The 72,089-nt window shown below is 29.6% G+C and overlaps 2 protein-coding genes, 1 long non-coding RNA gene and 2 other non-coding genes across 5 annotated transcripts; 3 read left to right on the forward strand and 2 right to left on the reverse strand.

Annotated features, from left to right (window-relative positions):
- Positions 1–3,085: 3,085 nt before the first annotated feature.
- LOC123296571 lies at positions 3,086–3,911 on the reverse strand. The gene has a single exon (XM_044878101.1). The coding sequence runs from the start codon at positions 3,746–3,748 to the stop codon at positions 3,086–3,088; it is 663 nt and encodes a 220-aa protein (XP_044734036.1). The 5' UTR covers positions 3,749–3,911.
- A 27,262-nt stretch (positions 3,912–31,173) lies between these two features.
- Positions 31,174–32,370, forward strand: LOC123296587. The gene has a single exon (XM_044878122.1). The coding sequence runs from the start codon at positions 31,174–31,176 to the stop codon at positions 32,368–32,370; it is 1,197 nt and encodes a 398-aa protein (XP_044734057.1).
- Positions 32,371–44,260: 11,890 nt separating this feature from the next.
- On the forward strand, positions 44,261–44,342 carry Trnas-uga. Its single transcript has one exon. It is a non-coding gene; the product is annotated as a tRNA-Ser (tRNA).
- An 861-nt stretch (positions 44,343–45,203) lies between these two features.
- Positions 45,204–45,285, reverse strand: Trnas-gga. Its single transcript has one exon. It is a non-coding gene; the product is annotated as a tRNA-Ser (tRNA).
- A 5,277-nt stretch (positions 45,286–50,562) lies between these two features.
- Positions 50,563–51,848, forward strand: LOC123305935. Its single transcript, XR_006536876.1, has 3 exons — positions 50,563–50,937; positions 51,034–51,334; positions 51,769–51,848. It is a non-coding gene; the product is annotated as an uncharacterized LOC123305935 (long non-coding RNA).
- Positions 51,849–72,089: the final 20,241 nt, after the last annotated feature.

A 72,089-nucleotide genomic window follows, 5' to 3' on the forward strand; every position in this document is an offset into this window, starting at 1 on the left:
TCATAAATCTGGAATATAGCAGTGATAGTGGGATTGAGGATGAATAAGGTTTTATTAAAAAAAATTGTTAAAAAAAAATTTTTTTATTAATTAATAAAATGTATACAAGTATTTATGTAAAAAATGTTAACAAATAAAATTATTATAAACTAAAAGTTTTTTTATTATGGAATAACTTTCAACTTGTTTAGTAAAGCTATACCAGACACTTCTTCATGCAGTTTTTTTTTTTTTTCTGAGATATCTTTAGCAGCTATTTTTTGTAGTTCTTGAAGATTTTTAATTGTTTCTTCCAAATTTATACACTTTTTTTGTAAAATAGTTACACTACTCTTTAGGACATCAATCTCTCTTGTTTGTAAATTGCTTATATTAGTATTTAACGATTCGACATCTTTTTTTGAATGAGATACAAGATCTTTCAATTCTTTCATGGATTTCAAGAGGATACTTTTCTCTCTAAGTAAATCTTTCTGCATATTTCCATTTATTCCACTTATTGTTTTAAAAATGCTTTCCTTCACATTTCCAATCAATTTACTTAAAGTTGAAAGGATACTATCTCGCTCATTATTTAATTGATATTTTAGATCTTTGATGTTTTTTCTTTCTTCTTCAAATTGCTCCTTCACATTCTTATCTAGTTTTTTGATATCTGCTTTATGTCTATCAATTTCCATTTTTATATCATTCATTCGAGTGCTTAACCCCAAAAATTTTTTATCAGATTTTCCATCTAGCTTGCGATAACCAAACTTATGCATGCTCATTGTAAAAATGATAGTTTGTAACTGTATAACAAACTATTTATATTATTCTCTTAATATCTCCTGTCTGCATTTTAAATTCGAAAAGTGAATCAGAAATTAATAACACATAAGCAGTTGTTTTATCAGGTATAGCTTTTTTACATTCAAAATCAATGCGAATATCCACAGAGTTTTTTGTAATAATTTCATTTTGTCGTGAACAATCAATGCATACAATAGGCGTATATCTCATAAAATCTTTGATATCAAATAACGGTTTCTCATAAGATTTTTCTTGGTTATTGTAAGATGATTTAAATCTGAGATACATATCGTAAAGTGTTGCAAATCCTCCTGAATTTTGGAAAAAAACATCTTGAGCGGGAAACTGACGCTCATTAAGAAATAGGCGAATAGAAGTTAGATCGTTAAAATCGAATATTTGATAATTTTTTTAAAATCATCTATCCTATCAGTCTGCATAGCACAAATAATATAACGTGGAGCATTAAAATTATTTGTTGATTTCACCATCCACGAATGCTTATGTGTTGTTGGTAGAGTGGGGTATGTAACTAAATCATAGCTTCGGAAGGCCACATCAACTGTTACATTGCGCTTTATTAAATCCAACAAGTGTAATCTTGCAACATCATTAAGATGAATTGTGGGCACTCTCCACACTATTTTTGTAATATCAATATTTATTTCCGAATCACTTTTCACACTATTTGCATCATTACGTGATCGCACGAGAACAAGCTCATGCTTGGTGTTGGTTATAATTTTCTTATATGTAGCAAAAAATGGGAGTAGTAGAGATAGAGGTATAGTAAACAGAAATTGACCATCTTTTGTTGAATTTAACTTTGTTCCATCCAATTGACCATCAGAAATCCACGAAGCATTTGATAAACCCCTAACCTGATCCGATGTAAGCAAGGCTAAGCCATTTAATGTTGAAGCAACACCAGGGTTGTATACTGTACAAATTACTTGTTCATTCATTTTATAAGATATAACTTCAAATAGGTGGGCAATTCCATTGTTTATGAGTGCTGAAGTAATGTTTGTACCATCTGCTTTTTTAATAGTTCCTTCTATTAGAAGATCTGATTCGCATAATAATAATATTGCATCCTTATTTTGAATCCCAATTCGTATACTACTTCCATGTGATAAACTACTACCGCTGTAGGGTGCATAACTTATCAACTCTTTTGATGTTATTTCATTATCAAAATGCATCTTCTCTGATAAGTTTAAAATGTTGTTATTCATTGTTTTAAAACTTTTAATCCAATTGATTTTAAATAATCTATGTTTTCTTTCAACAGCCGTGTTTCACGTTTAACCACTTTTTTCTTAATGATACATTTTTTTGGTGAAGTTAGATATTTATTAGAATTATTAAAGTTAATCATCTTTTCTTAGATGTAATCTTACAAGAATTTCTTCCCCTCTCAAATTTATAGGACGATTCTCTTGATCTACAAGGTTGACTATCAACTGAGTTATTTCCCTAGTGTTTACAGGTAAATATATTATTTCACTAGGAATATCCACAATGCGATAACCACTTTCTACCACTATTGGAGATTCGTGTATTATTGGAAGTTTTTGATCTTGAAAAAAGGCAATTTTGCAATTGTATTTTCTACTTCGAAATGAATGGTGTATTTTCCTTTAATGTCAATTTGGTATGTATTTAAGTTTACGGTAAACTTGATTGAGGGAAATTCTCCTTCAAGTAGTTTAATAAGTGCATCCATTTCGTAAGTACCTGTAGGCACATAATATGATGTGCTACCATATTTAAAATGGTTGTTGAAATCGCTAATGTTTGGGATTGTGTTGAATGCAATGAAGCTCACCAATCCGCAAGAATAATTACCATCTAGCTGAATTGGAGGGAAAAAATTTTGCTTTAATTCCGATTGATTACCTTTTAAGGATAATGTGTAGGCCATATTAAGTATTTGTAATAAATAGTAAAAATGCTAGACAAAGGTGTCCACAAATTGATCCGCTTTTTTGAAAACTGTTATAGTTATATAGAATATTTTTTCCTAGATAAGTTATTATTTCAAGTGGTGGGGGTACATCTCCATAACTATCAAAATAATATATTTTAGAGTTTTTCTTGAAGAAGTAAATCCAGTGAGATCCTCTTGATGATGAACTAGCAAGATTTACTATGGCACATTCTTTTTGTAAAGGTTTTTTTGGTAGGGTATTTCGCATGTATACACCCCTAAAGTGTTTAATATATTTTTTACCAAAACTATCTAATTCTAAATCAGTTAATGCTCGAATCGGTAATTTCTGTAGTAATCTTAAGGTTTCTTCTTCTTTTGATATGGTCTTAAATAAAAACCCCGCCCTTTAACAGCTGATTCTTCCAATTTTTTATTGTGACGTATAGTTTCTTCTAATGCTTTTTTAGAATTTCTTATATCATTTACAGTTTTAACGCCACCTAATACTGCTGTCACTGCACCTGCAATTACAGGGATTAGAGCTAATGGAAGAGCACCTCCAATTTTTCTAGTTGGTATAATTCTTTTACTCTTTTTCTTTGATTTTTCAATTTTCTTTTTACCAATTAGTAACTTTCCTCCTTTTTTTGTTTCAACATTCGTTTTTTTCTTTGTTTTTAAACCGGATCCAGTTTTTACTTTACCCTTCATAATATTAGTAACAGCCCAGGCAGCAGCTTTTTCCCTCCAGGTGGCGTCTTTACTTTTAACTCTACTCCAAGCTTGTTCTGCTAAAATTTTATCTGCTTCGTGTCTCTTGTTTATATCTGTATACGTATCATAGGCAATATCATGAAATTTGCAAAAATCATCCAATTTGTTAATGCCGCTAACACCTCTCTCTAATTTTTTTTGCAATTTGGTACCAGGCCCACAATATTGATAACCAGGAATATGAGCTTCAAATGGTAATTTGTTAATTAATTTATTAAGCAAACCTCCTCCCTTATAGCGCAACATCTATACACTCTCGCATACCAATGGAGAATAATATAAAATGATTGTTGTGAGGCGCTTTTATACATTTATACCATGAAGACCGTGCAGCAACCATCAAAATTAAAAGTTGAGAATTTTGATGAGCAAAACCAATCTGGAAGAAGGCGACATGGAAAATTATTTCCAAATCAGTTGAGAGTTTTGATTGCAGGACCTAGCGGTGGAGGCAAAACAAATATTTTGTTATCACATATTTTTGAAAAACGTGGTGTGAGCTTTGAAAATATATACATTTATTCTAAAACTATTGATCAACCGAAATATAAATTGTTGAAAGATGTTATCAAACCATTAAAGCCTATCACTATGTATATGACTAATGATATATTATCATTTCCAACATCTGAAGATGTAAAACCCAATTCGTTAGTGATTTTTGATGATGTGAATGCTAATTCAGATCAAGAAGTAATTAAAAACTATTACTCAAGAGGGAGACATAAAAAATTGGATATGTTTTTTCTTATTCAAACATATTCTGCAGCACATAAACAAAATTTACGTGACAATTGTAATGTGATTATTTTATTAAAACAAGATACATTGAATCTAAGACATGTTTTCGATAATCATGTTATTGGTGATATGAGTTTTGAAAAATTTTGTACACTTTGTGGCGAATGCTGGAAGAATAAATATGGTTTTATTGTTATCGATAAGGAGTCTGAATTAAATAATGGACGATATAGGTGTGGGTTTGATAAGTATATAATTATAAATACATAAGATGTTGGTTAAACTGCATCAGATGTAAATCGTTAGTTGTTCAGAATGGATTAATAAATAGAAAAGGAGCGACAAATTAAACACAGGATAATTAGTGCCAGAAAAAATATAAGAGCCAAATATTTATTATTGAAACGTGGCGAGCAGAGATTGGAACAAAATTTACAAACACTATACAAACCCATTATACAACCGATTTAGGAGTTATCTGAAAAAATAACCAAAGCTCCTTTAATCAAAGATGAAATAAAAAATGAAAGAGAAATATTAGACATTAAAAAAGAGGATGACTCATCATTAGAAGCAAAATATGGTCCCAATGTACTTAAATATATGCAAAAATATTTATATTCAACAGATAAAAAATACATTTTTGGTGTTAGTAGAGAGAAAGATGATTGGAAAATAGGAAATTCAAGTGTTGATTTTCAAAATGACTATATGAAGCTTAACGGAAAAATGTTTCAGCTAACTGAAGGGCTTTGTGAATTATTATTCAAGAAAAAATCTCAAAATTATGATGAAGCAGATCTAGAAACATATAAACATATACTTCAGCTAACAAATGTACATCGTAAAAAATTTAAGAGCAATGGTCAAATTTCTGGTGAACGAAGTAATAAATATCGTGATATTATTTCAAAATTGTTTCATGAAGGCGAGGGGATATCATACCGTAGCTTGCATAAGCCAAAAGTAATTTATTACACTGATCCAAATAAATTAATATAACGTCTTAAGCTTTTAAATTCGGAAAAGCTCGCTGGAAATTTAGGCTTAGAAAATGAGATAATAAGCATTTTATCAGAATTGAGAGGGCGTGGTATTATAGCTTAATTTTTCTCTATTTATAAAACAAATCGTTAACGGTTAAATTATTATCAGAATGAATGTCAACGTGAATACATATGCTTCATATGCAATATTTTTAATATTAATTGTTAATTTATTGTATAAAATTATAATTAGCATTGCATTTAATCAGTGTATAATGGAAAAATCTGAAATTGTAAATGAAATTCATAAACCTGCTAGAGTAAACTTTCCTAGACGTAAATATAAACTATTTGGAATAGATGATTTATTTGAAGCTGATTTAGTAGAAATAACAAATTATTCCAAAGAAAATAAGGGCTATAAATATATACTTACTGTAATCAATTGTTTTTCTAAATTTGCTTATTGTGAACCTCTGAAAACAAAAACTGGGAAAGAGGTAACAAATGCATTTGAAAAAATATTGGAAAGAACTACACCACCTAAGAATCTGCATATTGATCAAGGGAAAGAATTCTTCAATTCACATTTTCTGAAGTTAATGAAAGAGTATAAAATTAATATTTATCCAAGTTATTCTACAAAAAAATGTGCAATTATAGAACGTTTCAATAGAACATTGAAAAATATGTTATATAAACAATTTTCACTTAATGGATCATACAAGTGGGTTGATATTCTTCAAAAAATGGTTGCGGTTTATAACAATAAAACACATCGGACAATAGCTATGAAACCAAGTGAAGTTACTAAAGCCCATGAGGAGGAATTATTAAAAACTGCTTATAATAATCAACCATCCAAGCAAAAAAATGAAAAAAAAAATTTTTCTGTTGGTGATTTTGTACGCATATCCAAATACAAACATATATTTGAAAAGAAATACACGCCAAATTGGACAATGGAAGTTTTCAAGATTACAAAAGTACAATAATCACATCCATATACATATCTATTGGAAGACTTGAAAGGAAATCCAATATTAGGATCATTCTACCAACATGAATTATTGAAAACAAATTATCCAGATATATATTTAGTTGAAAAAATTTTAAAAAGGAGGAAAAATATGGTGCTTGTAAAATGGTTGGGGTTCAAGGATTCTCAATGGATACCTCAAAAGGATTTATTATAACAAAATGAAATGTCGGTATAAATAAATAAAATATTTTTTTTAATTAGGTGTTTTATTTACAAATATATATTACAAATTATTTACAAATATATATTACAAATTATTTATCTCCTTATGACCTAAAGCTAATGTGTTAATTTTATTTTCTAAAACCACACGCTTATCATCCTCTGAAGATAGAGTTTTTTTAATCTGCTTTATTGTATATAGTTTAAATTTCTTAGACTGAATTGTATACATATGACTATACATAGCATTACCTTCCTCGTCAAACAGAGTATTTACATAATCTTCAAAAGATATTTTTTTAAGGAGGACTTGACAACACCTTTAGCCTTTTTTACAGCATCACTTGACTCAGTCTTAAAGGAATACATTTTTGCTTTTAGACAGCAAAAGTGACTTATTATTTCACCATTAGTTTCATCTTTAAAACAGCTTAAAACTTTCTTATTGGCTCTCGGTATATTATAAATATTGTTTTCAGGGTAATCTGATGTATCGAACAAATCAATATGTTCCCGAATTATTTCATAAATGTTTTTCTCATTTTGAGGGTCTTGAATAATTATATGATAAACAAAGCTATCAGTATCTGAATACATAAGCTCAATGTTTTTACTCCATTTAGCCATACCCCCATGATGGAATTCAAACATTGGATATTTGGATTGTTCAAGAGTACATGCACCTACTATAAGTGGTTTATCACTTTTTATTTCAGATTGTTTTAATTCAATTACAATCAAATTATCTCCAATAACTGTAAATTTTTTACAATATGGAGAACAAATCAAATTACGAACCCCATTTTTTCCCTCATATTTTGCAACCAATTTACACTTTTTTCTTTTACGCACAGATTCCATTGTTTTGCCAAACATTGCATTATTCATGAGTTTGAAGAAATCTTTTTCAAATGAATTTCTTGCATTCATCCTCTTCTCTGTATTCAAATCTTTATACTTTTTCAACCACAATGATTGGCGAAAACGCAAGATTCTGTGTCTGGCTGTTAATTCTAATCCATATTTTAAAGCTTGTTGCAAATTTTTTAGATGTAAAATATATTTTTGTTTATTGTAAAAAGTTGTTACCAATTTTTTTTGTTTATTTATTACCCGATGTTCTGGTAAAAAGGGGAAGTCGTTATGTGCCTCATGTAATTCTTGTGGAAAGTTAATGTCAACCTCTAGTAAATAGCCATACTCTCCATTAACATCTGTTTCAATATTAAAATCCTGTATTTCTTGAGGAGATAGAAATTTAAAATCACATAATGGAAGAGGTTGAGACATGGCTAATCCATAGAGATTATTTGCATCCAAATAAACAATATAACTTTCCGGTAAATTAGGATTATAATTTTGCATGTAGGGATTATTACTTTCAGCATATCTTTTTACTGCAATGGTTAATCCGCCGCGAATAGAATTCTCCACAAAATTTAGAATATTGATATCTGTTATTAAATCCAGCTCTACCTGAGTAACTTTTAACATTGCGTCAAATGTTAACCCAGGGATTGTATAGTAATAACAAGGATCTAAGGAATATGTTGATTGACAAATTTTACGAAAATTTCCAAAAACACATGTTAAAAGTAATAAATCACATTTTAAATAGAGATCAGCATATTCACCCAAAGTTTTTATGTTAAATTTTTCCCAAACATTTTTCGAATGCTCACATTATTCATCAGATATATCACTATCCGTGAGTTGATTATAAAATTCCTTTTTATCTGGCAAACTGTTCTCTTCCAACTTATCCCAACCAGTAATATAATCATATGGGAAAATTCCTTTTTGCTTTAATAAGCCTAAATGTGGATGAGCTTTCCCGAATTCATTTTCAAGAATATGAAATTGATTATCATCTAAATTTTTTACTAGACTATCAAGCGTGCTTTGCATAAATCTACAAGAATCTATAAACCTGACATATAACGAATTCAATTTTTTAGAAAAAGAGATGTAGCGTTCACTGTTTATGGGGATGGCTCTAATTTCTCCATCATCATAGCCGAGTTCGCGAATAAATAAATTAAAATCATATCGCGAACCATTATGAAATATTACTGGAACAAAATTTGGAAGAGTGAAATTAAGATTGCACCCCTCATGGGCTGCACCACGGTAATTTGATAAAGGATTCACTGTTGTGGAATTTAGATGGCAATGATCACGAACCTTAACTTGACCTTCTAGAAAAGGTTTTTCACAGATATGACAAGCTGTAGATGAATGGAAAGATATTTCATCTTCCAGTGTCATGTGAATAGGTTCTATGGTTTTATATATTATTTCTATTTCATCTAGAATCTCTTTTAATTTATCAATAAACCATTTTGGTGCATCCCGACCAGTGTATGAATAATAAGAATTTTTCCTCACGTCATAAGAACAAACAACCTGGATAGCCACGGAGTATGCTACATGATGTTGGAAATATGTGGTATTTGAATTATTGTTATCTTCCCTCGCTTTAGGAAGAAAACATTCAAAATCACTGTAAATAACAAAGGAAACAGCCAATTTGCGGTTATAATTTTTAAATTTCAGTTTGGATTCTTTTTCTGATGGAAAAATAATCTTTACATTGTTAATGTTTTCACATAATTCTAAATGTTCATTATATTTTTGTCTCTCATTGAAATGCTGAAGGCATCTATCACAGAAGATTTTTGCCCTCCCATGATTTGACTTTTGAGATTTGATAAATTTGTAATTAAACAATAATGAAATTTAGTATCATCACTGATCATTAATAAATTTATATGTTTCTCTTTCTTCCCTCTAGTAAAATATAATGGACCATTTACAAGACCCGAATCTGATAACCCATAAACATTTACCGAAAAGTCATTGTTTTTTTCAATTTTGGGGATATCTTTTATTTTCATAGGAAATTCAACACCCCTAAAATCATATATTTGATGCAAATTTTGGTTGTTATTATTTAAAGGATTAAAATCATCAAATATACAGCAATTATTAAAATCTGGTAGATATTTTGCAACAATATGAGGATTTTTAACTGGTTGCTTAAAATGTGCTATTAAACAATAGGCAAAGCAGAAATCATCGTTATTTTTAATGTTGACACAAGCTTTTTTAAGAATAATTTTTTTGGGGAGTGCAATATAACTCCCTCCTTTCATAGGATCGAATTTTGCTATATTTAATTCTAAACATACTATTTTATCTAAAGCAGCATTCGATCCTCTTTGTTGAAACTCTTCCAAGCGAGTGTCAAGATTAGTTAATGAATCATAATACCATGTGTTAAAATCAGACGCTTGATCGTAATGAACAAGTTTTTACACAAAGTGAAAATTGTCGATAACTTCCATATCACCTTTTTTAATATGAAATCACATTTTAAACCTAGTGAAATTTTAATTGAGTTATGTAATGATAAGTACTCCATAATTTTATTTTGAACTAATGTTTCCTTATGCTTAAAAAAAGTTTTAAGATTCTTACTATTTTCCTTGTTCTCTAATCTCCCTGCAAACACTCTGTTATTGAAGCAAGTTACTGCTATCCAGTCATTGCTTTCTTCTGATGGAGAGATGGACACACAGCTTGGATGAGAATCTTCATCAATTCTATTTGCAGAATTATCATGTTCTGTTGATGTTGATGTCCCATCATTAAATATTTTCGGCAGCGGTGAAGGAGAACGATGTGATGGAAGATCTTTAATTAAAGCGCATAGTGTAAAAAATTGCAATGCTTAAATAAAACATGATTAGAAATGCTTCTCACCTGTATTTTTACGGCTTCTCTTCAAAATTATCTTTTTTATTTTTCTCTTCTCTTTTCTTTATCTGCGGATGGAAGCCAAATCGTTGCCACTTTTTAATATAAGCAGATTTTTTTGGTGTTGAATTTACTTGATGGATGCTGGTCTGGTGATGGATTTTAGGGGGATCGGGCTTTAAATAAATATCCAATTCAGCCTTATTTATCTCTGTAATTGAATCATTTTCCGAATTAGAGTTGGAAATAGAAGGAAACGATATATATTCCTCCAAGTTTAAGGGGGTATAGTTTTCTGTTGGGAAATGGAAAGAGTTGGGAAGGATAATATTATTTATTATTTTGTTTTTTTTTAAATCCCTCTCCATTCGTATGGCAGCCTCTAACAACATTTGATCGGTTTTTTCACAATGTCAATCGCTCATAGACTAATTAAAAGAAAAAGAAAAAAATGAAAAAATTTAAGAAAAAAAATATTTTAAAACACTTACATTTTTCGTTCCATAGACCATTGTTAATCTTCGTTCACTTTTAGACTTGTGCTTAGCAGAATATAAAAACAAATTGATTTTTATGGCTTTATATACCCAAAAAAAATTTTTGATTATAGCTAAATATTCGTATTTGAAAAACTAGTCTTTATTTTTAATTACCCTGATGAACTTTAAAGTCAAGTTTCCGTAAATACTTCAAGTTTATTGAAAATAGAATAGAATAAATTAAAGATGTCCTTCACTATTTTCAGGTGCAAAGTTTATTAATCTTATCAAAATAATTATATTCATATTATAATTGAAAAAACCAGTTTTGAAAGTTTTCATGTATACAACTTTTTTGACGTATACTTAACTAGCCTCTGTGGCCGAGTGGTTAAGTGATCAGACTCGCACCCAGGAAACCAGCGTTCAAATCCCACTGCTATCTCTTGTTTTTCTAAAAAAGTATATTTCTATACTAACATCTTCACTTCATACGTCAATTGGGCAGCAACTACCGAGTGAGAAGGTTCTCATTGTTGAATTAATTGTTGAAACAATACGTCATTATCCGTTCAATGAACTCAAAATTGCATTCCTAAAAGTGCATCCCAAAAAGTGCATCCCAAAAGTAAACAATGCAATGACTCTTCGGGCAATGCACTTTCCCAAAAAAATGCATCCAATGCAGTTCAATGACCTCTGCACTCAAGACAATGCACTCAAGGTCATATAAGAAAACTACGTCACAGTCCAAAGTCCAAAATGTGCCAGAATCCGCAATTTACCCCTACTAATTTTCATTTGTTTATTTTAGTTTGAAGGATTTTATCGATTTTTCTAGCAATAATCAACAGCCTATGTCATGACTATATAGACTACGCCAAGGCCTTTTGTTATTACCAACAATAATAATAGAGACAAAATCGATTTTAACGACATTGCTGGGACCAATAAATTTTGTCATTATACCCGATGGTCGTTATAAGCTATACATACTAACTTATTTCCTTGACAATTAGTGGGTATCTTTTTCAACCTTTACTTTTAAACCCAGCGAAGCGGTTGGGTATCACTCTTGTAATAAATACAATATGTTGCGATTTATATAGATAATTATTTCTTGCAGACTTATGTTTATAAAATCTTAGCAACATTTTCTCAGCCAAACAAGTCGTTTTAATGTACAACATTCATCTTTATTGTCAGGTGATGAGTCACTATGACTTATAAAAAAAAAAACAATAAACTTTAATAATTTTGGCATGTAAAAACAATGCATATTACTTCCTCGGTTTACACAGTTTTATCAAATTGATTTACATTCTACAAAGAGTTTAGGAAATTATGAATAGGGTTGCTACCTGCTCGGGCCTCGCCCGGCAGTGAAGAACTTAGAAAGTTATACTGGCTAGCAAATTGCGTGTACAGGGTCGAAAAAGCAAAAATTAGCATTATGATTGCTGAATCGTCACAACAATGGATTTGACCTCAGCAACTAGAGTAGTGAGAATTGATTTTGTTCATGATTTTAGTGTTTATACGATTTTTCAGCTTATTTTGTTGGTATCACGATAAGAAGTCAGTTGTAAAACTTTTATATTCGTTTAATTTAAGTCACGTTCGTACAGAATTTTCATGTTTGTTCGTTTTGTTCGAGTTATGCTTGTGCAAAATTTTTATCTCTACCTGTAATTAAGTGTTGATAGACACTTAAGGATTAATGCCAAAACAAACTGACTGATAGTTTTCGAGCAAAATGATGGACAAAATGTGCAAATTTCGAATATATTTGTATTACTTCATACTTATATTTTTGATGTAGATGAAATAAATTAAATATGACCAAATTGGACTTCTTCTCACTGCAATAATTCTAATACAGACTGAAAACTGCTTATGTAAAAATTTCAAGTAAAATTAACCTGTTACAAGTTAAAAGAAATATGTGAGAACTAATCAGCAAAATTAATGCGATTACGTGGCTTAGAGTTATAATTTTTAACAATGGCATATAACTAACCAAATAATTAACCTGAATAATGAGATTTTTATTGAAAATATAAAACTTCATTTGACAATAACAATAAAATTATATTTAACAATTATATTTTATTATGAATAATTAATTAATGAATAATTATGAATAATTTATAATAATTATTAATATTAAAATAATTTACATTAGTAATAAAAACTATGGAAATCTATGTAAACTTAACAAAATAATTTTAATTAAATTTAATTTTTAAAACAAGTGAAAACATTGACTGAGTAAATTGTTGAAATACCATGTATAGACAGTGTTGATTACTCTATCAGATTACACATACATACATGTCACACATATATAACTGATTTTCACATATAATACATACTAATTTGCAATCTCACGGGAAAACAGTGATGTTTACGAAAAACTGTTTCCATCAAATGTTGTTTATTTTTTTATAAGGAACATTTTTTACATTTAAACTCTTGTTCTATCTTTAACGGTTTACAAGATGGGTCCTGTGTACCCAAAACCAATTGGCCTATGTTGCTCATTTACGAACTTGACCTCACTTTTTACGTCCTAAGCACGCTATAAAATTCAGCTTGATATCTCTTTTCGTTTTTGAGTAATCGTAATGACAGACGAACAGACGACAAACAGACAGACAGGCAACCGAAAATGGACTAATTAGGTAATTTTATGAACACCTATACCAAAATTTAGTTCATGGCATTAATATTTTTAAGCGTTACAAACTTGTGACTAAACTTAATATACCTTGGTATATTTCATGTACATGGTATAAAAATAGTCAATCGTGATTTTTCCTATTTGAACCGGTATGCAAGAGAAGTTTGACAAAACCACACTAGGCTCTTCCACTTTGTGTTTATCTGAAATTCCTTGTAAAATTCATGTATGCTTTGATCATAAAATAATTTTTGATGTTTTTAACGATTCTGTAGTAACTTTCAAATCATCTTCATATAATATATCATAACATTGTTGTTTTGTTATAATACATGAAATTGCTCAATTTTTATTACCATATGTTATAATTTTAATAGCGATAATCTTTTTCGATGTTACATACAATACACAACACAAACCAAAACACTAAATAGGTGTAGGGCCATTTCAGGTATTTGACAGTTATTTATGAATGATTGAAGACCGTGTTAAACAAATATTTCTTCTATGAAAAAATTTATTCTAAATTCTGAGATATTCTAATTTCTGAGATAGCGGAAAGGTGGTAAAACACATATATGGTATCACAATGGGCTCCATAGCCTAAGTGTGTCCTTCGTGGACAGCCAATATAACCTAACCTAACCTAACCTAACCTGGTATTATAAAATAGCGTGCCAAATTTCATGGAGAACGAATTTAAAGTTTTTTTTAATGTATTAATATTCACCATGTAATAATCCATGTAATAATTCTTCAAAAGCTTCTTTTTGTTCCCAAAGTTGACATTTTTTACTTTTTTAAGTACCTGACTAAATATTTTCAGTCGTCTTGAAATGACAAATACTAAGCCCGGCTCTAGACCTAAGACAACATATGAAACCGATCATAAAAGTCTGAAAATAAATAAACAAACTTACTAAAACGTATAACGTATAACGTTTTTATGTTTGAATTTTTATGAAACAAAACAATAATATATTCTACACTTCTACACTACAACAAGAATGTATGAATAGTTTATAACCCTCAAAAAAAATTTATAGTTTAAGACAAATATAAAGTCTTACGAATAAGCAAAAAAATTAATCAAACATCGATGTTTTTTCTCGATATTTTTGAAAGTCGATGAATCGATTATTTTATTTTTGCTAGTTAAAATAATCGAAAAATTGTGAAAATGAAAAGTAAAAGTACACAGAGATATATTTTAACAAGTGAAATTTACAAAATTTAAAATGCCCCCGCCAAATTTTTCGGATACGGAACCCTAAACTCGCATTTGAAATTTAGACATTGTGATTAAAAACTATTTAAAATCTTTAGACAATCTTATAGTTTATAATAATACCATATAAATATAAGGTTGTCGATGATATCAAAACAAAATTTTTACTAAATTATGAGTTCATCGAAGATCCATCATTTGCTGAACAAAGACGACTATAGTTAGGGTATTGATGATTGAAGAACGATATCTATATTATCAAATTTAAAAGCATCACTTGCACACAATATGTTATTGTATTGTAAAAGTCAAATATAAAGTCATTCATATGTTTGATACCGAATATGATAAATAATTTAAATGACGTTTTTTTTTTTAAAGAAATTCTTGATTTAAGAATGTTAATATAAGTTAAAATATCTTTGGAAATCAAAAAATATTAATAAAACTGCATTTCAATTCATATATTTAAACTAGAAAAGAAAAGAAAAACGGGAAAATTGCATGCAATATAAAAATATGATATTTTCTAATTGCATAAATATCGTAAATATCTTTGTCTTATTTTAAGAAAAAAAAAATTCGATATTTATCGGTTATTCTAGAAAAAATTTCAATCATTTATAAACAAATGAAAACAAACAATTGAGTGAGCTAATTGTTGAAATACCATGTATAGACAGTGTTGATTACTTTGTCACTATACATACATTTATACATACATACATGTCATACATATATAACTGATTTAGCCATAACATACATCCTATACAATTTGCGCTCTCACGGGTAAACAGTTACATGTTAACGAAAAAATGTTTCAAACACATGTGGTTTATTTTTTTATATAGAACATTTTTTACATTTAAATTTTGGTTCTATCTCTAACGGTTTACAAAATGGGTCCTACGGACCCAAGACCCAATTGACCTATGTTGCTCATTTACAATCTCGAAGTCAGTTTTTACATCTTAAATACGCTATAGAATTTCAGCTTGATATCTCTTTTCGTTTTTGAGTTTTCGTGATGACAGACTGTCAGGCAGACGACAGACAGACGACAGACGACAGAGAACCGAAAACGGACTAATTAGGTGATTTTATGAACATCTATACCAAAATTTTGTTCATAGCATCAATATGTTTAAGCGTTACAAACTTGGGACTAAACTTAGTATACCTTGATATATTTCATATACATGGTATAAAAAGAAAACCGACAAAGATATAAATAGTACACAAGAAGAAAAACAATATTATTTGTTGTAGGAAACATTTTTCCATCGGAAATATATTTTCGTAATCCATAAATATACTTTCGTTAATAATATTAAAGTTTAATAAACTACTTTTCATCTGATTAAATATACAACTTTTTTATTAGTTATTTTTGTTTTCTAACTAAATAAAAATAATATTATTTAATGACATCGAACAACATTATCGTTGGTCAATCGAAACAAAATATAACTAAGACTCCTGTTCTTCATAGATCTAGGTAGATGTGCTCACCTTAAGAGCTTATTAGTGTAACACAGGGAAATCCACATAGCAATTGAATATACTTTTATGAGTAGTGCAAATGAGGTAGATGAGTAGTGCAAATGAGGTAGATGTTAATTTTTTTCATGAAATAGGTAATAACTCCACGGAGACGGTATAGGTAAGTACCTAAAATTTTTCGATATCAGGCTTGGTTTCTGAAACATCAGAGGCTGAAAGTTTGATTTTTGTTATAATTTTTTAGAATGCTTAAGTTTATCGAAACAAAACAGTTTTGGAGTGCATCGAAACTAAACTGAATAATTTTGAAGAGAATAAATGCTGGGTAAACTTAGCAGAGTCATTATGGACTGACTCAAGAATCGAAGGTAACGTAGGGGCTAACAAATAAGCCCAAAATGGATGTATATACTCCGATAAACGGCTCAAAACCTAATTTCTTTGAGTACCGAAAACCACAATTAAAAACAAAATAAAGGTATATATGGTCCAAGAGTCGAACGAGTTTTTGGAGGCTCTTATAAAAGGCTCCTATTCATGGAAAAAAGGCTTTACATCACTTTCAACTGGGGAAAATCATTTAATTTTACTAACCTGCTTACTGGCCAGTGTAAACTCAATAAGCAAGCATAGGTAAACAAAATCAATTTAGGAGGGAACGCAGATTTTGTCATGAAGTAAAGGTAGTTGGGGCGTACACATTCTGTACTCCCCTCTCAAACGACACCATCCCTTGAGATAGACTGATTTCTATTCAAAAGAAATAAATGAAATGTAGAGCTTCTGACAGTTGAAGCACAGGAAATACAATAGATCAAATTGGTGGCAGTACAGAAGATCGTCTAAGACTTACTCCTCATTCAAAGTTAATCAAATTTACACTAGGATTTTTTACTGAAACACGTTGGTGGTTATTCGCTTCGAGAAAACATTACCAAATTTTTATAGAAGTTCAAAAAAAAGGATCTTGGAAATAGTCTTTAATACCATATACCCTTAAATTTGTTATAAATATATGCATTTGTCTGACCTCTATAACCAAATATGTCTGAATTTTTTTGAACCATCGTGTCTTTGATATACCAGCCTACAAAAATAAAATATTTTATATTCAAATTACAGAAAGTATCATGCTGTGCGTATTGTATATGCGCCTCTGATAATATTAAAACCCCTTTTGCGTGGAAGCCAATGTTCACTTTATAAAATTTCTTTTCTTACAAACGCAACACATATATTGTAAATTATTTACAACAAAAATTATTTTATTAAAGTTATTCAGTTTATGCATATTACAGTATGTGTTATCGATGGCACAGATCTGCAAAAAAAGTATATTATACATTCAGGGAGAAAATGTAAAGAATATCTCAGATCTCTTGGTTAATGTGTCGAAGTCGAGGGTGACAAACACGAGACGATAGACGAAGTTGCCACACAACACGAGAGCAAGTAACGAATGTCGCGGATCTCATATTTGTCACCCTCGGATTTACATATTCTTAGCTACATGAGATATTTTTAGAAAATTATATGGTTATTTGGGTGCTAAATCACAAAATAATATCCATTCCCTCCTATGACGTTCAATTTTAAAGCAAAAAAATGGCTCAAATGAAGACTTTGAGATCTGCAATATTCCAGTGGATAAAAATCTATAAGAAGCCATTAAATTTAACAATTTTCAAGACTGCGAGGCTCCTTCTTTAGTCACCATCCCTCTGATTTTTCAGAATTATCGACTTTTCAAATGATTTTTGCAGAAACACTTGATATGATAGTTTTTTAACATGTAAGCCTTTTTCAATGAGTAAACATCTAAAATAAGCAATTCTAAAATCCTAAACCTAAGCTTTGCCTATAATACATTTATACCTATGTATTACATATTTAATCTGAATAAGTTCAAATAGAATTTCGCTGATTTCCATCTTATCTCACTGTAATAAATGCAACTTTTAAATTAATTATAAAAGTACTATGAAACACAAGCTCGATGTCACACCCTGTAGGTGTTAAGTTTTGTATTTAATTGTTATAAGCGACAAGCCCCGGTACACTTGTTACACCAAAAATATATTAATAAATTGAGTTTAATGAATTTGTCATGTTGTTTAAGGCAGTTTTTTACGGCTTCAATAACAGGTGAAACGTTAACATGAATTTTGATTGCTTATTTATTCATAAAAAATTTCACCACGCTGCAAAACTATAAAATCCAAAGAAATTATTCCAGGAAAAACATAGTTTGAAAAAAAGTTGATATTTGACTGATATTAAAAAGAAACTAAGCCTTTATGAAGACTTTAGCCAGTTAATTTTCTATGTATTTTCGCAAGTTTCGCTAAAAAGTTCCGCAAGCTAACTTGACAGATGTAAGCTTTTAGGTGCTCCAACGTTGAAGGTTTGTTGATCCTTCTACATCAAGAGATCTTCAACGTTATAGCACCTAAAAGTTGACATCTGGTAAGTTATAGACAAAATCACCCCTTTCCCCAAATTTAAAAGCACCGACTCTTAAGAAAACCCCACAAAAAGAAATTCAATGGCGTATTCTTGGCTGTACACATGCCTTATCCTATTTTCAAGGCTTCCAGTTTCCTCGAGCTTTTGCTTAATGATGCGATTTGTTCGCTCACTAGGACGATTCAATTGACCATAATTTTCCCGTAAAAGTTTATCCACAGTTCTTACAGAATTGTTATTTCTAAGTAGAACAAGTGAACAATTTGAACTTTGCTTTGAGCTTTACTTTTAAATTATGTAAATTTCATTTAATATCGATTTTATTTCACTTAGTGTGAAAAATTAAATATGCGTTTATGTCAATTAAAAATTGTAAATAGTGAGTTTGGTAATAGATAATCCACTTAAAATTTATCTATAATTAAACATGTCATTATTTTTAATGTAAATTTGGGATTTGATTTCGATTTGCATTTCTATTCGACATAAATTTTTATCATATATATGGAAAAATAGGTTACGATTTAAATTTTTCGATGATACTGATTTGACTTAATTATTTTTTAACTATTTTGCAAACGTAATTACACAACTAATTATTCACATGTCATATTCAAATTCTAAAATTAAAACTTAAATTTTTTAGTCTGCCAGAATTGTGTGTGTTTTAAGGTTAATTTATTTGTTGGAAACACAGTGATTTCTCAGAGTGCTATCATAAGAAGTACTAATCTAACCGGCGAAAAAATCCGATTGTTGTATTTTTGGGATCAAATTAACCAAATATTCGAGTTTTATCGCAATTGGAAACAAATTTTTGTCTTGATTTCTGGTGATTTTTAAGGAAAAATTTTGTTTTGGAATATGATGAAACTCATTATACAAGAAATTTTTACGCATTTTGTTTTGTTTTGTATCCCGTTCAGGACCATTAATTATAATTGATCAGATCAGAATCAAGCCCAACGTTTTAAAGATGATTAAACTCGCTTTATTATTCATAGCAAACCAGACTTTGATCTTGATTGTGTAATCTTAAGACATTATGTGTTATGTATTACACAATTTAATCCCCCCGGTATGTATAACTTGATACCTCATACGTCTAAGTGTCTCTGAATTGGAGAAATAATTTGATTAATATGTTGTTGTTGTTGTTTTTTTTTTTTTTTTCTTTATAAATAAAGACAACAAAATATTTTTTTTAGTATTCGCTACCCAATTAAATCAATTTACAATCAGTCATTGTTTTATGATAGTCCCCTCTATATTCTAAAGTGACACATACTAATTTCATAGGTATGTGAATTCATAAATCTTTCTATTTTTGCCATTGTTACATCTCTCGAATGAGGCCTCAGATCGAAATTTGGTAAAGAGCTTTTCCATTTGTCTTGATAAGCTTAATTTACTGGTATAATTTTCTGCTATCAATAACAGAACACCTTGTATAATGTTGATAAAGTGAAAACATGTTTTCCTCACGCCCACGCGTGTGTACTAATAACGGAACATATTATGCAACACACTATTAATGTGGGTGTTAAAACCACAGGCAATACTCATTTGATGAACCTAAAAATAAAAAATAAAAATTGAAATTTGTGTATGATGATGTTTTTTTGCGATGTAACATTTAAAGTCATCTCCACCGATCGACCACGACCGTACAACCATACCGACCATAATATACATGCAATGAACATAACAAACTACGTTATAAACGGGACATTAATTTGATTAAAAATTCATATACGCGTATACTGAAATATTGAGTTTTTAAATTAGCTTATCAGAAAATATACTCATATGATGTTGGTCTGTTCCAACTGCATCCAGCTACAAATATAATTCACACAATCCTATCATCGCATTGTAACCTAATCATGAGGAAGAGACTTTTTATATCATGTATATGAAATATACCAAGTCCCAAGTTTGTAATGCTTAAAAATAATGATGCTATGAACAAAATTTTGGTATAGCTCTTCATAAAATCACCTAATTAGTTCATTATCGGTCGTCTGTCTGTCTATTGTCTGTCCGTCTGTCATCACGATTACTCAAAAATGAAAAGAGATATCAAGTTGAAATTTTTATAGCGTGCTTAGGACGTAAAAAGTGAGATCGAGTTCGTAAATGAGGTCAATCAACATAGGTCAATTGGGTCTTGTAAACCGTTAGAGATAGAACAAAAGTTTAAATGTTAAAAATAATCAAAATAAACAACTTTTGTTTGAAACATTTTTTCGTAAATATCACTGTTTACTCGTGAGGGAGCAAATTAGGCGTACATATTGTAGTATGTAATTATGAGAATAGTTATGTGTGGTATGTATGTATGTGTAATGTGATAGAGTCATCAACACTGGCTATGCATGGTATTTCGACAATTAGCTCAGTCAATTGTTTGTTTACCATGCATAGTCAGTGTTGATTTCTTTATCACATGACACATACAAACATGTGACACATACATAACTGATAATCAAGTATAGTATATATTATAAAATTTCCGCCTAATTGGCGCCCTCACGGGTAAACGTTGTTAAAAAAAGTTGTTTAATTTTTGATAAGGAACATTTTTTACATTTAAACTTTTGTTCTATCTCTAACGGTTTACAAGATGGGTCCTACGGACCCAAGCCCCAATTGACCTATGATGCTCATTTACGAACTTGACCTCACTATTTACGTCGGACGGACGGACGGACAACCGGAAATGGACTAATTAGGTGATTTTTTGAACACCTTTACCAAAATTTTTTTCCTAGCATCATTATTTTTAAGCTTAACAAACTTGGGACTAAACTTAATATACTATGTATATTTCATATATGCATGGCATAATAACGACTGTGGGCAGGTAAAACAGACTTAAACTGATGTGTGTTGGTATGTTGGTATGTATGTTCATACTCTGTTTCTAAAACGTTGATTTGATTTACTTTAATTCTTATTTAAGTGGAATATGAAATAATTCAATTAAATGGCAAATAGAATATATTTCATGTTAAATAGTCATTTTATTTCGAATTCATTCATTTGATAATACATTGTTTGGGCGGGCGGTAACGATAACTAGCTCAATTAATTTAAGTAGGTCGCAAAACAATATTTAAGATGTTTATCCATTTCAATTCAAACGTTTATGCATTTTAATTTGAATGGCTATCATGTTATCTATGATAGTTAACCAATTACGCTTACGCTATTAATAATTGGTACCATTTGAAGCCTATATACAATTTTATTTCATATGACATACATTTCTGACAGTGCTAACAACATTAAGGGTTTGTAAAGAACGGCGCTTGACGTTAATTTAATTTGTTTAGTACTTTTTTTCTCAAATACAACTTGTGCACAATTGCCAGCCGATGGAAAATATGAAGAATGAATTGTAGGTACAAATAAAAATATAGAAGATCAATCGCCAAAATTTATTATACCATGTATATATGTAATATGCAAGGTATACTAAGTTTAGTCCCAAGTTTGTAACGCTTAAAATTATTGATGCTACGAACAAAATTTTGGAATAGGTGTTCATAAAATCACCTAATTAGTCCATTTTCGGTTGTCCGTCCGTTCGTCCGTCTGCGGACGGACGTTTTGAATTTGGAAACTTGATGAATTGTAATTTCATACTAAGCTCATCCGATAACTGATATTTTGAATTCAGTAGAATTTAACTTTTTTAAAGCAAGTGGGTGCTTTGAGCCATTTTTGTGAATTATTAAAGGAGGGGCTGTTTCCCCCTACCTGTCCCTTTTTGGCGTCACCCATGGAGTAATATCCTCAAGAGCAAAATGCGTAGATTTGAGTAACCGTGTACAATTACTTATATCGTTTTATATCCGGGACATCACTAAAAAAAGTATAAGATAGTTAAAATAAATTTAATATTGGTTTGTAACACGAAACAAGACTAAGTTATAGTTCGAATGTTGATACAAAGAAAATAGGGTTTGATAAAAATTGAAACGAAATTTATAGTTAATTGATATTGCAATGTTGTATTAGGGTGAAATGAACAAGTACTAATAAGAATGGTTGTTAACCGAGATATTCTCTCGAACTAGATTATTCTAGCCACGAGTTAACCGTACTCAATCTCATATATGTAACAAGTTCAATTCATTCATAAATGTTTACGTGGAAGCGTGAAAATTAATTAATCTGAAATAGAAATCTGAATTAAGAGAAAACAATGAAAGCAGTATTTAAATTTTTAATAAATTCGAGTTTTATTCTTTACTAATAAAAAAGATTAAATTCAATTTCGTAACCAACATTCTTTCACAATTATTCAAAAAAAAAAATAGTCCATACAAAGGCAAAGAACAGAATTATATATACAAGTGACTTGATTCGACAAATTGCGTACCGCATTCAACAAGTTCAAAAATAGTGAAGTAAAAAAAACAAAAACATATTACAATGAATGCATACCACATTTTGTCAAACCAAGCGACCATTTTAGTTTATACAAAATGATATAGTCCCTATAAAGGAGAGTTAATCATATTTTAAAAGGATTAAAAATAATCCTAAGTTTACTCAATAAACTCTATAAAATATTAAATATTAATGACATAGTCAAAAATACAAAATGATATCGTCTCTGTAAAGAGAGTTAACCATATATTAAATGGATTAGAAGAATCCAAAAAGTTTACTTAATAATCTTTAAAAAAAGAATAAATATATAAATGACATAGTCTAAAATAATGAGTTAGTCATATATAAAAGAAACAAAATGTTTCAAAAAAAAAATTAGCAAGGATGATTTATGCAACAACAAAAAAAATAATTAGTTACAAATTTCTCATTTAGAAAAAACAATATAACAACAAAAAAGGTTCATGTTAAACTATGTTCTGGAGTGTTAAATTCATCACACACCAAGAACACATGAACTTCCCAAAAAAGTTACATAAATCATTCCAATACTATATAAAATAACATTTTTATATCATCTATCTAAAGTTGCTTACAATTCAATAAAATAATCTTATTTGATTGTCATTTAGCACTTAGATTGAATTAAAAGAACAAGTATCAAATTTATTAAAGAAATAAGATAAAGTTCAAAATGAAATTAAAATATTTAATGCATGTTTTTTATTTCTCACCACAACATTTTGAAATTGAATATTAAATTAAATGACTTTTATACATATCCTTGTTGCTCGAAGAAAGATGTATATATATTTTTCTTTATTCCATGTTGTTGAGTGTTAAATTGAAGTCGTCCTTTGATTTGGTTCTGCGTACACACACTGCCCGTATGACACACAGTGACTAGCTTTTATATATGAATTTAAATAGCTGTTTCTATAATTTATATGTTAGCTATGTATACATCTTTCCTTGTCCAACAATTACTTGTTTTTTTCTTTTTTATGAAAAATTCATACATACAAAAATACTGTAAGTATTTTTAATATTTCAGAAATTAAAAATGAAAATAGAAAATATTAATATTTTTCATACATATCATTATAAGGATTTTTTTAAGAAAATTAATTTAACTTATATATATATTTATCTGACATCTGTGCATCGGTAAAGTAATTATTAAACTAATGATTGGAGTCTTAGCTAAAAGTAATATTTGATTGTGTTTCACTCACCACCTCTAAAAAAAAAGTTCATCTTATAACACTTCAGCACGTTTCAAGTGTGTGACATGTGTTCTAGTTAATTCGTTAGTTTTTGGATCAATTAATTCTACACTAACTGGAGTTGTAAAACGGACGATTCTTTTAACATCGCTGAATCGAGGTGAAAATTTTCTGTCTTCGTTGATGTTTGATGCTGTAGGTGGTAGTCTAACCCGTACAAGTTGATTAACGTGGAATTTAACATCAGTTGGAGCTTGATGTTGTCGTGCTTTTCGCATTACAGTAGCTTTATGCAGTGCCTGCTGGACCATATCCACACTAGGAGGTTTTTCCATAGCCAAAATATCGGTGGTATTTAGTAATAAATCCAATGGTTGACTCCAAGTTCGACCCAAAAAAACTGCTGCTGGTGAAGCTTTAATAATTGAGTGATATGTCGAATTGTAATTGAATATTATAAATGGCAATATTTTATTCCAGTCCTTATGTTTCATTTGGTATTGTTTGATTACGCAGGTTAAATTTATTTTTATATTTCTGTTTATTCTTTCTGTGATATTACCTTGAGGACGGTAAGGCGAGGTATAACCAATGCGAATTCCATTTAATAATAAAAATTGTGTATATTTATTAGACTTGAAGCTTTTAGCATTATCGCTAATTAAAACTTTTGGAAATCCAAATACCATGAAGAGTTGATGTAAAATTTTAATTACCACTGCTGACGTTGCTTTCCTAGTGGGGTAGGCCCAACAAAACTTGCTATAAGCATCTGTAATAACAAAAATATATTTGAAGCCATTATCTGCAGAAGGTATTAGGGGTCCAATAAAGTCCACATATAGTTTGTTATATATACTTTTTTCACTAATTGATGCATCAGGTGCTGAGATTTTATAGTTTATTGGTTTACAGGTAGCACAAACACTACACTTTTTAACATAATCTACAGTTTTTTTATATAAGTCAGGATATGTAAATCTTTTGGCTATCTCACGATATGTTTTCGTGACGCCTGAATGACATCCAAATACTGAGGAATGAAAGTAATCTAATACATAGTCCAATAAAGAATCTGTGAGAACAATACGTTTATTTCTATTGCGCCCAACAAAACGAACTAATAAGCCATCGCGAATTGCAAAATTTTGTACATTTGAACCTGATTTAATTAATTGGTAAATGTGTCTACAATCTGGAGAAGCTTTTTGTTCCTTTTTTATAGATAAAAAACCTTTGGGGTCAGTTAATATCTGATTAAGAAGTGTAATTGGTTCTATGTTTTTTGATTGAATATTTTCCTCAATATTTGTTTCATTTTCACAAAATAATCTACTTAAACAATCGGCTACTACATTTTCTGTGCCTCTAATATGTTCTGTTGTAAAATTAAATTTCGAGATAGTTAATAACCATCTGGAAAGTTTATTAAAACGTTGTGGTGTATTAAATAAATACACCAAAGCGTTGCAATCAGTACGTAATATAAATTTTCGATCTAAAAGGTAGTCTTTAAATGTATTTAATGCATGTAAAACAGCCAATAATTCCAGTTGGTATACTGGGTATTTTGATTCTGCTGGATTAAGTTTTCGCGAACAGTATTCAATTGGATGTAGTTTGTTTTCAAATTTTTGCATTAGACAAGCACCTACACCTATAGAACTTGCATCTGTAGTTACTATGAAAGGATGTTTGTCATCAAAAATAGGGAATCGTAAAATTGGTGCCGTAGTGAGCACTGTTTTAAGTTTATTAATAGCATCCACATGTGTTTGCGTTATAATGAATTTAGCATCTTTCTTTTTTAAGGCATTTAAAGGTGCCACTATAGTACTAAAATTCTGTATATATCTAGCGAAGAAGGCTGCCATTCCAAGAAATGATTGTAATTCCTTAAGGTTTTTAGGAATAGGCATAGTTCTAATTGCTTCTACTTTTTCAGGATTAGGTATCCTACCTTCGGAAGAAATTACGTGTCCTAAGATTTTCAAGCGTTGCATAAAAAATTTTGCTTTATTAGGATTAATAGTTAGTTAAATACCTTGGTCAGATGCTCTTTCAAATTGACGAGAAGTGGATAAATTTTATGTCCCTATGATAGTTAGCTTATTTACAATAAAAGAATTACATAATAATTCATACTGATGATGACTACTTGGTAGTCGAAATACAAAATTTAGATTTATATAATACAAAAAATTGACCTATGAAATTGGAGCAAAAATCGAAATTTATTTAATGAAACCCATAATTTACAAAATTTTTTTGTCAAGATCATATTCAACGCATTTTGTTATATAAAAATAGTCAATAAACTAGCCTCTTTCAATTTCTAACGGAAATTCCTAATTTTAACTCAAGCACAAACATACCATCGAACACAGAAATATAGATTATAATATGTTTTTCAATTCAATGAAAAATATACATTTTTATACTACATACATTTATTTACAATGAAACCAGGATGAGTGAGAAACGGCAATAACTGGAAATCATATGCTTAGGTCCCAACACTTTGGCACCTCTGTGAGTAGGACGAAGCAAGCCTCTATAATTGGGATTCGTTCTTTCGATTTTATCATCATAGCTACCTCCATAACTGAAACAGCGAGTGCTTTTTATATGCAATATCCTCTGTAACTGAGATAACATCGTTTTGTCTGTTGGTCTACTAGTAGAAGAGTCAAGTCACTCCTGGGCCAGTTTGACCTCAAGTAACCCCACTTTGATGGTACACTTTTCAAAAAAGGGCAAACCTAGGTGAATGTTGGAAACCTCGGTTGAATGCGAAGTTGGAGGGGATAGATGACGTCATTGACCAATAGTAAATCAAGATGGCGTTGGGAGGTGTGGTGGGGCGTGGCTGACAGAGCGTTAGTGTGTTTCTTGGTGGAAGTGGGGCTTAAAGTGGTGGGCGTGGTTGACAGGAGTGTGTTTCTTGGAAGTGGGGGTTAAAGGGGGCGGGAATTGGACGTTAGATAATCGAGCCCACTTTCAACCCAGTTGGATGGTACACTTTTCCAAAAAGGGCAAACCTCGGTTGAATGCGAAGTTGGAGGGGGGACGTCATTGGGTTAGACCAATAGTAGCGCTGTAAAAATCAAGATGGCGTTGGGAGGTGTGGTGTTGGGGAATAATGGCTGCCTAAGCATTGATGACGTCATTGGCTTTGACCAATAGTAGCGCTGTAAAAATCAAGATGGCGTCGGGAGGTGTGGTTGAATTGGTGTGGAGGAATGGCTGCCTAAGCATAAACGGGGAATTACCAGGTGACGTCATTGGCTTTGACCAATAGTGGCGCTGTAGTCGGCGGAGAGTGAATGGAGTGAACGGGGGGGCGGGACGTTGACATTAGTCAGCAATTTTCAAGAATATGTTAATTTGACCTTGAAAAATATTGTAATTTGACACTTTAAATATACATGATAAAATTCAAGATACGTGACCGGATGTTAATATTTTTTTTTTATTGAGTCAGCGATGTAATATGACACTTGAAATTTACATAATAAAAATACATGTTCAAACTTGTTTGAATGGACTTTGATCTTAAAATAATTTTACACGTGTCAGCAATTTTCAAGAATATGTTGAAATAGATTTGACCTTGAAAAATATGATATCATCATCTTGTAACAAGTTCAAACTTGTTTGAAATAATTTTACATGTGTCAAAACACGTGACCGGATGTTAATATTTTTTTATGATTAAGCAATGTAATATGACACTTGAAATTTACATAATAAAAATACATGTTCAAACTTGTTTGAATGGACTTTGATCTTAAAATAATTTTACACGTGTCAGCTATTCTCAAGAATATGTTGAAATAGATTTGACCTTGAAAAATATGATATCATCATCCTGTTACAAGTTCAAACTTGTTTGAATAAAAATACATGTTCAAACTTGTTTGAACATGTTTAAACTTGTTTGAATCGCATTAGATCTTAAAATAATTTTACACGTGTTATGAGATTAGAATAAAGGTTTTATTTAATAAAAATCTTATAAATATTTTTTTTGTATTTATTAATGATTAAAATTTACATTTTAAAAAAAATTTACAGAAAAAAATTATTATTATGAATCTGAAAAAACACACAAAGTATTGGTGACACTACAGTTCAATAAATTCATCAAATCCATTCCTATAACGACCTGCATTCATAGAGAAATTTTTCATTATTACAACAAATCCATTTGGTGAACTCCAACAATGTCGACATAAATCATGAAATTTTTGAAAATTCATATCAGAGCCAACATGATCGTAGAATATGTGTTTTAGATTCATTTCGTCCGTTTTGAATAACACCAAGCAATTAACATTGTCCCTTATGTTATGCTTTGGAACACGTGCGTAGCTCTGACATAGGTAGAAACAATCAATTTTTCGATGACGACCCATACTAAAGTATTCTCTAATTCTCTGTTGTGAATGACAGCTCACATCATCAAAAATGAAAAGACTTTTTTCTCGAGCTTCATTCGGACTAAGAATTTCACTAGTATCACTAAATGGAAAATATCCAACCCCTTCCACTAATTTTAAAGTCTCTTCTAGTAATTGATATTTCGGTTGGTAAAGAGATTTACTGTACACATAAATGTTTTCAAAGCGTAAACCGTTTTCATCATAAATTAAATTCAACATAACATTGGTTTTACCACAACCACTAGGGCCACATATTATTGTTCGTAGTGAATCTGAAAATAGAGGACCATGATATGTTTGTGTATCTGTATTTTCTGGTATTAAATTTTCAACACTCAGAGCGGGTTGTTGTTTATGAAAACGCATTTTTAATGTAACTAAGACTAAAATTTCAATACAACCCATTTTATAAACATTTAAATATATGTGAACTTAATTGTTTAAATCATTTAGTAGTATGTCACATCAGAAGCAACAACACAAAGGAAGAGGTATTGTTAACACACTTATAAATAAATTACCGTTTGAGTTACACATACCAACTTATCAATATTGTGGACCTGGAACTAAGCTGGCAGAACGATTAGCGCGTGGTGATAAACCAAAAAACGCATTGGATCAGGCTTGTATGGTACATGATATAGCATATTCAAAAAGTAAAGACTTAAAGGAGCGTCATCTAGCAGATAAACAATTAGCTGAAGCCGCTTGGAAACGTGCCAAAGCATCTGATTCAACAATTGGTGAAAAAGCATCCGCTTTATTCGTTACAGGCGCCATGAAGACAAAAACTTCACTTGGTATGGGATTAAAAAAGAAAAAGACGAAAAAGACAAAGAAAACTATAAACTTTACAGCATCAGTGCGAAAGGCACGAAATGCATTGAAAAAATCACAACCAACGGACTTAAAAGCAGCTGTAAAAATAGCAAAAGCAGCCGTGCGAGGTCAACGTATTAAAGCACCCACACGTGTAATACCAGTTCCAAAGTCTGGTGGTGTACTTCCATTAATTCCAATATTCGCAGGACTCTCTGCTTTAGGTGCTTTGGCTGGTGGAGCGTCGGGTATTGCTAAAGCCGTTACAAATTATAAAAGTGCTCGTGATCAACTTAATGAGAGTCAAAGACACAACAAAACAATGGAAGCTATAGCAATGGGTAAAGGCTTGTATTTAAGACCGTACAACAAAGGCATGGGATTATATTTAGCAAAAAACTAATTGAAACGCTACCACGTAGAGCACTTTACGATACGGAGCTACGTGCGTATGCTAAACAATTTAAAATTCCGTATTTTCGTGGTGTTTTTATGCGTGACACCCTACCCAAAAGACCATATAAATATGAAACAGGAATTATCAACCATGATGTATCCAAAAATAGTGGTACACACTGGACGGCATATAAAAAGTACAATCGAAGTGTCATCTATTATGATAGTTTTGGAAATTTGAGACCGCCAGTGGAAGTCATTAAATATTTTAACGGATGTGACATTCAATATAATTTTGATAGGCAACAACAGTTTAATACTCCGATTTGTGGACATCTATGTATACAATTTTTATTAAATAAATAAACCAGCAAGTCTTGTATTCACTTCATTCAAAATCAAGATGTCATACATGCTTACTTTTACAGGGAATAGCTCTTTTTTAACAACAGACTATTCTCCACCAATTGAATTAGATAAAAATGAAAATTATGAAATGGGTCTAGTAGATTTACAAGGGTACAATTCCATACCTAATATACACAGCTACAATAACATGTTTTATTACGATGATAAAGTCATAGAAATACCACCAGGATCTTATGAAGTTGAAGATATTGAACGTTATTTAAAAGAAGCTGTAGGCGATGAGGTGACACTACAAATAAATGCTAATACAAATACTTTAAAATGTGAAATAAAGTGTACTGTGATAATAAACTGTGAACCATCAGATTCTGTTTGTCGCATGTTGGGATTTAATAAACGAAAACTAGATGCAAATAAAAGGCATGAAAGTGACAATACAGTTAATATTTTACCTGTAGAAACAATTTATGTTCAATGTAATATTACAAATGGATCGTATCATAACAATGAAATCAGTCACACATTGTTTCATTTTTCACCAAATCTACCACCAGGTTATAAAATTGTGATACATCCTATGAATGTTATTTATTTACCAATCAACTGTCAAACTATAAGCAACATTACGCTCACGTTAGTGGATCAAACTGGTAAATTAGTTAACTTTCGAGGTGAAAACATTACAATTGGATTACACTTGAAAAAGATATAATGGGTTTTGTATTTAATCATCCTACACGTTATGTTGGAGGCAGTGTTTCTACAAACCGTCTCATAAAACAACCTCAATCGAGCAACAATAGAATAAATAATCACAAACAGTTATCATACGAAAATAGAAAATTTCTTCAATCAATTGGCTTAAAACTAAAACGGCCAATTGTTGGGTAAAATTTAGTTGCTGGTTTAAAATAAAGAAATCAGTTATACGAATAAAATTCAATTGTATTAAGAAGAAGAAGAATGGCAGAAATACTAGAAGTGACCAATGTACCTGAGTACGATAATGTTATTACAGGACTAGAGTATCACAACCACCAAGCTTATAATTCATCGAAATTTGAATCAAGCGATGAGAGTAGAATTTGCATTCAATCACAAGACTTGTACACATTACCAAGTGAAAGTGTTTTAAATATCGAAGGTCAAGTGACTGATGATGATGATACAAATGCAGCCAGCTTCATATCGAATGCTATATCATTTATGTTTCATGAAATTCGTTATGAAATTGGTGGTAAGGTAATTGATGTGATTAATAACGTAGGCATCGTTAGCACTATAAAAAACTATCTATCCCTAAACGAAAATCAAAGTAAAGCTTTAGAGAATGCTGGCTTTGGTGAAAATTTTAAAAAGAATGCTGCTGGTTACTTCAATGTTCGTATTCCGTTGAAAATGTATATGGGTTTTTTTGAAGATTATCCTAAAATTCTCGTAAACATGAAACAAGAAATCGTTATTGTTCGTGCAAATGATGATATTAATTGTTTTACCTCAACTGTCGCAACAAGCAAACCTAAAATTAAAATCAACAAATTAGAATGGTGTGTTCCATACGTTAAAGTGTCTGATAAAATGCGAGTCGAATTATACAACTTAGTCAATCAAAATGATGATTTGAGGTTATGGTTTCGATCAATGGAATGTCTACTTATACCAGAACTACCATTAACTGATAGACATGTGTGGAGTGTTAAAACTAGTGTAGAATGTCCTAACTACGCTGTTATCTGTTTCCAAACAAATCGTGACCGCAACATTTTAAAAGATTCCAGTCAGTTTGACCATTGTAACATAACAAATTTGAAAGTCTATTTAAATGGTGAAGCCTACCCATATGTGAATTTGAATCTAAATTACACAAATAATCAAACAGCGTTACTGTATGAAATGTATTGTAATTTTCAAAAATCGTACTATAGACGCTCTATAACAGAACCATTGCTAGATAAAGAAACGTTTATAAATAAATCACCTCTATTTGTCATTGACTGTTCGAAGCACCCAGAGTCACTTAAATCTACAACAGTGGACTTGCGCGTTGAGTTTGAAGCTAGTGTTAATTTCCCAGCTAAAACGCGTGCGTATTGTATAGTGTTCCATGATCGATTATTTAAATACAATCCACTCACGAATATTGTGAATAGAGTAGTTTAAAATGGCGTACATAGTGGACGTACAGGGTTTCAAAGTAAACAATGAATTCATCGTTAAAGAACTTAGTTTTGTGGATACAAATGGGAACCATTTTGGACATTATGTATTCAAACCACCATTTCCATTTAACACATTAAGTGATTCAGATAAGAAACAAACAATTTGGCTCTCAAATAATTACCATGGCTTATACTGGAATCAAGGAGCCACCGATTATTGTGAGTTATCAACCATTTTAACACATATTGCTAATCATAATGTAATATACTGCAAAGGTGAAGAAAAGAAAATTTGGATTAAAAAATTAATTCGAAATTCAACAAGGGCAGTCCACATTGAAAATTTGGATGGTGGAAAACCACTCCATAAGAATGACAGTGTATCAAAAGCTCTATGCATCTATCAACATAAACATTGTACTACAAATATTATTATGTATTTATTACATTATTTTTTTAATAGATCTTTATACGGAGGTGCTTGTTGTTGATAAATTAGTGTTAATGATTAAAAAAGTTTTAACAATAAATAATATTAAAAAATAAAATAATTGTCTTTATTCCTATTTTGTATTTTGTTTTAATCTAAAATTGTAATTTTTTTTAAATAAAATTTTTTTTTATCTTATCTGTAGTACAAGTTGATTTATTATTCCTTATAAAGAGCATATTATATAGGTTGATTGATGATACTTGTTAGGTTATTAAGCGCTGTTTATCAACTGTATAGGTCATTTAATTTGTGATCTTTCATGTGATAACATGCTTCAGACAACGAATCAGCTAGCTAAGTTGAGAGATATTATACAGAAAAAGTATAACGCACTCAAAGCTGATGAACAAACAGCGACCATTTCATTAGAAAAAACATTTAAGCCCATCACTGATCCGTTGAATAAGCTAGTAGAAAAACAAGAGAACAAAAATGATTTTACTCGAATTAATATAAAACGCAAGATGGAAGATGATACCTTAGAAGACAATAAAGATGAACTATTAAATTATACGCCAATGAAGGCTAGAAAATTATTTGAAGATACTCCAGTAGTCACAAAACAAAATCTATCAGACACCTATGAGGATGATGCATTACACACTCCTGATGTTGTATTTAGGGAGATTATAAAATCACCAGAGAATAATCAGCATGCACTTCAGCATTTTACAAAGACTTATGGAGATATGGCCGGTAAATACATTTATTTTATATTATCGAATAAAGATGATAAGCTTATCGATAATACTTACGGATTACGTTATGATAATGCTGCTGATAGATTATATGTAGGTAATTCAGTTGTTCACATTAAGCATAACGATATACAAGTCAACGAAAAATGGTACGACGGGACATCAGGTTTATATGAGCTTTTAGTAAAACAGATACCAAAACATTATTCAGAGCAAGACATGCGTAACTATTTAGAAATTGTAACATCAACAAACGCTAATAGACGGAATTATGACTCTCGGGGTCAAATTCAAGGAACTAGAGGTTTAAAGTATAAAAAAATCATTAAGAAACATCTATACCCATCGGCTCCTGCTTCTGGTAGCGGTCTAACATTATCACGAGTAACTAATAATCCCATAGATTATGTGTACTGGAATACAATCGACGAACTTTGCGACAGATTACGGCTGTTATGCGCATCACGTGACGCGGGAAATTTCAACCATCAAAATGAAATCAATAGTTTGATACAAGAGTTAAGGGAAGAAAATATAATATACTGAAAACAAGACTGGTTTCTAAACAGACCAGTATTAAACAGATCAAAACCAGTATTAAACAGATACAGACCAGTATTAAACAGGTTAAAACCAGTATTAAACAGACCTGTTTCTAAACAGACCTATTATTTCAAGATACACCATCAATCAGTTCACAACCGATACAGTTTTTTTTTGATAAACATGTTTAAATGTGAATACTGTGATCTCATATTTTCTCGGAAATTTAATAAAAATAGACACATCCAGCGTTGTCACACCTCTGATTTCAACAATGCTATTCAAAATATATATAATGATAAAGATTGTTCTATTGCTGAATCTAGTAAAAGAAAACGAACATTGAGCAATTCTTCAAAGAGTTCGGAATCTATCGTTGCTAAAACTTCAAAGTTAAAACCAAATGATGATGAATCATATGATGATATTTCATTTAATGAATCAGAGGGTAGCAATCAAAGGTTCAACAATGCTATTCAAAATATACATAATGATAAAGATTGTTCTATTGCTGAATCTAGTAAAAGAAAACCAACATTGAGCAATTCTTCAAAGAGTTCGGAATCTATCGTTGCTAAAACTTCAAAGTTAAAACCAAATGATGATGAATCATATGATGATATTTCCTTTAATGAATCAGAGAGTAGCAATCAAAGGTTCAACAATGCTATTCAAAATATACATAATGATAAAGATTGTTCTATTGCTGAATCTAGTAAAAGAAAACCAACATTGAGCAATTCTTCAAAGTGTTCGGAATCTATCGTTGCTAAAACTTCAAAGTTAAAACCAAATGATGATGAATCATATGATGATATTTCATTTAATGAATCAGAGAGTAGCAATCAAAAGTTTAATCTGAAAATGAGTAGTGATAGAAGCAAATTGGATAATTCACAAACTAAACAATACAAGGAATATGAATCAGCTATGAATAGTAAGAGTGTCCTAGAGGTTGATGAAAATATTTCTTATTATAATATTGATCCCAATGTATTAATTGATACATTAAGAAGTCTATATTCTACTGATGTTGGAAAAGAAATACTGTCTATAATTCATCACTTGCGAAAAAAAAATATAATTAAATAACAAGTTGATATTAACTTTTAACATAAAATTAGTAATTTCTTATTAAAAATCATTTAGTAATACGTTCTATGAATAATTTTTCTATTAAAAATAAAACAGTCTATCAAGATAAAACATTTTTATTATTTTAAAAAATACATCCATCATATTTCCCAATCCTAGGTATAAGTGTAGAAGATGTTTGTGAATCAATATGAATTCTAATTCAAAATAATGAATTTACCTTAAATGATGACTTAAAAATATCAAGTTCATAATTTGATTAGATTCTGGAATAAGTGCAAACATACAAATACTCAAATCAAACCGATACTGCACCAAATTACTCCGATATTACTCCAAATTACTCCAAATTACTCCGATATTACTCCAAATTACCCCCAAATTACTCCGATATTACTCCAAATTACTCCGATATTACTCCAATATTACTCCAAATTACCCCAAATTACTCCGATATTACCCCAAATTACCCCGATATTACTCCAAATTACTCCGATATTACTCCAATATTACTCCAAATTACTCCAAATTACTCCGATAATACAGCAGGGTAAATTTTTTTATCTAATCTGTAGTAAAAGTTGATTTATTATTATTCCATGTAAAGAGCATATTATATGGGTTGAATGATGATGCTTGTTAGATTATTAAGCACTGTCTATCAACTATATGGGTCACTTAATTTGCAAGCATTCATGTGATAACACGCTTCAGACAGCGAAACAGCTAGCTAAGTTGAACCTGTTTAGATACAGACCTGTTTAGATACAGACCTGTTAAGATACAGACCTGTTTAGATACAGACCTGTTAAGATACAGACCTGTTTAGATACAGACCTGTTTAGATACAGACCTGTTTAGATACAGACCAGTATTAAACCGAGCTGTTTCTTATTAGACCTGTTTAGATTTTATATTTATTTTTAAAATTACATCATAACCTATTGAGAACTCAGTATGAACGGTGTTTTTGCGAACATACTTGTAACAATAAAAAAAATGCCATAGTGGACCGCTTTTGTGAACATATTTGTGTTTTATAAAAAAAAATAAAAAATATCACATTGTAAAAATATTATTTTTATTGTAAGTTTCTTATTTAAAAAAACAGTGTTGTATTATAAATATTTAAAAATAAAAATACATAGATTTTATAAAATGATTTTTTATTCGGAAATTTCTGATGTATAACAATAAAATATATATATCTTGCAGTAACAAAATTCAATATAGGAATGATTTTAAAATAATGCTTGACTTTCTTCTTCGATGTCAACACAATCTTCGTTAACATCATCTTCGAATAGGCGCAGCGTTAATTGGTGACTTCTTCCAATTTTCTCCTCCACCATCAAATACCCCGGTTTTGTGTTAAATAATTTAATCATGTTGTCCGTCAACACTGCAAACCTAGATGGTAGAAAAACACCCTCGTTTTCTGTACCATCTAGGCTTATATCCAGTAAAACTTTTATTGATGGCCCATGTATCGTTAGAATCCGCTCCATTTTTAGTATTTTTAATTTTTTTTTCAGTGGCAAGTAGTCCATTTTTATGCATGGTCGCACTAAACAACTATCTAATAATTTTAATTCTGCTCTATTCATTTTGATTAATATTATGAATATTTAATGAAAACTGATATTACCGTAATGTCGAGCGCCTTTTTTATATGATTACCACCACTCCAAAAATCCCCCCCACCAGCAGAAATTATTATCTAATCTCATAACACGTGTAAAATTATTTTAAGATCTAATGCGATTCAAACAAGTTTAAACATGTTCAAACAAGTTTGAACATGTATTTTTATTCAAACAAGTTTGAACTTGTAACAGGATGATGATATCATATTTTTCAAGGTCAAATCTATTTCAACATATTCTTGAGAATAGCTGACACGTGTAAAATTATTTTAAGATCAAAGTCCATTCAAACAAGTTTGAACATGTATTTTTATTATGTAAATTTCAAGTGTCATATTACATTGCTTAATCATAAAAAAATATTAATATCCGGTCACGTGTTTTGACACATGTAAAATTATTTCAAACAAGTTTGAACTTGTTACAAGATGATGATATCATATTTTTCAAGGTCAAATTAACATATTCTTGAAAATTGCTGACACGTGTAAAATTATTTTAAGATCAAAGTCCATTCAAACAAGTTTGAACATGTATTTTTATTATGTAAATTTCAAGTGTCATATTACATTGCTTAATCATAAAAAAATATTAACATCCGGTCACGTATCTTGAATTTTATCATGTATATTTAAAGTGTCAAATTACAATATTTTTCAAGGTCAAATTAACATATTCTTGAAAATTGCTGACTAATGTCAACGTCCCGCCCCCCGTTCACTCCCCGTCAAGCACCACTATTGGTCAAAGCCAATGACGTCACCTGGTAATTTCCCGTTTATGCTTAGGCAGCCATTCCTCCCCACCAATTCAACCACACCTCCCGACGCCATCTTGATTTTTACAGTGCTACTATTGGTCAAAGCCAATGACGTCATCAATGCTTAGGCAGCCATTATTCCCCAACACCACACCTCCCGACGCCATCTTGATTTACTATTGGTCAATGCCGAGGTTTCCAACATTCACCTAGGTTTGCCCTTTTTGGAAAAGTGTACCATACTTTGGGGTTGAAAGTGGGCTCGATTATCTCATCTAACGTCCAATTCCCGCCCCCTTTAACCCCCACTTCCAAAACCGCGCCCACCACTTTAAGCCCCACTTCCGCCAAGAAACACACTAACGCTCTGTCAGCCACGCCCCACCACACCTCCCAACGCCATCTTGATTTACTATTGGTCAATGACGTCATCTATCCCCTCCAACTTCCGAGGTTTCCAACATTCACCTAGGTTTGCCCTTTTTGGAAAAGTGTACCATCCAACTGCGCTGAAACATACATGACTCTTCTACTTCTACTTACTTATTCTTATTCGCAAATTCCGCTATTAACTAATTTTGAACCTCAAGTTTAAGTTTTGCTTTGCTATCATTCGGATGTTTATTTGAAAAACGCCGAAAAGAAAGGCTCAATTCGTTATCAGTGTGTAAAAAACTGAGACCGTGGGTAAGTAGAATACCTCTAAGTTAGGTTTGGTTAGAGTGGCTGTTCTGTGGTGGGACACAGCGTGGGCCGATCCCCGGCCATTACTCCATGAACCATTTGGAGCTGTTTAAGAATAGCAGGAGTGCTTTGACGACGGCGGACTTAAGGTCGGAGAGGTCGTCAAAGAGAGGCTGGCTTAAGTAAGTCCATCTTCTCGTGGCAAGAACTGGGTATAGTGACAGAAAAGATGAGACATTGTTTCTGCCGCCCAACCAGTGTCCTGTAACAACCGCAACAACTTTGCTAACAGATGCCCTTGATAGTGATATAAGATCTTCGGAACGCCTATGATTGTACTCAGACCATGTCTGTCTTATATTATAGTACCGCCTCCACCTAAGATTGGCCTTTTTTAAGAAATCCTCTTTGAGGAGCAACTTGCAGTTCGCAAATGGTACTGATGCTTGTGTCTGGCAGTGTTGTGCCATTTCTAGCAAAGTCGCCGGTTTCACAATTTTCTTCCCATACCAAGTTTACATTCATTTGTTCCGCCAGCTCATTTACGGACGCAGTCCGGAGCTACCTTTGAGAATATCTCTTAACCAGGTTCCACTGTATATAAATGTAAGTCGTAGAGTGGTAGATGAGTAACATAAGTATAAAAAAATAAGATAGTCTCTCACTACACTATCAGGTTGTTGAACTAAATACAATAAACGGAGAATTATTATTATTTATATTATTATATTATGAATATAACTACACAAAGTTGTTCAAAATCTGTTATTTATGTATAAAAATTATGTCCATTCAAATTAATAGTCACAAATTTTTACCTCATAACCATTGTAAAATAGACTTTCACGATACACATACCATATGTTAAGAAAGCTATTAGTCCGTAAGCCCACTCCTGAAAACTTTATTCATTTCATTAACGTTCACTCTTTGAACATGTATACGAAAGACCATCGTATAATAACTTGAAAATGGTTGATCGACTCTTGTTGGCTCCGATTTCGTGTCGGGCAAAGATATTCCTCCGGATTTAAGCGAAAATATATAAAATTATATAATAATAGTTATATAATTCTTGTGCTTTCCAAGAAAAAAAAATTAAAAATTTTTTATTTTATCAGAAAATCTAAAAACACGACAATTGAATTAGTTGAATATTTGATTACGCAGTCGTTAAATTCGTTAAAAGACCTCCGACAAATTTATCGGGTACGGAACCCTAAACTCGCATTTGAAACATATCTAAGAACATTGTCCATTAAATTGCCTTTTTCCTTAAAGTCTTTTCCAAACTGAGCCGATTTGGAAGATCTTCGCCAATTTTTAGTTTTGTTCGGGTACGAAATCTTAAATTCGCACATAGCTAACATAGCTAAGAGAACTCTCCATTAAATTTCCTTTCAAACAAAATCAAAAAAATCAAAATCGTTTCATCCGTTTAGGCTCTACGATGCCACTGACAGACAGACAGACACACACATAGCGGTCAAACTTATAACATCCCGTTTTTTACTTCACGGGGTTAAAAATAAAATTGTTGTCTACCCAACGTCCTTGGCAAAACCTTGGAGTTATTGCATATTAATTTAAACCTTAATTTTTTAAGAAATTCCCAATTCTTTTATCTAGTTTGCTTCAAAGAAGCAATTTGCAATTTAATTTTTGTAGATGAAAAAAAATTTTTTTCCCTGTTTTCAACCATTGGAACAATAGGTTTTTTTTTTCACATATCAAAATGTATAACTCGTAAACATAAGGTTTTATTGAATATCGGAAAAAATTATTTTTCCATAAATTATTCGATAACCTTCTTATTAGAATAACAAAAAATGAACAACTGTCAATTTGAAGTTTGGGAATGTAATCAAAAATTTGCCTAGCCCCGAAAAAAACAATACCCCGAAATCGATAATTTTCTTATGTAAGACGTTGTCTTACAAGAAATAAACAACACGCGTAAAGCAAAGTTTTTAGGCATGGGCTTACGGGCTATAAATTAATGTTGCAAGGTGAGCATTAAAAAAGAATTCTTAGTTGACAGTATTAAATATTAATTTTGACGTTTAATAAAATTTATAAATAATATAAAATTTTATTTGACAATTATTTATGATAATGGATATGAATTTTTCGAAAAAATGTTTCGAACAAAAATATGTTTTTTATTTTTATTAGACACATTTTTTGGAATTTAAAACTTGATCTTTAACTGTCTTCGAACAGACATCCAATAAAACTTTCTGTATTTCTAAAAAGCTGTAAGGCGTATAAAACTAAACTTTAAATTACGAAAGTGTTCCCCACAAAAATGGCAACGACTTTTGTTAAAACAATTTTCTTTAAGAATAACTTAGTTATCACAAATTCAATCAAGTTGTAAAGTTTAAAGTTTAAATTGTAGTTAATTTTCTTTGATTAAACTTTTCTTCTTATAAAAATTTAAAATAAGTCTAAATTTAATAATAAAGTTGTCAAAACTATAAACGATAATAATCGAGGTTTCATTTCGTTAATGAATCTTGCTGCTTAATTAGACAATGGCCAATCAAATGAACTTTGAACGTGAGGGTAACAAATCGAAGATTAAATTTTGACAGATATATAATTTTTTCAAGTCATGTTTTAAATCAACAAAATATTAAAATAAAATACAGGTGGAATAAGGAAAGAAAATTGGAAGCTTTTTCTTCAAATCCAGTACAAAATAAATAATTACAATTTTACAAAATAAATGTTTTTTAAGAGATAAATGTTCCGAAAGAGTCAATTTTTTAAATGCATTTTTGGTATCGATTTTGTTGTAGGTATTAAGGTATTAAAGATTTTGTTACTCAAAACTTCAAACGAGCTTTTCTCGAAACTGAATTTTAGAGCAAGTACCTTCAATTTTCAAGTATTTGAGTTAAAATTTTAACTGCAGATTAAATTTTAATACTTAATGCACATGGCTTATATAAATAATTTTACTTAAAGAGTTAAAATTATAATAATAATGGGGTTTAACCTCCGTTTCTCTGACATTTACGTCTATAACAGAGGCCACCCACATCATTATTTGTTAATCTTATTTATTTAATTACAAACATATTTACAATTACATTCTGATGTGGGTGTAGTCGGTTACTTCGTTCTAATTCAAGCGACGACAATGTGATCAATTCTGCACTCCCATTAATTATAAATTGTTCACACTGCCGCTGCCTGGATTCGAACCCGCAACCTAAGTCTAAATGGACAAACAGTCAAGGGCAAACGCCTTAGACCGCTTGGCCATTTAGGCTAAAGAGTTAAAATTATTTGAATTAAAAATTTTACACGGAATTATTAAGAATACAAAACCACTTGACTTAGCTGATCCCTATGTTATTATATTATTAGCCCATTCTGAATACTTTTTAAACACATTGTATAAATAAAACATGCCCAGATCTGATTTAGTTGTTTAAAAGAATGACTACTTCATATAAATTTCATTTTTCAGTCTGCTGTTTTTATTGATATTATTATTATTATTAAAAACAGATCCAGACTTTGAAAGACATTGTTAATAGTGACCTTGATGGCCTACTTGGTTAACTCATAAATCTTAATGTGAACGTGGGATTAAATTCAAATCGTGCAACTTGGTTACATGAATTTAGATAGAGGTTGTTCAAAAAGATTGAAACGCCCCTAAATTTTAGGAGAACAAATTATCACAATAAAAGTGGTAGAATTTTCCATACCCGAAAAAAATTAAAATTGGCGATGATCTTTCAAATCGGCTCAGTTTGGAAAAGGCTTTAAGGAAATAGGCAATTTAATGGAGAGTGTTCTTAGATATGTTTCAAATTCGAGATACGGGTTCCGTACCCGAAAAAATTTGTCGGGGGTTTTTTAAATTTTGTAAATTTTATTTGTAAATGAGTAGATTATGTGTTTTAGTAAAGGTTTTAGAATAATAATTACATTTTCTACCAGTATCTGAGCAGCATTTAGAATAAGAGTGTTTAAGTTAAATAAATAAAGTTTTATCTAAAATCCCTACTTTTCTAATATAAATTAAAAAAACATGATTTTACACACTACCGTGACGTGAAGGGTTAAGTTAAAATATTACGATGATACAGATCTCTTATTATTTGAACGAAGGTCATGTGAATCTTTCACACTTTAAAAAAATCGATTAAAGGTTTAACGGAACGAAACCTGAAAAGGTCTCGTAGTTTAATTTCGTAATGATATTGAGTTAAGAAAGTACAAGCAATGTAGCAACTTTCGATAAAAGGCACAAATTTTTTTAAAATTTTTTTTTAAATACGTTTAAGATAGTTGGTTCATTTAAAGAACTGAAGAATTCTTCAAAATTTTAATATTAGTAATTAAAAGCCCTATTCAAACGCTTTACATTTAAACTTTTGTTCTATCTCAAGCGGCTTACAAGATGGGTCCTACGGACTCAAGACCTAATTGACCTATGTTGCTCATTTACGAACTTAGCGTCACTTTTTTCGTCCTGAGCACGCTATAAAAACTTGATATCTCAATTCATTTTTGAGTTATCGTGTCCACAGACATACAACCGAAAATGGACTAACTAGGTGATTTTATGAACACATATACCAAAATTTTGTTCGTAGCATCAATATTTTAAGCGTTACACATTAAACTTAAGCGGGACTTAACTTAATATACTTTGTATTATCTATGTTTGTTTAGATACTATATTTTGTATACAAATTTTAAACATCAAAGGATTTCGATTATAATTGGGGATCGGATAAAATTTTTTTATCACTTCAGATGAAGTATTTTCACTGGACGTGCAGAAAGGTGAAGTTGATTTTTAAAAACTGTTACTAATATGCAAGATATGAACGTCTAAAATTCCTAATTAATCAAAGAGGAAGATACTCAAAAGTGACGTCATGCGTGGGTATTGTCATAGATAATAAGATAATACATATAAAACTTTGTTTTGCTAAAAAGAGCCTAAATAGCCGAGCGGTCTAAGGCTTTTGTCTTTGTCTGTTTGTTCATTTATACTTAGGTTGCTGGTTCGAATTCAGGCACCGGCAGTGTGAACAATTTATAATTAATGGGAGTGCAGACTTGATCACATTGTCGTCGCTTGGATAAGAACGAATTAACCGACTCCACCCACATCAAAATGTAAATGTAAATATGTTTGTGATTAAATAAATAAAGATTAACAAATAATGATGTCGGTGGCCTCTGTTATAGGCGTATATGTCAGAGAAACGGAGGTTAAACCCCATTATTATTATTATTATTATTTGTTTTGCTAAAAGGAGATGGGCAATCTTTGATTACTTAGAACTTCTTCGTTTTTTTACTTTCAAAATTTGTCGTGGAATCAAGTCTAGTTTTATATTTTTACGGGTAATTGTTGTTTTTGTTTTATGATACAATGTTTGGTTAAGGAAAGATAAGGTTTGGGTTCGTGAAACAATCCAAGAGAGAATAACTGAACCCTAAATAAAAAATAAATTTTTATAACAAAAATAATATCATTCTTTAACTTTGTAAATCATAACCTCCACAAAATTTTATATGAATTAATTTTTTTAATTCTAAAAATACTAGTGAGTGCTATGCCATTAAAATAGTTTATAAAAGTACTACTAGTAACTATATTCAAATTAGACAGTAAGTTGCAGCTTACTTTAAACAATATTTGAGTTTAAATTGTTGAAAATTTCTTCGAAATATAATTTTTTCTTTCTTAGAATACTTAAATAACCTTAAAGTAGGAATGCAAATAACGAGCAGGCGTCTTTTTACTTTTTTTCGTGCAGTTTTTCGGTAAAAACATTTTCTGACGTCAATGGCACGAGAGAGCTAATTTAAATATTTTTTTATTATTGCAATTAAATTTTTTACTACTTCACGATTTTGTCGTAAAAACAGTTTGTAGAAGCAATTTTTTTCAGAACAAATTCAATCATCACCATATATATCGTTTATATCGAGCTGCGGTGTCCGAGTGGTTAAGGAGATGGACTTGAAATCCATTGGGTTCTACCCGCTCAGGTTCGAATCCTGTTCGCAGCGATTCTTTTATTTTAAATTATTCTTATTTAAATGCAAATATAATTCGATTCACTGATTGCTGCATTCATGTTAGATATGGAGCTGCGGTGTCCGAGTGGTTAAGGAGATGGACTTGAAATCCATTGGGTTCTACCCGAACAGGTTCGAATCCTGCAGCGATTGTTATTTTAAATTTTAATATGCCAAAATATCGAAAGTGGAATTTAATTTGAGGGATGTAGCTTCTGGATTTCAAGTTTGTCAAACTGACATCACGATTAACTTTTTAAAAGAGAAGATAATTTGTTTTCACTTACCCCATTTTGTGGGGGTATAATTGGATACATCTAAAAAAATATAATCATACCACGTTCCCAAAAGCACGTATAATTTTCCATATTTAGACTGTGATTCCTCAGATATATGAAAAAATCCGTGTTCTAGGGTTTTTGCGCCCATAGGTACTGTTGCTTTACTTATCAGGAATTATCAAAATAGATAGTTATAGTTATGTTGGTTAAAACATGAAATTTTGGGTGTTTCATGCTTCCATACCGGATTAATGCAATAATCTATTGAAGAAAATCCGTGTGCAGACACTCACTTTCAAATAATTTTTCTAAAGATGAACACAATTTATCTAACGATAAATTTTACGAAAATGTCATTAACGTTATAATATTCTTCTTCCATCATCTTTTAAATTTGTCGGGAAATTTGTTTGAATTTTCCTTTTTTCTTAAAATTGTGTTCTCTGTGAACAAGAAAAATTGTGATAAACTAGATTTGTTGATTCGCTTAGATAAAAATACAATTTATTTGCAACTGGTGCAACCCAGCCAATTTAAATAGACTGTCTAGACATATAAAAATTTAAATAAACGCTGCGGACAGGATTCGAACCTGTGCGGGTAAAACCCAATGGATTTCCAGTCCATCTCCTTAACCACTCGGACACCGCAGCTTGATATCTAACATGAATGCAGCAATCAGTGAATCGAATTATATTTGCATTTAAATAAGAAAAATTTAAAATAAAAGAATCGCTGCGGACAAGATTCGAACCTGTGCGGGTAGAACCCCATGGATTTCAAGTACATTTCCTTAACCACTCGGACACCGCGACTCGATGTATTTGACTGACATGGTAATGGTTCAAATATGAAAAAAATTGTTTCTAAAAACTGTTCTTACGACAAAATCGTGTAAGTAAAAAATTTAATTGCAATAATAAAAAAATATTTAAATTGACACGCTCTCTCTCTAGCCGTTGATGTCAGCCTTGTCTTTTTATTGGATCCCTGTTTAAAGGTTATTTAAGTATTCTAAGAAACAAAAAAAATTATATTTCGTAGAAATTTTCAACAATTTCAAATCAAATATTGTTTAAAGTAAGCTGTCAGAAAAAAGAAAATTTTTCTCTAACTATGTATTACAAAAATGTTTTACGTTGAAAAATTTTCGTAACCAATTCTGTTTAGTATTATTCACAATCATATATGTAAGTTTTAAAAAAATAAAATAAATAAAAAAAAGTCGTGTTAGATATGCCCGCTAGATGTCAGGTGAATAACTTTTTGAATCAGTTCAAAAATTTTCACTATTAGGGTCACCTAACTTACAGAAAAATTGATTTAGTAATATTAGCCGAGAAATTTGACAGTCATTAAGTTGAATAATTGAAATTTTATTTACTTTAACTTGTTTCTAGAAGTTGTGTTTTTTCTTCTAAATATCTTTAAGGTATTTTCAGCATGGTATTTGCAGCTTTTATGCTAAAGTGTGTTAAAATTTTTTTTCGAAAGAATTTAACGAGAAATTAAATTTAAGAACCTAATATGGCTTACTATCAAATCATAAATTTACAGAAATTTTGACCAATTTACGTCATAATTAATATCTCAAACACGAAAATTAATATTAAATTTGGAAAATCTGTCAAAAAATCCATTAATGCTGGAAATACCTTAAGGTGATTGTAAAAAAGTTTAATTGATTGCACGGTACATTCAAATAAACCAAATACATATTTTGTAGTCAAGTAATCAGTCTACAATACCACGCAACTACAAAAATTTATAATATATTGTATGCAAGTGATACTTATAAATTTGATAATCATCAATTCTCTAACAATAGGCGTCTCTGTTCATCAAATGATCTTCGATGGACTCATAATTAAATTAAAATTTTGTTTTTATATCATCGACAACCTTATATTTTTTTGGAATTATTATAAACTACAAAATTATCTAAATATTTTAGATAGTTTTTTTATCACACGCTCTAGATTTTTGGATATAGAAATATCCAATTGAAAAAGATAATCTATATTCATCATTTTTTTAGCCAACTTTGAAAGATAAAATAATACTAAAAAGCCCGATGACCTAGGAATTTTTTGTGATTTTTGAAACTTTGTTAATCAAAAAATGTATTTATAAAGTTTTATTGAAATCCCTAGTATTATCCAATCTTTGCATATCTCCTTAATATCTATATATTTTCAAATTACTTTCGTAAAGTAGAAACTTCAACACAAAACAAGTGAAAGCAAACAATTGACTGAGTTAATTGTTAAATACCATGTATAGACTGTTGATTATGCAATCGTTTGTTTTTTACGTTATGTAAGTAAAGAGAGATAGCTAGTCATACATACATGTCACACACACGACTGATATTCTCATATAATACATATTATATAATTTGTCAATGATTTGCGCTCTCAAGAGTACACAGTAGTGTTTACGAAAAATTGTTTCAAACAAAAGTTGTTTATTTTTTATAAAATTTCTTACATTTAAACTTTTGATCTATCTCTAACTGTTTACAAGATTGGATTTTACATTTACGAACTCGACTTCACTTTTTACGTCCAGAGCTCTGTGTAAAAATTTCAACTTGATATCTTTTTTAGTTTTTGAGTTATCGTGATGGCAGACGGACAGACAGACAGACAGACGTACAATAGGAAATGGACTAATTAGGTGATTTTATAACACAAATTTTGTTCATAGTATCAATATTTTTAAACTCGGGACTAAACTTAGTGTATCTTGATATATTTCATATACATGGTATAAATATATGGAATTTTCGAATTTTACTTTTTCGAGGTGAAAACAATAAATTTGTAACAGAAAGTATATAAATAAAGCAACAAAAAAATAGTTTACAATGTCCTGTAAGTTGTATGTATGCTTGTAAGCTGCTTGTCATATGTCACCAAGTGTCTCTTTTTCTAATCTCTTATTCTAAACTATTTCACTGGCGGTCTACACAACGAAAACAATATTTATATGGAGTACAGAGTATTATGATGTCACATTTTATTGTTGTTTTGAAATATTGGTTACCTGAATGGTTATTAAAGTTAAACTGTTCTAAATTTCTTCAATGAATAAATTTTCAAAGAGCCCTTCGAAAAAAAAAAACAGATCGAGAAAATTTTTTCGTGATATTTAAATTTGGTTCAAATATTTTATTTCAACTAAGCCATTATTTTAGTAATTAATAACTGTTTAATTACTTAAAATTATTTAATAAGAGTACAAATTCAGTGAGACAAATTCAAATTTTTAAAATGGAAATTCAAATTTTAAAACGGACGTGACGTCATGGTATGTGGCTTGTCTGATTTGTTGACATACTGTATGGTATTAATTACTTATATTTTGTATGGTATTACATTGAGTTATATTATTCTACGGCTTTTTATTAGAAAACTTAATAATAACGTGTGTAAATTCTATGTTGTAAATTCATTTTTTTTAATCTTATATATTTAAACGAGCAATTCTTGTATATATATAAATATATATATATATATATATATATATATATATATATATATATATATATATATATATATATATATATATATATATCAACGATCTTGGAAATGGCTCCAACGATTTTCATGAAAATGCGTATGTAGGGGTTTTTTGGGGCGATAAGTCGATCTAGCTAGGTTTCATTTATCAGAAATGCCGTTTTATCCGTCTTTTCATGAAAAATTCATCAGACCTCTATTGGTGTATAACGTAGTTAATGAAATACAATGCAAATTATAACATAACAAAAAGGAGGCGTTTGAGTAGTCTAAAGTGAAAAATATGACTCTTACTGACATCTATTGGCGAATAACCGAGCGAAGCTCGGTCATCCATGAAAATGAGTATGTAGGGGTTTTTTGGGGCGATAAGTCGATCTAGCTAGGTTTCATTTATCAGAAATGTCGCTTTATCCGTCTTTTCATGAAAAATTGAAACATACAATGTAAAATAGGACTGTGCCTGACATCTATTGGTGTATAACGTAGTTAATGAAATACAATGCAAATTATAACATAACAAAAAGGAGGCGTTTGAGTAGTCTGTTATGACTCTTGCTGACATCTATTGGCGAATAACCGAGCAAAGCTCGGTCATCCAGATATTGTAAATTATACGTTGAACTGTCACCAATTGACAGGTCATCACATATTAATACGTCATCAGTAGAGAGCGCTAAAAGAACTACGTTTAAACATCTGAAAATTATTATCTATTTTAAATATTTTTTTACACTTAATTACAACAACTTTGAAATGAATTAATAATAGAAAAAAATACATGAATTTTCCCTATAGACGGAAATATCGTTTTAGATTAGTATGGACGTGGCGAAAACAATGCCAACAGCATTAACAGGTTCCATTGTATATCAACTTAAACAAAGAAAACAGTTTATATACACAGTTTTACTGCTCTAGTTTTTCTTGAAACTCTTCATTCGAGAACATAACTTTAAATCATTTAGGAAAGTTCTGTATATATCGTTGTTTATGTTCTAAGGAAAATATAATTGGCTTGATTTTATAGATAATTACATCAATTTTAATTGATAAATATATGCAAAACATCACACAGAAAATTGGAGGATTTATTTTTCGATTTTTTGTTTTTAATGTCTTTTATCCGTTTTCTACACAGTACAGCTTTGAGAGACTTTTTTTAAAACACTCAAATTACCTCTTTACAGAACATTTAAACTTTTGTTCTATCTCTAACGGTTTACAAGATGAGTGCTACGGATCCAAGACCCAGTTGACCCATGTCGCTTATTTACCAACTCGACTACACTTTTTACGTCCTGATTACGCTGTAAAAATTTCAGCTTGATTTATTTTTTCTTCGTTTTTGAGTTATCGACTTGACAGACGGACGGACAACCGGAAATGGACTATTAAGGTGATTTTATGAATACCTATAACCTAATTTTGTGCGTAGCATCAATATTTTAAGCGTTACAAACTTGGGACTAAACTTAATATACTATGTATATTTTATATATGCATGGTATAAAAACCAATCATTTATTTATATATTTTCTGATTTTATATAAAAATTAACAGATATGAAGTTACAAGTAACAGCTTTAATATCATACAATTTTAATTGTTTTAATTAATAATAAAACACTAATCAAATAACATTTAATTAAATCATATCAAAGTTTTTTAAATATTTAGTATACCTAGCAGTAATTTACTTCTCGAGTTACAACTATGCGTACAAATATGATCTCTATTGTATTACACAATACAGTGTGTATACCAAAGATTTGGTAAATGGTATTAAATTTTTAAAACATGTTTTTTCAAAATTGAAATTTACAAAATTTTAAAAACGCCATCGCCATTTTATAGTTTTTCGGATACGGAACATAGCTTAAAACACTGTCCATTAAATTACCTTTCAAAGAAAACCAAAAAATTCAAAATTAGTTCATTCGTTTAGGCGCTCTCACATAGCGATCAAACTTATAACACTCCCATATTTAGTTTTAAAACGATTCTCAATTTAGTTAGAGAAACGAACTATATAAGATGTCGCAGTGGAAGTCTTTTTGTTGAATCGGATGGGATATGGCGCGTAAATTCAAACGGAGATCTACTAAATCAATATTAGTTATGTGATGTTGGCTCTACTGTGAACGACTTAAGTGTCAATTCATATTGCATAGAACGTATTGTGTGTCGAGTGGTTTAGAAAAACAAACAAAAAAAAAACGTAAGTGATCTCAATTAAATTCAATTCTGTTTATTTAATTTTTTTTTTTTTTTTTTTTTTATTTCCTTTAATGTTCCTATTATTCACAATTTTATTTTTATTTTTTTTATCAAATGTACAGTAAACAAAAAAAAAACAACTTAGCATAATTTATTTTGACATGTGGATCATTCCACACCTAACCTAAGAATTTTGTATTTGATAAAATTAAAAAAAATTTAATATTTGTTTAAAGGGGACATACATTAGTACTAATATTGACAATGAGGGTTCCTGGTGAATTTCCTTCAAATTAAAGGCGCATACAGATATATTACTATATTATTTTTCTTTGAATAGAAATATGTATATGTTCATTCGGACAAGAGCCATTTGCCGTAACAGTACGGGCGAGGTGTATGGATCTTCGATTCAATTTAGATCGTCTTCACCACCACCTAGCGCCGTGAAATGGAGAGTGGTTGTCCCTTGTCGTTAATAGGCGGCTATTGGCCAACACCAATGGGACAAGGGCCACTAGACGGCGTGATTAATGGATGCACCAGGAATCACCACACACGGTAATTAAAAAAAACTTAACTAATATTATTTCCTAAATCTAAAATATTTGGTAAACCTCCAACCTTTTATTAATGTCACTTTTTTATTTATTTTAGAATATGTCCTTTTTGGCCGACAAATTAGTTGGTAAAGAGGAAAAATTAAATAAAATACGACTTACATAATCGATCACGAAATAGGACCGGGGGTTGAACAACCGGACGACCAGGAGAGAAACGCAACAGCACACAGCGGAATCACCAGGTGATCCTTGAGGTATTCCAGATTTTTCGTTAACAATTGGTGTTGATCGAATCGGCCTGCAGGCGGTGGTGTTGCTGCTGATGGGCGATGTTGAACGTCCAGATAAAGGATGATATGACCATGCGGTCGCCCACTCGTAACTGGTCTCAGCAGGTACTCCACGTGAATATTTATCGTTTTTATTTTAATTTGTTTTTGTTTTATTGTTCCTGTTTAATCATTCGTTGTCGATTCATTAACTATAATCACGATGTCGGTCCAATTTAATTAATCTTCGATTTTATTTTCTTGTTTAATAATCGTTGTTGATTCATTAATTCTAAACACGATGTCGGTCCAATTTTAATTAATGTTCGATTTTATTTTATTTTGTTTAATAATCGATGTCGATTGATTAATTTTGATCACGATGTCGGTCCAATTTAATTTATGTTCGATTCTATTTTATTTTTATATTTCACCACGAATGAGTATAATTCCGAGCTCTTCACTTGCTCGATGCAAAGGTTAAAGTCTCTCCTTTTTTTCATCAAAAAAAACCATCAGGTCACTTGTTGATTCGTTGTTTTTGTTTTTTTTTTTATTAGTGCCTGGTGCCGCCGTGATCCAATCACGACCTTTCGCGCCGTGTTTACCGCCTGCGATGCTGCGTGCGATTCTGTGTTTGTACGTCGTGTGCCTGGCCATCCGGGTATCAGCTTTCGGCCATTTTTTTATTTTGATGAATTGTAATGAAACCAATTGTATTTTAAATGCATCAATAAATAAAAAAATTTAGTTATGACCTTTCTCTTTTTTTTTTTTTTAAATGATTTTTGGGGAACTTAAGTTTTAATTTTAATTTAAATTTGCATATTTACTGACATTTTGTTTTTTTTTTTTTTGTAAATTTTTGTAAATTTTTCCTCTTTTTTTTTTTTTGTTCGGTGGGTGTGATGTAGCCTAAGTCGAAACTCCTTGTATAAACACAATTCCTCAAGCATTCATTCTTTGGACCCAATTGGCAACAATTAATGAAGTTTTAATTAATTTTACTTTTTTTAATAAAAAAAATTTTATTTTATTTTTATTTTTATTTTTTTTTTGTTTGTGTTGTAGCCTTGGATCCAGGAGGGTATTATCCGAGTGGAAATATGAGTATCGTCTCAGTTTGAGGGTTAAAAATAAATTCAAACATTGATATCCAATTGAGTTAATGCAGGGTATTTTACTTGTTTACTTTGTTAGTTGTTATTTTCCCTTTTTCGATTCTCTATTAAATAAAATATGATCTATTTACGTACAAAAAAAAAACATGTTTCATTTCTCTTCCATTACATAATAATTAAAAAGGATGTGATTGTTTTCAACTAGACATACAAATCAAATTGGTAAAGAACTAATTATAATAATCACTTAAATATACATTTAATAATATTAATTAATACTTGATATTGAAGTAACTGCTGAAATAAATAAATACAGTTAGAATTGATTATAACGACATCGATTAGGAAAGATCGTGACTGAATCTCTATATAAAGGTATATTACATACCGAGGGAGAAAAAATAAAGAATGTGTCAGATATCATGTTCATTGTCGCTCGAGACGAAGCCGAAGGGAACAGACATAAGAATCTGAGACATTCTTTACTTGCTCGGTGTGTAAGCTATCTAGAACTGGAGATATAAATGTCGCAATTTAATGAAACTCGAGCCCTTTTTTTTGATCTTCTAAGTGTTGTAGAATTTTTTTATTGAAAGGTAGGAGGTCGAAAATTTGTGGGACCAAATGCTTCATGCAACAAGCCATCCATTTGAAAACCTCAGCTACATTCGTGGTATCTTCACTATAACTGATTTTGATTATATATTTATCTACAAAAAATAAAAAATAAAATAAAAAGTCTGCATATAAAGTTTATTAAATTACTTGAAGTATTCCATTTGATATACATAATTTGTATAATTGATGAATTGACAGCAAACAATGCTCATATAGTCACATACCTATAAGAACTATAAGAACAGACCGATATAACACAAATGGTAACACATAACACATATTCTAACGATTATAATCATTTATTCGTAATATTTTAATTATTCATTTTGTATTATAAAATATATATATATATATATGAGCATTGTTTGCTGTCAATTCATCAATTATACAAATTATGTATATCAAATGGAATACTTCAAGTAATTTAATAAACATATATATATATATATATATATATATATATATATATATATATATATATATATATATATATATATGAATGTATAATATCTATGTTATATGATCATATACGTATCCAGTAATACATCTATCATTCGTTCATACCTGATGTATATGGGGTGTTCATAAAATTGTGTTGGGTGTTCAACTGTTCGCATAGTTGTTGCGACTAGGACAGTGGTTGTGCGGCAGGCATGCTATACGTCTGGGCCTGGCAATGTATGCCGACTATTACAGGAGCTGTCACAGTGGTGAAGAGAAGGAGACAATGTCTCACCTTTTCTGTCACTGCCAAGCTCTTGTCATGAGGATATAAGCTTACTTGAACCAGCCTCTCTTTGACGACCTCTCCAATCACATATGCACAAAACTTGATAGATATGTTTTCGTACTAACCTAATTTTATATTTAAATCAAACGTAAAGATATGTTATTTTAATTTGTATATTCGCTTGATTTACACGATTATACATATATTCCAACTAAGTACAATTTTATTTTCCATCAATAAAATACATGACTTTAAACTAAAATCAATCACTTTCATAGGGGTAATGATTTTGTGTACTTAACTTCAGTGATTTTGTACCAATGAATTCATATTTTAATTTCAATCCCATTCTATTGTAAATATAAATATTTAGCTGTACTTGTTTCGATTGTTTGGCAGATTGCCGGTAACATAAACATATATAACATACGAACAGTACAACATACCTTGCTTGTTCAGTGTTGAATGTTATTTAATTTATTTGTAAATTTTTATTTTTTAATAAGTACTTAGTGCAAGTACACAGAAATGTGATATTTGTGTTGTGATTTTTAAATCATATCTCTACCTTCTACCTCGTTTAGGGTTTAGAGTACTTTAAGTCACATACATACACATATTTATATGTAATTATTATTTTTCAAGGAATTTTTATGTTTTTTTTTTTAGAGAGAGAGAGAATTTATCATTTTTTCTGCTACATTACTTTTAGGGAGTGGGGGAACAAGTTAATAAAATGAATTTTTAAGAAACAAGTGAAATTTACCAAATTTAAAAATCCCCCGACAAATTTTTTTGTTACGTAACTTTCAACTCGCATTTGAAACATATCTAAGAACACTCTCCATTAAATTGTCTTTTTCTATAAAGTCTTTTAAAAACTGAGCCGATTTGGAATATCATCGTCAATTTTTAGTTTTTTTTGGGTACTGAACCCTTAATTCGCACTTGAAACATAGCTTAGAACATTCTCTATTAAATTACCTTTCAAATAAAACAAAAAACTCAAAATCGGTTCATCCATTTAGGCGCTATGATTCCACAGACAGACAGACTGCCAGATACACAGAAGGACACACACAAATAGAGGTTAAACTTATAACACCCCTTTTTCTTAGTTCGGGGGTAAAAAAATGGTATATTAAAGACTAAAATTTTGGATTAATAATTCACAATCTAGTACCCATTTAAGTTTTTAATGAATAAAACAAATCTGTATATTTTTCGATGTGACATAGTTTTTGAAATATCGAGGACTGAAAATTTTGATTTAGTTATTCAGTATTTTGAAAATTTAGTCAGAAATCCAAAAACTTTATTCTTACTGTTTGTCTAAATTAATCATCGAAGTAGAAAATTTGATTAAACAATTTGAACGCTCAATCGAACGAAAAATGAAAAAGAAAAAGTAACTAACGAATTTATAACGTAAATTAATCCACTTCGTGTCAAGTAACAATGACAAGAATTGAGTAATTAACGTACACGTTACTCACAACTTTAATACTTTTACAAAATATGAAATATAAAATATAAAATTTCTGATTGAAAAAAAATAATTAATTAATTTTTTTCTCGATAAAAATTAGCCTATTAAATAGTAAAATGGCGTGCCATATAAAAGAGAGATTGATATAAGATAAGATGAGAAAAGAGAGATGAGAATTAAAATTATGATGATAACATAATAAGAATGTATTATTATTATGTATCATCATAATAATAATGTATTATTATTATGATGATACATAATAATAATACATTCTTATTATGTTATCATCATAATAAAAATGTATTATTATTATTATGATACATAATAATAAATCAGTTAATTTTATTTGAATTAGATTTAAAAAAAAATGATTGAATTAAAATTATGTACATAATGGAAATAGAGAATTAAAATTATGTGCATAATAAAAATGATTGAATTAAAATTATGTACATAATGAAAATAGAGAAATAAAATTATGTACATAATAAAAATGATTGAATTAAAATTATGTACATAATGGAAATATATCGCACGCCGTTTTACTATTTAATATGAATTAAAATTATGTACATAATAAAAATGATTGAATTAAAATTATGTACATAATAAAAATGATTGAATTAAAATTATGTACATAATGGAAATAGAGAATTAAAATTATGTACATAATAAAAATGATTGAATTAAAATTATGTACATAATGGAAATATATCGCACGCCGTTTTACTATTTAATATGAATTAAAATTATGTACATAATAAAAATGATTGAATTAAAATTATGTACATAATAAAAATGATTGAATTAAAATTATGTACTAATGAAAATGATTATTATTATGATGATAACATAATAATAATGTACTATTATTACGATCATTTTTTTTCGGACATTAAATAGTAAAATGGCGTGCCATATTATATGTATATACAGTTATTAGTTAATAATAACAATTATTTGAAAATTATCAATTAATTTGATTTATTATAAATATTAATTAATTGTAAAATATTCAATACTGAAAATATACATTTAATATTATATTATCGATAAATTAAAATATATATATTTAGTATGACGATATAATTGAATTCAAGTTTATAATTATAGTGTTTAAGATTAGATATTATATCGTATCATAATGATCACTTCTTTGGTAATATTATTTTACGCTATCTATTTGCATGTAAACATGTTTACATCAAACACTGTTTACAGTGTTTACACGTTTAAATTGTATCATAAACTATAACTGTCATCTACTGAGCATAAAAAACCGATTTCCGACATTTAAAACAAATATCACTGAAAAAAAGATATTTTGAGTAAAACAATTTGAGAGTGACAATTTGTCACATTTGAGAGTTACAATAATTCGATTTTTTTCCCTAAATTCTGAACTTTTTTCCAAAAATCTTATTATTATACTGGCCATGCTTACCTTTCTACATAATTTAGCCGATTATTTAAATCATTCTGACCAATTTCTATCCCTATAAATTTTATATGCTTCTCCATACAAGTTAATACTATAAGTCAATTATACTGCTTAGTACTTATAGTTAGTACGACTTATACTTAACTAACGAAAGTACACGAACAGGCCCGAAAATTTTTGAATTATAATTATAAGTTATAAGTTATTTTACTATATTTGAAAAAGTACTTCAAAATGTTGATTTTGCTAATAAAAAGCCAGCAAAAATTTTTTGCGGAAAAATGCACACGCATTTTGCCAAAAAAATTAAAATAAAATTTAAACCTTTTTTAAACTGTCAAAAACGCAGGTATCCAATTTGATGACGTAATATCGATATAATTACACGAAATAACACAGATAAGTTTGACAGATATATTCATACACATCTGATTATAATAAATATAAATACTTATTATCTATGGATATATTATACCCAGCTGTCTACACTGAATTAACTGATGGTCTATGTTTCATACCGATATGACATCACAGCAGGGCTTGTCCGCGTTTTAGGGCACGTGATATACAGTTTAAAAATTATGATTTTTAATTATAATATTATAAAAGAAAAATGTGCTTTTATGGCTCAAAATTAGAATATTTAAGTAAATTTTTACATAAATTTTAACTTTTTTCAAATTTCATTATTTATTTTTGACTAACGATAATACCCTATTCGTGTTAAAATATTTTACTTAATTTACACGTTAAAATATCACACTTTAAAGATTGATGACATTAAAAGTGTAAATTATGTAAAACACGTTAACGTACAAACAATACCGGTAAATTTTATTAGATAGGGGATAGAAATGCAGAAGCAAAGTCAACCCCTTTATACTCTCAATGTAATATTACTAAAATATAATATAATTTGATTTAATTTTCGTTTAGTAAATAAATAAAAGATACACGTGGCGTTACATGTATCAAATATTTACATATTTAATTTAATTTTTTTTATTTTCTGACCTTTTCAATTGGGTAATAAAAGGGTTAGGATTATTGAAAAAAATACAATAATTATATCCTACGCTCAAAATGGCCTTTTGTCCGAAAGCAATTTGACTTTTTTTTCAAGTTGATCGCCCTTGTTGAACGATGTTGAAACATTTAATTTTATTAATAAAAAAAACATTAAGTGATAAACATGGTTGTTTTTCATACCCGTTATATAATTTTATAAAACACATTGAAAATTATTTATTTATTGACATAGGATTAAAAATTTTATAATTAAGGGGGTTTAATATGGTTTTTAGGGGTTTAGATCGAAAAATTCATTGCATTCTTCTTTATCAACATATTTCATTTTTATAGTTGGTTCCATTTAGCCCGTCAGCACTCGCGTTATGACCATTTTGCTCACACTCGATTTAAAACATAAGTAACTTACATTTTCCAAATGGTATATGCGATTGAATCTTATAATTTTATCTATTTTTCAAATTATGAATTTTTCAAATCTATATACATCTTTTTAAATATATTTTGTTCCAGTCTTTCAGAAATTGTGAGAACTACTCTCATCACGAGAGTAAAAGTGTAGACAAAAAAATATTAGCCTGTGAAACTTTCGGTCCAATTCGTATATTTTTAATTAGATAATGCATTAAAAAATAAATTTATATAAAATTATGTAGATATTATGATTTACAAATAAGGATGCTTAGTTTGAAAAAAAGTATCTTCTTGGGTAACAACAAAAAAAGACGGTAATATTAGTTTGTTTATATACTAACACTGGTCTATATGCATTGAATTGACATTTTCGAGCACGATTATGTAACAACACTAGTGATATAACTAGTGTCAAGAGTAGGAAATTGTTGTTAAAAACACTATGGATACAAAGTTACGATACGGCGATTTTTCAATCGTAAATATTATACAACAAAATAGTCATAAAACTCAAAATATTATTATAACGATACTGAAACAATATTATAGTAGGTGTATGATTGACAGGGTGTAACAGATATGTTAAAATAAAATAGTTTTGTATTGTATTTCAATATAAAATTCTTATTCAAGCTATAACTTATTTTGTAGGCGTATTAAGATTTTACTGAAATTTTACTGGTCAATTTGGATAGATTCTCAGAGAAAAACCGCATTTTTCGACGTTTTAAACGTCTTGAGCATAAGGGTCTTTTTAAGGGATAGCATTGAAAAGTTGAATATAAGTTCAGATAGTATTTTTTCAAAAATAGTAGAATACCCTATTAAGGATGTATGAGCATGCTAGTGGGGGCACAAATTTAAAAAAAGATATTTTCAATTTTGATGATAAATTTATATTATTACTTGACGATATAAGACGAAAAGTAAGAATAAAATTTTTCGATATCTGGCTTAATTTTCAAAATATCGAAAATTGAAAATTTTGTTTAATTATTTAGCTTTCGATATTTCGAAAACCAAGACACATATCGAAAAATTTTATTCTTATTTTTCGTCTACATTCATGAAGTTATAACAAAATTCATCATCAAAGTTGAAAATAAGATAAAAATATGTTTACTTTCTATTAAAAAGTTTTTTTTAATTTGTTTTCATTCATTCCAAATGAAAATTATCAAAAACTTCCAAAATATGTCGTTTTTTGAGATTCCTCCATAAGAGCCAATGTATTTTATATCGATTTTTAATGACTTTTTTCTTAAAAATTTGCACGGATACATAAGCTGAAATTTTAACCACATATTCTTTGAGTAAAAGAGTACCTACAAACAAATTTTGAGACTTTAAATCAAACATTGTTGTCATGCTCATACATCCTTAAGGGATAGAGCATTGAAAATTTGAATATAAGTTCAGATAGTACTTTTTCAAAAATAGTAGAATACCCTATTAATATACAATCATATGGCGTGTGGATAGTATTTGTATTTACAAAAATTTCAATGTACTTGTTATATACGCAGCACTAATGTTACACAATACGTTAGCTACATAGCTACAGATATACTGCTATAAGCGTGTCGGCGCGCGCACAACATGTTGGTAATGCGAACCCATAACATTTTCCCCTACCAAAAAGTGCCTAACATCGCTAGAGTTTTTACTTCAAAAATGCACATTCACCGAACTTGCTAAAACTGCCGAACTACTTGAAACACCCTGTGATACTCTTGTAACGTTATAGTAATGTTTTGAACATTATACATATAGATGCATGGTGTATATGTTGGGTATACGATCATTTTATTATAATGTAAGCGATAACAATAGTTATTAGAGTTTTGGTTTGAGCGGTTTGAGTAATAACTGTATTTTTTATATACTATTAGATTTGATTGTATTTTGTTGGTTGTAGTACCAAAAATCAAAATTTATGATATTTTATATAGGTAATGTCGCCAAAACTATTATACTCATATTACATATTTATTTATGCCTTTTTTTACAGATATTTTGTTCATTTTGTTTTTGAAATTTATTTAAAAATAAAAGATTATTGACACTGTCTTTCAAATAACAAAATTTTAGGTTAACAACCCTACAACCTCATTTAACATTGACAAAAAAATTCTTAAAATTCTTCGTCTCAACCTCATCGCGAGATCATGTAGGGCGAATGGTGTCACGAATGTGACACAACTACCATACGGGGTTGAGTGGTGAAGTTGACACAAAAAATTTTTTAGAATAAATTTCTAGAAAGCTTAGCCCCAGAATTTATTAGCTTTCATTGTTTAATTTTTTTCGACCTAACGTAGAAAAATTGTTAAGAATTTTAAATTTTGTTAATAATTTTATTTTTTCTTTCTTGTTTTAGGTGAGTACCTGATTTTGTATCCATTTCTACATTCATTCTAATTGTTCGATAGCCAGGTAAGATTTCATTTATTAACTAGCTTTTGGTCCGCGTCAAATTTGATTTCGATTGATAATTTGAATTGGTTCAAACTCTAGCATAGCTTTTAGTGGTCTAAAAACAAAAACCACAAAAAATTTTGTTGGTAATATCTTTAGCCCTAAATGTCAAAATCAGTCAATCAGTCACGGAGGGTTGAAAGGGTGAGAAATGTTTTCCCGAAATTTTATATAAAGTTTTAATTTTTTTTCATATTATTCGAAAACTTAAGATACCTTATTTTAATCCCTGGCAAATTGTTATGTAAAAACTTTTAAAACTTCCTTAATTTTCGTTTTTAAAACATGCAAAAAACCAAATTTTTCGATATTTAAGCTGTTTTTTCATCTGGCTGCCATTTGATAAAAAATGGCGTTAATTGAAATCTTATCATGCTCGTTAGAAGATTCGAAATTTTTTCCGCTCGAAAGTTTGTTTATTTTACTTGAAATTGAGCTAAGAAAAGCTCCCGTTCGAACTTTTTCAAACAAGAGATTCACAAGTTAGAAGCTAAAAATTGGATTTTTTTGTTTTGTACTAAACTAAAAGGGACCCCTTGAAATTAATGCTTTTGACAAACTTTCGGGCTAAAAAAGCAGGATAAAAATATATGGACGCGGCTCTCATTTTTCAGTTCAGTTTGAATCAAATTTTTCATAATAATATGAACTATTTTCTTTTCTTAAAAATAAATTTTCTTAAAAACGAACGATTTTTAAAAAATCTCAAGTTAGTAAATATTTTTATTCGTAGAAAATTACGAATTTCTCAAAAATATAATTAATTTTTCAGAAAAGTCACGTAGTTAGATAACATAAATTGTATCTAATGCGTAATTGTATAATTGAAGGTTATTGGATATCATGCAGAAATTTTTAATCAAAAGAACAAATGAAATATTATTCTATTGAAAATAAATTTTTATTAGAAATGCATTTGTACCATTAAAAGTTCAAGTAAAATTTGTTTTTCAATCACTCATCTCAACCAATAAGAATTTGTTATTCCGTTTTATCAATTATTCCCATGTACAATTAGATTTTTGATTCGTATAGATCACTTACAAAAAACGCTTCGATTCATTCATAAATCAAGTTTTCAATGCCAATTTGTATACATTCAGATTTCTTTGTACATGATCTAGTTCACTATATTCGAATTTAATTGTGTTGTCGGTAAAAATGGTCTTTTACATAGAAACGAGCAACATCATTATGTCATATGTAACAAAAAACTGTTTTTATTTATTGTTAACTTTATATAACAAAAATATTATTTATGCTGTTTGAAATTATTTTTATATTTATTCACAATATTTTTATTGTGATCCTACTAACGTTTTTATTTTGAATAAATTTATATGTTATAACATCACTAACTACCTTATGGGATGATAATATCATTCTATATATTAAGGGCTTCATGCCATTAGTCCATATCTGCCAAAACACAACTTTTCAAGCGATTTAAAGTAATACAATTTGTATACCCTGTATAAATGAAATATACATAGAGGTACATAAATTTCGACCCAACGTCGTCGTTTTGTAACGCTTATTCCTACTACGAGCAAATTTTTGATATTCGTTGTGTGTATAGTCATGGTAGGGACAATAAAATCGATGCCAGCGCTTCTAGTGAAAAATTTTGGCGATACAGGAGGCTGTTATGACTAATTTGCAATTCCTTACATGCTAATGTTATAGAAAATGTCAAATTAAAGTTTATGCATTAAAAATTGTGAAAATAAGAAATCAAATTGCACAAATATCATTTTTCAAATGTAAATTATCATAATTATTTATTTAAATTTGTGAGACAATAATATTAAATTTTCAATGTAAGTCATAAATGCAATTCATACAATTACATATGCATCCATACAATTCTATAATTAAAGTAGTGTATCGTTACCATGGAAACGCCTCCTATAAAACTCACGCACGGTGCGAATATGTGTTCATAAAATCATTGGGTCGTGTAAACCTTTAGAGATAGAGCAAAAGTTTAAATATGTTTCTTACAAAAAAATAAACAATATTTTTGTTTGAACTATTTTTTTGTACATCACTGTTTACCCGTGAGGGCGCAAATTAGATCAAAACTTAAATGCCCTTTTTCTCCAAAACTATAAAATATAGGTAGCTGAAAAGGAAGCACTTTCGAAATATTCGAAAGCCAATAATTGTGTTGGTTTCTTAAACTCTTCTTTAATTTAGAAAAAAAAAATTGCAAGAATTGACATTCAACACTTTCTATACATGGTATTTCAATAATTACTCAGTCAATTGTTTATTTTCACTTGCTTGAATTGTACTCGCTTAAACACCCGAACAAGACCCGAAAAAGAATTGAAATAAAAAATTTAATAAAAAATGCTTTTTAAAGGACAAGCTTTTATTGTACTAAAAAGTACAATTATCTTCTACTTTTTAATACAATAAAAGCTTTTCCTTTAAAAAGTATTTTTTTACATTGTATATATGAAATATATCGAGGAATACTAACATTAGTACCAAGTTCCCGGTTATCCGTTTGAATGTCCGTCCGTCCGTCGGTCCATGAAAAGCGTACTTTGGACATACAAAGTGACATGATTTCGTAAATGAGCCACATAAGTCAATTGGCATTTGTGTCCGTAGGACCCATCTTATAAAGCGTTAGAAATAGCACAAAATTTAAATATAAAAAATATTCTTAATAAAAAAAAAATGAACAACTTTTGCGCCAATAAAAATTTTGACTCAAAAAGACTCGTAAACTTTTAATTTTCGACGTATTCAGTTTCTGGAAATTATTTATTATCTCAGCAATGTACTCTCAAATAGAATGTACTGGCAAAAAAATCTGAAAATCGACAAATTGAGTTATACGACTTTATGGCATGAAGCCCTCAATATATTAATAGATAGATACCTGTTTTATCGACAAAGTCAAACATATGTACGCAAAACTGTGATACTTGAAGTACACACTATGTTGAACTGATTTAATAAAAAAAAAACACTTTTGAACGTACAAACTATTCTTTTAATGAGCTAAAAAGTATGCATGGCATAGTTTGCAAATTGAATAAAAATATAATATATTATATTTAGTTAATATGAACTTTTCAATGTTAAAAATATAGGTTACATATCATAATAAAAATATTCATTTTTGTCCTTTTCTATTAAAAATAATTTTTTACATTACAATCATTAATTTTATTTAATTGGATTGATAACTGAAAAATATGATAAGAAGTAGCGAAACGTATAATTTTAATCAAATGAAATGATTGTAACATATTCAAAAAATATTGTTTAGATTTTTTAACGATACTGTCTTTGTACATTTTTATTTCTATAAACTAGTTAATTTTTAAAAGCTTCATTTAAGCATGTTTATTTCAAAAAATTATTTATAAAAGTTTTTAAAACTGTTTATAAGAAGATAACTTTTTGATTTTTTTGAAAATAGAAAAATGGAAGGTATACTAAGGGAATACTTAGAAAGTTAAAAAGGAGTAGGGAAAAATTATAGGAAGGGAGAGATATGCAACTAAGACTGGCTTAGTTATAGGAACAAATAACGTTAATATTTCGAAAATTTCAAAACAATTATTTGATTTTAATTTATATTATCATTTTTATTATAATACTAGAGTGATACCCACTAGCTTCGCTGGGTTTAAAAGTAAAGATTGATAAAGCATACTCTCGCTTACCGCCTTTCTATAACACTCGAAATAATGGTAAGGATTGTTTTACACAGGTAAAATATATGTATGGTTTTCTATTTTTTTAAATGTATAATAGTCGTAATTATTCATTGAGTATATCAGAAAAGATGGCCGTGAAATATTTTATATTGACTATTTTTACAGAAATCTGTAATTTATGGTAATGTCAAATTAAATTAATTTTAAAATTTTTAATTTTTATTAATATATCTTTATAAATTATATCTCATGTGTTATTCTGAAGTATGAGCTATATTTCTGTACAGTTTCAAAACCATTCGCTAGTTTTAGCGTGAAAGCGTAACAAACAAACATGCTTACTTTCGCATTTATAATATATAGATTTATAATATATTTAGTCTATTAAGTATTCATAGACGTACCCAACTTTAAGCTCAGGGAATGGCGGGGGTAAAGCAAGAATTATTGGTCTATTTCATAAATCCAACAGTTTTTTTTTTGGAAAAAACACATATTTATCCAACTAAGTCAATAGGGAATATTCATGAAACTCAAATTTGGTTCAAATATTTTTTTTCCTTAACTTTATTTGCTTAAAATTTTAACTAAACCATTATTTTAGTAATTAATATCTTTTTAATTACTTAAAATTAATTAATAAAAGTACAAATTCAGAGGAGAGAAATTCAAATTTCTAAAACGGAAATTCAAATTTTAATAAGCACGTCACGTAGTAGTATTTGGCTTGTCAGATTTGTTTGACATACTGTATGGTATTAATTACTTATATTTTGTATGGTATTACATTGAGTTTTATATTATTCTACGGCTTTTTATTAGAAAACTTAATAATAATGTGTGTAAATTCTGTGTTCTAAATTTATTTTTTAAAGTGTATATTATCCATTAGCAAGACAACAACCTAACGAAGAGCGTTTCTTAAAAAAAAAATTTCTTTTTTTTTAGCTATAATTATTTTTTTATTTCACAGTTTAATCGTTATATACGCTTATTGCTCAAACTGGACGTTCTAGCAATCACCGTATTTCATAATTTACTATAAAACATATAAAACGTATGAGTTTGCGATAGCTTCTCAACAAATAATTTATAACACGCATACGAGTATAGAGTAAGATCAAAATTGTTTTAAAAATAGGCGCTTTATAGCCAGTAATAATAACAATCCTTTTAAATAATTTAATACCGCGTTAACCTCATTTTGTTGTACACAAATTTATATTATAAACTACATAAGAGAGAGTGTTGTACCTGGGATACACATTTACATTTATTTGTGTTTTTAAGTCATTAAAGCCAATTAAAATAGTCATAATTAAATATTTTAATTGACTGGGTGTGGAGTTCCTATGGGTTTAATTTTTACCAAATTATGATGAAACAATGGTACAGTATGTTGTTTGATTCAAAACACACGACAATGTGTTTTATCAATGTCGTCAACATTTGTAAATACCTGAACAACAGTAAAACAATTTTATTTTGAAATTCTAAAGCATCTTATTTCTATTTTACTTGATGATCAATGCCAATGAATTATCATTATTTCGAAAGTTTTCCTTCTTGAATGAATAATCCTTGTTTTTAAATAACGGTTTTCTCATAGATAATAATAACCTGTGGATTCGTTAAACTGCGTCACTCAAAGAAAAAGACAGAGGGTTATCGCTTTTCATGACGACAACGGGGAGCTTCAAGGGAACATGGCGTTCGCAATTCATTGTCAGTTTCATTTCACTTTTAATCGAAGCTTGTTTGTTAAATTGTTGATTATTTATTAGGTGATGTATAAATTGTGTTGTTATATATTTTTAAGAGCTTGGGCAAAATTTGTTATAGCGTAAAAAGGGGCCAAAAAAACTTTAGAAAAAAATTGTATCCATGGTACTACACATTACCTTAATAGAATAGATACTCTCCGTTCGTATTCTTTTGTAATATATTTACATGATCGTAAAAATATGTTCGATAGATATATATTTCTTTGCCAATAAATTATCAATACTTATCAAGTTTATATTTTATTATTAGCTGTAAATATATACAAAAGTACTTTAAAAAATCCAATTTTATAAATATGTGTATATATTATCATCAAACTGTATGTATACTGTGTCTATGTTCTAGACATGGAGTTACATGATGGTTTTAACAGGGTCAATCTATATTCAGTTTTTGTAAGTAGTTTACATTTTGAATTGTGTATGGGCTGATAAGATATTTGTGCCATCTATTGACAAAAACTATAAATAATTGGGGAGAGTTAAAACAAATGAACATATTATGTCAAAAATTATATTAAAACAAGTGAAAACAAACAATTGACTGAGTTAATTGTTGAAATACCATGCATAGTCAGTGTTGATTTCTTTATCACGTTACACATACAAACATGTGACACATACATAACTGATAATCAAGTATAGTACATATTATAAAATTTCCGCCTAATTGGCGCCCTCACGGGTAAACAGTGATGTTTACGAAAAAATGTTTCAAAAAAAAGTTTAATTTTTGATAAGGAACATTTTTTATATTTAAACTTTTGTTCTATCTCTAACGGTTTACAAGATGGGTCCTACGGACCCAAGACCCAATTGACCTATGATGCTCATTTACAAACTTGACCTCACTTTTTACGTCCTGAGTACGCTGTAAAAATTTCAGCTCGATATCTTTTTTCGTTTTTGAGTTATCGTGTCCACAGACGGACGGACGGACAACCGGAAATGGACTACTAAGGTGATTTTATGAACACCTACGACCAAATTTTTTTCCTAGCATCATTATTTTTAAGCGTTACAAACTTGGGACTGAACTTAATATACTATGTACATGGTATAATTAGTTATCACACTCTTTAAAAAGGGAATTTTAGGTATGTTTTATGTTTTTAAGAAAAAAAGTATTGAAATTTTACATTATTAAAAACAAAAGAATGTCATATGAAAAAAAACAGTTCAGATTAAACCCTTAAATAGTGGTAATAATACTTATAAATATTTTGATTAAAATGTATTAGTTTTTGACGCCTTTACAATATTTTTAGAACCCTTTTTTACGTTTACGTCATACAAATTGCCTAGTTGAGTAGAGGACTAATCACGTGACGGCCGGACTACTTTAAACACAAATTATGTTCAAAAGTTTAGAACACTTACTTTTCTAATACAACTGTAACCATCAAAAAATGTTAATAGTTAAAATGTTAAGTTAAAGTCTTACACATGAGAAGGCAACACCGGATGGAATAACATTTGAAAAATTAGTAGTTTACAAGAAAAATAAATTATAAAGTTTTATAGATCAACTAGTATTTTTAAATTGTATATTCAAGTAAATTGAAAACTTTTTACTACTCAATAAGTAGATTTATATTGTACAAATTTTTATCCAATACTTATTGCAATTTTTCAATTTATATACTATAATATGGATGTATTATACATAAAAACCTTCCTCTTGAATCACTCTATCTATTAAAAAACCGCATCAAAATCCGTTGCGTAGTTTCAAAGATTTAAGCGTACAAAGGGACATAGGGACAGAAAAAGCGACTTTGTTTTATACTATGTAGTGATTACCATAAATTACAGATTTCTGTAAAAATAGTCAATATAAAATATTTCATGGCCATCTTTTCTGATATACTCAATAAATAATTACGACTATTATACATTTAAATAAATTGAAAACCATACATATATTTTACCTGTGTAAAACAATTTTTACCATTATTTCGAGTGTTATAGAAGGGGGATATGCGAGAGCAATCTTTATCAATTTTTACATTTAAGCCCAGCGAAGCGGGTGGGTATCACTCTAGTATTATATATATTCATCCAATATAAACAGAGTATATATGAAATTTATTGAATAGTTGACAGGTTAATTATATCGATATCAACATTTAAACTTGGCTAGGTGTATTTTCGAATATCATATTAAATTCACTGATAATTTTATATCAGTTAGCAGTAACCTAGATTTATCATAATATATAACAGAAATCATAACAAACCCCTGTTTATTTCGAGCTAGATTTTAATCTGTATACTGAAGTCATGTGAAGCTTTACTACTAAATTTTTCAAAACTGAAATAAAAGTATCTTTTTCAAAAATTTTGATCGAAGTCTAATTTGCGATTTTCCGAGAGGTTATGGAAAATGAAATTTTTCCAGCTTTTCTGTTAATTTGACTTTATTTCGAGTCGATCGGTAAAAATCCCATCTTTGAAGCATGTATTCGCTGTGTGCGTAGTCATGGTAGGGACAATAAAATCGAGGGGTGTTACGATTAATTTGCAATTCTTTACATGTTAATGATTAATTTGCAATTCTTTACATGTTAATGTAAAGTATCAAATTAAAATTATTGAAAAACACTAATTAATTAAACTTAATGCATTAAAAATTGTGAAAATAAGAAATCAAATTGCACAAATATTATTTTTTAAATGTAAATTATCTTAACTATTTATTTAAATTTGTGAGACAATATTATTAAATTTTCAATGTAAGTCATAAATGCAATCCATAAAACGCCTCTTATAAAACTCACCCACAAAAATCGTTACTGTTAGTACTTAAAGTGCAACAAGGCCCAAATTTTTTAGAGCTTTAAACTACAAACAAAAATTAAATTCATATTAAAAATCTGATTTTTTCATAGACTTTTTGAGGGATGAAAATCGTAAAAATCACGTTTTGGTGGTAATGTTGCTAAAATTTAAAAGTAGCTTGGGAGTTTAAGTTAGACAGTGAAACAGTGCACACATAAATTATTGTTGTATTTAAACTTAATAAAAAAATTTTTACATCAATCACTACTAATACTGACGTGAAAGATACACACCTAACTAATACATATAAAACATTACACCTATATTATATCTACTCACCTTGAGTGAGTAGATCACAACAAATTGTATAACAATTTATATGTATAAATTAAAAACAATTTATATTAAAAACAAATTATTTAATTCAAAAAATCATAGAAATAAAAAAAAAAAAAAAAAAATAAAATCATACTAACTGAATAAGTTACAATATACACCACATACACTGAAAACACTCAATATGGAATCAAAAAATCAACAAAATACCCAAATCAACAACCAAAACGCAGTATCATATTCAAATATTTTAAAAACAGAATCCTACCCAACCAAACACCAAGCTATCATAATTCAGAAAATAGACAACATAGAATTTACGGAACACATAATAGCTCTACGTAACATTCTACCTTTAAATCAAATCACGGATGCATATCCCATGAGCCTCGGTAGAATCTGTGTATACCTGAAAACAAAAGAACTTGCGGATGAAATAACTGAAAATCACAAACAAATTGATATAAAAGGACACCAAGCAACATTGAGAAAACTAGTTACACCTACAAAAAGACTGATGATCAGTGTCCCAGCAAATATACCAAATAATGTATTGGTGGACCACCTTACACGTAATAGCATAAAAATAACTTCACCTATAACTAGAGTAAAACTGGCAAATCCCGAACTAATACACATTAACAGCGGTAGAAGACAAACGTATTACCTTCCACAAGATGAAAAACCCATACCTGACTCAATAACTGTAGACTATGACAATGAAACCCATCGAATATTTTTGAGTACTGAAAAATGTGAAATATGCAACAAACACGGACACACAAAAGATCGATGCAGAAATGCACAAATGGAAAATTCGATTCAAAACCAACAAACACTAAATTTACATGAACATAACAACAAAATCCCAGATGAGACAGAAACAAATACAAGAAAACGAACGCACACCGACAATAGTAGTAACCAAGAAACAGATAACGAGCAATATACAACACAAATCTCAAACCCACCAAAAAAAGTAATAATCGAACAAAATAAATCTATCAGTCAAACACTAGACAACAACAAAACAGACAATTTAAACACTCTAAAAACCTCCCAAAACGAATCACCAACTAAAAATTTAAACACCCATCAGCAAATACACAGCCAAACAACTACAACCGAATTACCTACACATCAATCGACAACAGCCTTACAACAGATATCAAAAGCAGATAATACAACCAAAAAACAAAACACAACCATAGATGAAAAACATGACGAAAAAATAATTCCAACAACACCAAATGCCTACTCACAAAACTCAAATGAAAAAAAATCAAACAAAGAAAAACAAACGCTCATCCAACTAATTGACAACATTAAACAAAGTATATTAGATCAACCAGACAAATTTTTACTCAGCTTCGAACAGATCAAAAATTTCCTGACTGAATCATATGGAAAACAAAACATTTCCCCCATCATAAACAAATACACGGACTCCACCGACGACCTTATACATATGTTTAACGATATATACAACTTATTCAATGATAGTTTATCCAAACAATTAACAAAAAAATTAATTATAAAAATATCAAAACACACCAAAACTATAGAAACTTCTGATCCAGACAGTAATTAAACACACATATAACAACAACAAAAAAAACAAACAAACATGAATAATACCATAATACAATGGAATGTCAATGGCTACTTTAGACGACAGAGTGAAATAAAACAACTTTTAAGAAAATTTCAAAATAAAATTCTTTGTTTACAAGAAACACATTTTTTAGAGAAACACAAAACATATCTTAATAATTACAATTGCTACAGGTATGACTATTTGGATGGTGATATCGCATCTGGAGGGGTAGCCACCTTTATCCACAAATCAATACACTCCAAAATATTAAACATCCACACAAACCTACAATCCATAACAACAGAGGTTTTCATAACCCAAAACAGAAAAATTTCTATCTGCAATATATACATACCTCCACATACAAACTTTCAAACGGCAGACATCCAAAACATTATCAATCAACTACCTAGACCATTCATACTCTTGGGTGATTTGAATACCCACATGATATCTATTGGAAGCTGTTCAACTAACATTAGAGGCGCCATGGTAGAAAAACTATTTTTCGACAATAACGATATCGTGATATTAAATAACGGCAAACCCACACATTTTTCCGTATCTACAGGATCCTTCTCGGCAATTGACCTTTCAATAGCATCGATGAGTCTAGCAAGTGAAATAATCTGGGATGTACATGAAGATCTTTGCAGCAGTGATCACTTCCCAATAATGATCAGTTTTTTAAATTGTGACATCTCTACACTCTTTGAACGCTATAGACTCGACAAAGCTGACTGGTCCCAATATTATATATTAACCAAAATTGACTCTGACATGAACACCACTAATGCAAAATTAAGTAATTTAAATAGATTAATATACGACGCTGTAGATAAAACAGTCCCAAAAATAGCATATAGCCAAAAAAATTTCCAAGTACCATGGTGGTCCCATCATATACGTGAACTGATTAAACAAAGAAAACGAGCCTTACGGAAGTACAAAAAGACAAATAACCTAGCTGATCTCATAAATTTCAAAAAGGCAAGAGCAATAGCCCGCAGGGAAATCCAAGAACAAAAGCACATCAAATGGAAAGAATTCATCCAATCAATAAGCAGTGACTCTCCTGATAAAGATATATGGAACGGAATCAGAAGGATACAAACTGGCAAAAATAAACCTGACACGATAAGTTCAATAAATATCGATGGAATCACTATTACAGATCCTAAACTCATAGCAAATAAATTTGCCGAATATTTTGCAAGTATATCAAAACCACCAGATGATGACATATCAAATCACAACCGTCAAATATTCAACCCAACACTTCCCACAGAAAATGACGAAAATTTTCATATAAATGAATTTGATACAGCACTAAATGAAATAAAACCAACAACTCCAGGTCCCGATAACATATATGTG

Source organism: Chrysoperla carnea, chromosome 1 (assembly GCF_905475395.1).
Source record: "Chrysoperla carnea chromosome 1, inChrCarn1.1, whole genome shotgun sequence".
NCBI lineage: Eukaryota > Metazoa > Arthropoda > Insecta > Neuroptera > Chrysopidae > Chrysoperla > Chrysoperla carnea.

Excerpts from the sequence above, each read along its gene's own strand:
- LOC123296571 (XM_044878101.1), bottom strand. The coding sequence starts at position 3,748 with ATGTTGCGCTATAAGGGAGGAGGTTTGCTTAATAAATTAATTAACAAA.
- LOC123296587 (XM_044878122.1), top strand. The coding sequence starts at position 31,174 with ATGGCAGAAATACTAGAAGTGACCAATGTACCTGAGTACGATAATGTT.